We start from the raw sequence: 72,089 nt of genomic DNA on the forward strand, positions 1-72,089 counted from the left end.
CCATCAAAATCAGTATTATTTTTAAACATCTTCCTCACTCTTGAACATCAAGCAGTCAAACTGTCGGTAGGTACTATAGTAGTTATTGTGAACAAGGCTGTTCTTCCAAGATTGTGCATTCCATGGCCCTAAGGGCAGGGTTTCTGGTGTTAGGATGGGGCTCTATTGAAAAGGTAAAAGTCAATTAATTTTTTTTAAGGATATCCGATCCTCAGCCAGGAAGGATAACTCCAAAAATTTATATCTAATTTGAAATGATTCAAAATGAAGCTTGAAAATGATTTTTTTTTTTCATGCAACAATTTTCATTTTACTCATCTTTATAAGATTCAAGGTTTTTGGAAATCTTAGAAAAGGTCTTACAAAAGTTGACATTTGTACCCTATAAAAAGAAAATTAATACAGATTTAGAGAAATAAGATTTTCTTGAATCCAGCCTTAAATACCAATGCTTATTAGCATGATATAAAATAAGGAGTGATTTGTGGTGTCTTGCAAAGATAGCAAAAGCATTAAAGAATACATGAGGAAATAGAAGACAAAAATTCCAAATAAGTATAAAAATCATGTCAATTTCTCTGAATGCCTGGATACCTGTGTATCGTTTTTTAACCTAAAATATATTTTTTGATCAATTTGCAATTAGAAAATGCATTGATATTCCAATTCGCTTTTTCTGCAAAAACATCGGAGATTTGACAATTTTTTCCTATATAATATGATTAACTTTAAAGAAATACTGTGGATAAATTTATATAACTTTGTGGATTCAGAGATACTTTTATGAGTATTTTTGATAACTTGACTGCTAATTTTATAGACCTGAGGATCGAACTACCTTAAATTATTCTTTTCTCTACCTGGGTATAATGTTAATAAACTAAGTGCATGATTATCATAAACAAGAATATACCTTTTCCAAAATTGGGAAATGCATGGCCCGAGGCTCTGATGAAAAACAGAAGAGGCACTTTTGATTATATGCCGGAGTAAAAAGCATAATTTCTTTGAAAGTATTCTTTTCTACGCTGGTTAAAAACAAAGAAACTAAATGTAGATATGATGAGCAACAGTGTTTCTTCCAGAATTTTGAGTTTCAGTGCCCCTACATGGGTTAGATGTGCTGTTGGTGGAACTCTATTCATAATTTAGTGAAAATACTAGTACATTGCAATGGATTCTTTTTTAAAAATCTTGTATGACTATTAGTGATGAACAGGTAAACAAACTATGCCAGTTATGACGAGGGTTATTCGAAAATTTCATGAACGATGTCAACCTTTGTTATACTACTTTCAAGAAATTTAAAACAAGTTTAATATCATGTGTACAAATATTTGTTTTGTTGATAATTTGTGAATTTTGTTTCATTCGATTTAATTGAAATCAATTTACTTCATTTTAACATCAACATGTTTTGTAACCACGGATCATGCACACTTAACGTCAATTTAACGTCAAAAACATAGCGTTAAGAATTTCTCAAAAATACTACCCCTACTCATTTAACAAAGTATAATCCTATAATCACTCATTAAAACCCCTTTTCTATCATTTAACATTTATTTTTCTAATAGTACTGTTGTTCCCGGTGTATACTCTCGTTTGTCAACGTTTTAATTTCTTTTACCACTCAGCTGTGCTTTCACAGGATCAGCAATTCTGAAGCGCCTAGGTCTTTCCATGACATTCCAACTTTTTAAAGTTTTGGTTCAGATTTTACCAGATAAACCGTTTCTTCACAGATTTTCCTCGTCCGATATAGAGTCTCTGTCACTCAAACACCGCTGTCACTCAAGTACCATTTACACATACATCCACGACCTACTTGTGACATTTTTTGATTCCTTTAACATTTTAAGAGTTTATTCAAGATTTTTCCCGAGTATAAAACAAAATTGCTTCGTTATCTGCTGCTCTGTGACGTTCTTCTACGTCATCGTTCTTGTCGTTTTCAATGAGAACTACCTCTCTTCTCAAATTGTTTTCTTTTCAACGAAGCAAAATATTAAACCATAACTTGGAATATTAACCAATGTTAGAGATTTCAATTTAAAAGTCTAAAAATTTTTTTTCATTTTTGCTCCATTGTACAGTGAATGTGAATACAAACATAATTTTGATTTTTTTTAGTGTATTATGAAATTTATAAATTACTAATTTGACCTGTGTCGCGATGCGATAAATAATATGGAGTTTGTCTACTTAGAAAGTATTCAAAAATTTGAACTTCACTCCTACAATGAGACGTTAAGAGACACTGAATAACTGGTATGTAGTTCTCTTGACTGTCATTACAAAACATCTTAAATTGTAAATAAAGGAAGAGGAATATGAACAGTAATCAAGTAAAAGGTCAATTGAAACCAACATGAACCTCTTATACAACAACAGAATTGGGATCAGTTGCCAAAAAAGGAGCCATCATCCCCTGACGATCGGTTTCATCCGCCGTATATACTATGTGTCATGCTTGGGAAAACGGAAAATTCCGTACACAATTCAGTTCGAAACAATTTGTATGAAAACATCATTCAACATTTGACTTAACAACAAATTGTATTTGCTTAATATACGGTCATTGGAGAAACATAGAATTAATTCTTGACAGACTTTTTAAGTGGATTGTCGATATCCTTGCATAATCAACATAATGGTAAAAGCTTGCCTTGTTTTAGAAATAGCTCGAAAGCAGTGCTAGATTATGCATAAAAGGGAGAAAAATTCAAAACGCAGATGATAATGAAAAAAAAGTTGACAATAGATAAGTTGAAATCACCACGTTAATCATAAAGTTTTCTTGTAAGGTTGCCGTTGGTTGTAATGTCTTTTGTGAGACCCAAAAGTGGAAAAAAAAATATGTAAGACTTTGTGGCAATTTAAATATTGAATTTAAACGCTGCTAATGATCGACGGATAATTGACTGATACATAATTCTATAGTGTTATTTTGGAAACAATGTTTCTATCAATGCTTTCACTGATATTGAAAGCATTATCTACTTAATAAAATATACTCACCCGACATCTTTGTTGAGGCCTCTGTTCTGGTGGATGAGCAAGGAAGCAAGTAGAATAAAATTTATTAATTTATTTACCAATACGAGGGTTGTTCGAAAAGTTCGCGGGCGATATCTTCGTTATACTACATGTACTTTCATGAAATTTAAAATAAGCACTATTTCATGTGTAAAAATATTTGTTTTGTTTAACGGCTATGTAACGTCAAAAACATAGCGTCGAGAATTTCTTTCAAATACTATCCCTATACATTTCACATAGTAAAGTTTAACAATAATTTTTATTTATTTTTCGAACAATTGTTCTCGTTGTATAATTTCCTTTGTTAATGTTTAATTTCAATTACCATTCAACTCTGCTTTTACAAGAGCTGCAACTCTGAAGCACCTATGTTTTTCCAAATTTTTAAAGTTTTTGGTCATATTTTACCATATAAACCCCTTCTTCGTCTGATACAGATTATCTGTCAAGCAAATACCGACTGCACCATTTGAAAACACATGGACAACCTACTTGTCACAAAATGTCATATAATGTTTGGTTCTTTTAACATTTTTAAAGTTTTTTAATGATTTTTCCCGAGTATAACACAAAATTGCATCGTTATCTGCTGCTCTCTGACGTTCAACAACTTCATCATTTTTGTCTCTTCCAATGAGGACTACTTATTATCTCGAATCGATTTCTCTTCAACGAAGCAAAATATTAAGTCATTATTTGGAATACAACTCAATGTAAGAGTTTTTAATTTAAAAGTTGGGATTTTTTTCGTTTTTTTTTTTTTTTTTTTTTTTTGTTTGCTCCATTTTACAAAGAATATGACTACAGACATCATCATGCCTTTGTGATGAGTTGTTTGTGAACTACTAAATTTTGACCTGCTCCGCGATCCGATTTTTGCTGTTTTTAAATCTGGATAGGTTTGAACTAAATAATGATAATTCAATTTATTTAAAATTTAGAAAATCATTTGGATTTATTGTTAAAATATTTCTACCAAATGTGGATAGTATATAACGTTAAATAAAAAAGAAATGACAAAAGTCCACGACATTTTCGAACAACCCTCGTATATGTAGGTAATTATCAATTTATTTTTTTTATCCTTGATTTAAAAATGTTATTTAGAAGAGGTAAATTCTCATAAAATTTTATTAATCATCCTATGTTTTACAGCATGTTTCTCACAATTTATAAATACCCATACCACTCAACGAGTTTTAATTAATCATTGTGGTCAAACTGAATTTGCTATGTGTAACTCATTACTATTAAAAATAATCGCTTCCACCTCTTTCTCTTTCTCTCTCTCTCTCTCTCTCTGCCTATAAATGTTTTCATTAACTATTGAGGAGAAACATATGTTGAAATATTAAACTTAGTATTTAGTTATCAGATCAGCATCCAGATTAATGCTCAAAACACGTTTAACACCAGAGAAGGAGTTGATATTGTATTCCAACATCGAAAGATTTAACGTCATATAAATTGTCATAATTGTGAAGCACATGTTATGGCTAAAAAGACAGAATCCCTTTTTTGGTAAAATTGCTCTGTCGTGAAAACAAGCTGTCATTTCTTCAAAATATACAAAATAAATTCTTTTCGAGAACAAAAATATCGCATATGGTTTGTAGAATGTTGATAAAAGCTTACCTTAATTGTTATGATTTATCAGTTTTAATTCTCTACGTGGATTAATTCCAAGTTATTTTTTGCAAGCACCTATGCAGGGGATTACAAAAGAAAATTTCATAAATCCACGAAGCATGCATTCGTGTATTGCAAATGCAGATTTTGTGCCTCGGTTTTTGATAAACCCTGGAGTTCTCTCACTTCCCTTACATGTAACACGCATTCAGAGAAATAAAGCTTAGAAACCAGAATACCGATGCATGATTGATATATTTTACTGAAGCCGAGTCGACAATATTTCAGCAGTACAATTCGAATCAACTATGTTGCTAATATTCCTTATATTACAAAAGAAATAGCAATTTACAATCATAAAAATGAGAATAATTGTCTTTTATGAATTAGGATCATTCCTTGCCTTTAAATGTCAATTAGTATCTTCTTTTGAATGATGAGGATCACATGCTTTGTAATGGTTTTCTCATTCTAATAAATATCATATGTTGCCTATAAAAGAAGACCTTCTAAAAAATCTAATTATTTTTGATACACTATAAAACTTTTTTCGTCTTCCATCCAAGATTAAAATGAAGATAGATGATCATTTACGACATATAACGCTCAGTCTGCAGGATATCAAGGTATCCGGAACACCTCGGGCCTTTCACAGAAACACTTTTTTTTTCTGTGAAAGGACCGATGTGTTCCGGATGAACATCAAGGTTGTTGACATAGTACAGATCTTCTAAGAAGGATATTTATTTCCAGCGTATTTCTCTTTTTTCAGTGTTTAGCGCATCTCATTATCCAGTCTACTTCAATAATGAATAGAAATCCGGACATAACACATCCCTGCTTCACTCCATCCTCTTTTCTCTTTCTTTATCCTTTTTCTCCATAACTCCCAATATCTCAAGTTTTTTTCTGATCTTCTTTTACAAGGGTCAACTTAAAAATTTTCATTAAATGTGTTCCCTCAACTGACGGTCGCTTAAACCTGTTTCTTACTTTAGATTAGAACCCTCTGCATACTGTAGGATCTTCAGTCTTATGACATCATCATTCTTCTTGTTATTTGCTCATGGTTTTTCATTTTTTCAGAGTTTCAGCCTTATTTTCGTTATCATAAAATGTTGATCTGAACAGCATTTGCTGACATCACATACAGCATATCTATCATGCATTCACCAACTTGTTTAGGACACATTTCTGCTTATCTCATCTTTTCTCATTCATGGTGCTTTCTCCCTTTCCTCCATTGACTCTTGCAAAGCCTTCATTTGGTTTTCCCAAACTTTTGCATTTACATCGCATATAACTTACCAACATGTTATGTTTTGGTATTTCACAAATCTTTCTCTGTAGGTTATAAATAACTCTCTATGTTCTAAGAAGGTGTCCTCATCGCCTTGATCTACGTCATTTCTATTAATATATTCATTCTAGCAGAACGAGAGAGAAAACATTTACCATGATTTCACTCAGTCTGTCTTAGACGACATGTCCTATTGAGTATAAACGCTAAACGCTACTCCTCTTTGCTGTTTATTAAGCTCCAGAGTGCTGGGTAGTTTTCCATGAGGATATCTTTAGTTTGGCAAAGCATTTCACTCATTCTGACAAAGGTTAATCTAGATTGAACCATATCTTATATTTTTACCTCTTTTCCAACTTGAAACAATATTCTTACATTTCATCATCCTTTCTTGTTAATGTTTTTGGTGTTGTTATGGATGGCATCTGCGTTCCTTTCAGTCTATTTAGGTCCTTTTAACTAATTACCACCATAACGTCTGTTTCCCAAAGAATCTTCTAAGGAATCTCGCTTGTCTTAATATCTTTCCTAAAGTAGAGTTGATTGTTGAAACAGTTTCCGTAAATCAGCTTTCTTTTTTTAATAAGGTGATTGGCCTCATGGTCAATCTCCAGGTTTATGTCTGGAGGACCAATGTAGCAGTCCTTACTAACCACGTTTGTGATCAGAGTTTTTCTCTTAGCTACTGGCCAAGACTCTAGAGTCTCATCTCTCCATGCGCCCCTGAGAGGAAATTTAATTCTGGGGTCGAAATGTGGCCAGTTTTCGTCTGCACTGCTTCAACGATAAGGTATGGCAAATGACTTGTGGAGAGGCTATTTTTGCAGAAAGAAATCATATATGGTATCTCTTTTTGCATTTCTGCTAGCCAGCAGTTGGAGCTAAAAGCAAGAGGTGACAAGCTTTAGCTTAAATCAACACACTAGGAGCATTGCACAGCCCTTTGCAGCTTTCACAGACGGATAAACTAATTGTCTACTTCAAATACATGTAAGTATCACGTCATGAGAGATCTTACAAAAAAAATATTGATTTCTCTTTCTTATTCAGTATGCACTAAAATGAATATTTTAATCTTGAAATTCAGTTGAGTACAGTACTACAATGTACTTTATGAAATAGAATGAATAGCATCGATATTTTATATCTGCCTTCAAATATTATTATATAAAAATGCACTTTTGTTCAAAATAGAGAAAACATAATTTTTTTTTAAAAAGTATAAAATTGATTTGCTTCTTTGTATAAAAGATTTTATCACACAACTTCATCACGGCAGGAAAAATTAAGAAAAGGATGCACAAGTATACTTTGTATATTAATAAAATGCACTTTTCAATCTGATAAAAAGAAGTAATGATATTGGAAGGGATTGTTCGTTCTGCAAAAATATCCTGTTTCAGCGAAATGTAATCAATTTTTATATCGCAAATTGATTATTATTATCAATCTGTCTCTCTTAAAGAGTCATATATAATATGAAAAAAATATCAATGCAAATTATTTTATCAATCAAAAATCAATTAAGTTGATTTATATATAATGCGTAGCAAATGATCTTGAGACATTTTACACCAAACGTAATACGGTTGAGAAGCAAAATGACACAAGTTTGTTGTTCTATTGTTCTGTTTGCAGTGTCCTGTGGGGTTCTGGTAGCCGCCCTGACGCAGTTTGAACAAGATTTCCTAGATGTAAGTATCGATATAGTAGATATGTATACATGTAACTTCTAACCTTTAACAACTCTTTTATTTATAAAAAAAACCTTCCTTACATCCTTACACAGTATGGAAAACCCAAAATAGATGAAGTTTAATCTCAAATCGTTAACATCATGCTTTGGTTTTAAAAACTAAAAAATTGAAAATTAAATAGCAAAATTTATTCTTTTGTAATATTATCCATGTTATCATACAGGGCATAACACTTGTTTCTTTTTAATAAAATATAAAATATGCAATGCCCCAATGCTATTTATTCAGAAAAAAAGATTTCTCATTAAATATCAGAGAAAAACCTCTTATTTTAAGAGACCTTTCATACATGTAAGAACGAAAATATCTTTCAACACATGGAGATACGTGTACATGTACATCTGTGGAATCTGTTCGTTGGGGACCGATGTTCGTGGATTTCGTGGGTCACCCTTATCCACGAATTTACATCCCCACGAACATTCATTTTGTCATGTTTTATATTGAATCTTCTGTTTATATATCTATATGAGTTACCCACGAAGCTATGTCCCCACGAACCAACAAAATTTTGCTTTCCACGAACATTGACCCCCACGAATTAAAATGATTCCACGGTAGTATATGTATTTCTTTCATTTATTAAAAGAGCGATATCTTTTACGGATAGAGTTAGCTCTTTCACTCGAAGGAATTTTTTCGTTGATTTAGAGAGATTTTTATTCAATTTGAGAGACATATTGAATATCTACTTACGTTCAAATATGTTAACTTTCGTCCTGTTTCGTTCTGTCTTTTTCCTGTATAAAAAGGCCCATAACGCTAAGCGACGGATTGTGGTGCCAACGGCGTCTAACATGAGAGAACTGGTAAGCAACATTTATAAAAACATTTTTCACTTTTTTTTAATATCATGCACATTTTTTCATATCCATATTTCTTATTCACTAGTAAAACAAATTTTTCATTCAAATTCATTTCAAATTGAGACGATGTGTGTTCAAAAAGAAAAAGTAAATTTAAAATTCAACCTTTAAAAAATTATAAATTTGATAAGCCAAAGACCAATTTCAAGGTACCGGTACAGATTTTGTCTCTGTCACACTTCATTTCAAACTATTCAGTGTACATGTACTTTGAATAGAAATGGAGTGCAGAGTTGGCATCGGTGGCTCTGAACTATTCCAGGAAGTGCGTGTATAAACATAATCCAAATAAATATGAGGAGGCTCCAAGTTTTAGAAGAGTGGGAGAAAATTTACGTTATGATACTAGTATGGAATCTTTAAGACTTTTACTTAATCTTTTATTTTGTTTTAAATTTTAAACTAAACAAGAAGGCATTAAAAAAATGCTTACATCTAAATTCATTAATTTCACATTCGAAACTGAATCAAATAAGTCTTATACAATAACATCCATTAAATGAATATGCACATTAATTTTAACAAACATTTAAATAAATGTTGAATATTTATTATGCAGACGAAAACACTCCTTTTGAAGTTGTTACTAGCTGGGATGACGAAAAACATGATTACGACTTCTATGCCAATACGTGTGCACCTAATAAGAAATGCGGGCATTACACTCAGGTAAGATTAAATAGTTCTGAGAAGAAAACAGAGAAAGAAGTTGTGTGGTTTGTTTGTTGTTTTTTTTTTTTAGTTTTAATGGAGTTAGAGAATTTTTTTTGTCCTTTGAAGGTAGCGTGGGCGGAGACAGAATACGTGGGATGTGCTGTAACCTTGTGTACACCTCTGGTGGATAAATCGGACTCTGCCTACTTCTACGTATGCAATTACGGCGAACGGAACCACTGAATATCCCCCCTCCCTCTTTATTTCTTACGAAGACCATTGCCATTAATCAGTGCATGAACAACACTGAGCAAGGCATGTGTGTAGTTTTTTCAATATTGGCTGTTCGATCAGTTCTCATCAAAGACATATTCATTTTAAAAACAAAAGTTAACAAATTTAATTTGACTTTGAATGATTTTTAATAAAGATGTAAATATAAAGAATAACATGCTTTTTTTATTGTTAGTAGGGGAATTTAACGTCGCAGCAATGGCAGAAAAAAATACATATTTTCTCTGCAATAGTTGCACTTAATTTTTGTACTAACATAAAGAAAGCATTTTTTATTTAAATATATCATTCAACCGTTTGTGTAATGTTTTGGTTTATTTATTTTTCTCGATTGTTTTTTTGTTTTTCTCTGGGTATTGTTTTCCTTCCTTAAATTGTTATTTTTGCATTTCTTTGCTTAATTTTTAGTTTTTTAGCTCACCTGAGCTGAAAGCTCAAGTGAGCTTTTCTGATCACCCGGTGTCCGTCGTCCGTCCGTCCGTCCGTCCGTCTGTCTGTCTGTCTGTTTTTCTGTAAACTTTTCACATTTTTGACTTCTTCTTAAGAACCACTGGGCCAATTTTACCCAAACTTGGTACAAAGCATCCTTGGGTGAAGAGGAATTTAAATTGTTAAAATGAAAGGCCAGGTCCTCTCACAAGGGGAGATAATTAAGAAAAGACAAAAATAGGGTGGGTTTATTAAAAAATCTTCTTCTCAAGAACCACTGGGCCAGAAAAGCTGAAACTTATATGGAAGCAACCTGGGGTAGTGTAGATATTAAATTGTTCAAATCATGACCCCCCAGGGGAAGGGCGGGGCCACAATGGGGAATCAAAGTTTTAATGAAATATATAGGAAAAATCTTGGAAAATCTTCTTCTCAAGAACTACTGGAAAGCTGAAACTTATGTGAAAGCATCCTAGGGTAGTGTAGATATTAAATTGTTCAAATCATGACCCCGGGGGAAGGGCGGGGCCACAATGGGGAATAAATTTTACATAGAAATTTAGGAAAAATCTAGAAAATCTCTTTCAAGAACCAGTGGGCAGGAAAACTGAAACTTATGTGGAAGCATCCTTGGGTAGTGTAGATATTAAATTGTTAATATCATGACCCCCGGGGGTAGGGCATGGCTGCAATAGGGAATGCAAATTTTACATAGAAATATATAGAACAAATCTTTAAAAATCTTCTTCTCAAGAACTACTGGGCCAGGAAAGCTGAAACTTTTGTGGAGCATGCTGGGATAGTGTAGATTCTAAATTGTAAAAATCATGACCCCCGGGGGAAGGGTGGGGCCACAATGGGGAATCAAAGTTTTACATAGAAATATATAGGAAAAATCTTGGAAAATCTTCTTCTCAAGAACCACTGGGCCAGAAAAGTTGAAACTTATGTGAAGCATTCTTGGGTAGTGTAGATTTTAAATTGTTCAAATCATGACCCCGGGGAAAGAGCGAGGCCACAATGGGGAATCAAAGTTTTACATAGAAATATATAAGAAAAATCTTCTTCTCAAGAACCACTGGGCCAGAAAAGCTGAAACTTATGTGGAAGCATCCTGGTATAGTGTAGATTCTAAATTAAATCATGACCCCCGGGGGAAGGGTGGGGCCACAATTGGTAATCAAAGTTTTACATAGAAATATATTGGAAAAATTTTTGAAAAACTTTTTTCAAAAACCACCGGGCCAGAAAAGTTGAAACTTATGTGGAAGCATTCTTGGGTAATGTAGATTTTAAATTGTTCAAATCATGACCCCCAGGGGAAGGGTGGAGCCACAATGGGGGGATCAAAGTTTTACATAAAAATATATAGGAAAAATCTTTGAAAACCTTCTTCTCAAGAACCACTGGGCCAGAAAAGCTGAAACTTATTTGCACATGGAAGGATCCTGGGGTAGTTGATTTCAAAATGTCTTAATTATGATCAGTGGGGTAGGCTGGGGATACATAATGTATTACAAGGGGGAAATCTGGTAAAGAACAGATGGTCAAAGCTTCTCAGGTGAGCGATGTGGCCCATTAGCCTCTTGTTTTGTATGTGAGTTTTGGTGTTGTTTTTGAGGTAAAAAACAATATTTGTAATTGCTATGCCTTTTTTATCAACAGGGGGAAACATAATGGAGATCGGCCTTATGTTGCGGGTTCTACTTGTAGCGAATGTCCCTCAGGGTACACCTGTACTAATAAACTATGCCCCCAGTAAATGTGAGTAGTGTAAAACTGATAATCTTATACTTGACTTATGATACAAAAGAATTTTCCATATAATCACGTTTTGCAGTAATATGAACTTTATTATTTGTCTAAAGTTTATTAACTTTGTGTCATTGTTATTTCTTAAAAAATCATGGTTACATAACATTTATATGGTTTATTATTAGTCTGGTCTGCTTATCTTTCAATTAAAAATTTGATTTTTGAAAATTTATCTTTTGTATCACAATTTTTTGCTTTTTTTTTTTTGGGACTCATGGTGGAGGAATAATAGAAGAAATAAAATAAAATTCGATCAAACAATGTTTGTAAAATTTTAGAAAAAAAAACCTTGTCATTTTCATTTTGTAGATACAAGAATAGTACAACAAAAAAAGATGTTTGAATTACTTATTATGTCTTTTACTTAAAACAGAAATGCTAAATTAAACCTTACATTTTTTGACATCACAATCTTTGACCATAAAAAAAATCTTCAATTTTTGCAGACATTGATATGATGACGACATGGATGGCCCTTTAAAGATATGCACCATTTTGCAATCGTAAACTTTACCGTAATCTAATTTGCAAACTCTGAATTTTTGTTATTATACATTCTCTTGAACTCTGGGGATAACATTGATGAGAATGTATAGAACGTACGTCTTTACGTCAAACTTGAGGTAGCCTTCCAATAACCGTAATTTTTCATGCAATACAAATTGCAATTTCTATGCGTATAGTGATTTTGTGCATTTCCTTTTACTATTCGATCAGTCACACAATGTATTTTCAAAGTTTTTTCCCGAAAGTAAAAGAGGAAACTCCATTCTTTTATAATTTCGGATACAATCTCTATAAACCGATAATACTGATTAAAATATAATTAAAAGGATCTTTGTCATACAGTGTCATTGTTATACTAGTACTCTGTTTTCGTTTTCAGAGGACAAATGCTTGAGGTTTCCCATAACAAAAACATAGCAAAATATGGTCTTTACCATTTTACTGATAAGGAATTGTAATACCCATTTTGTTAACGCAGCTCCTCTAAACCCTTGAAACAAATTCAATGAATATAGAGATAAAAAAAAAAAAAAAAATCCCGTAATTAAGTTCAAAATTCAATTGCAACAATACGAATATGGAGCAGATAAATAAGCACAATTAAAAACATCAAAGGTAGGGTTAGGTGCCGGGGGAAGTTGCTTCCATTGATTGTCACACTCGCCATCTGCTCCTTGTCATGATGAACAATCAGAAAAATCGCGGTAACCAGTGCGATGCGTAAATTGCTGTTGCAAAATCATGACTGAGACAAACTTGATATCCTTATTTAATCAATTTATTTGTCATTACCTTGCCCCATTTTAGCAATTGTTTGGGCATAGAGTATTTTTTTGCATATCGTGTTAAACGAGAGACAAACTTCATCCACTGATGATAAGGGTATATTGCTTACTTATACAAGCAAAAAAAGTTGACGCTTGAAAAGATGAAATTATCACGTTCATCACGATAGTTTTGTTGTTAGGTTTTCATTAACGCCCAATTCTTCAGATCAAACACAGGTTGTTCAAAACAGTATCTATGTACAAGCATGATCATACTTATTTGATTATTAATAACATCGAGCAGATTATAAAAAAATGTATTAAGAGTAACCTCCACACGATGGTGGATTTAATTATACATTCATAATTGTATATAGGGATATTTTCGTCCCGTTTAATTTTCGCCCCTTTCCCCCTTGTCACAAGGGGGCAAATTTTAAAAACGGGCGAATTAAAGACCACATCATAAATTCTTATTAAACAGGACTAGAATGGGCAAATTAAAAACGGGGCAAATTTAAGCAAGTGTAAAAGGGCGAAAATAACCCTGTAAACAGTATTTAAATTATATAGTTCATATTAATCAACATGGTTTAAACAAAACCACGACAGACATAAGTAAAGTTTAAAGATACTTATATTTATATTTATGTTATACAGGACAAAATAATAGATATATTTAAGTTTTATTCAAAGCTAAAAGACATGCCCACGGCAACCACAAAAAAATCATTCTTAGTCACATTGGGACACAAAATGTTAATAAACGTCTTTTTTTTTTTTCCTTTTTCCCCTGCCCATGCAACACCCTACTATAAAGGGTAGTATAGTCATCAAAACATATACAAAGATCTAAAAATCTAAAAAATCCCCAACTATTTAGGGTGTAATAACATTATATTATAAACCTAATGATATAGTGATAAGATAATCAAATCTGGGGAAATGTAAACAAACAAACAAACTATACAGGGGTATGATAATGTAAGAAACCAAAACCAAACCCTAACTTTTTTAGCCTAGAACAAACCAAAAAATGTAGTGTGCCCCAACTTAATCTGGGGAAACATTAATACAAAAGTTATCGACTTGCCAATATGTAATGAACAGTGAAAAAATACTATATTTAAATATTTTTGTTAACAATTTGAAGGAATAGAGATTTAGCTCTGCCTGGACGGAGTTTTAAACCAAAGTGGACAAAAGTTTAGTGATGGCAACATTGTAATTTTTTTTCTACAATGTGAATATAAATAATAAACCTACATTAATTCTCACTATTTGTTATGATTTAGTTTAGTAGAAAACTACTACTAAAATGGGATGCTAAGGCAATTAAATATATCTCAAAACAAGATATCATGACATATCTTGGGACAAAAGTACGTAGGTATATGATATTAAAGGCCTATATTAAAGGGGTCCAGTGTAAATAGTACCTTCTCTATTTTATATTCTGTGGGTATAATTTCATAATTAAAACATTAATTATACTTTATTATTTGAATTTTGTGAATGTGAACAAGAAAACTAATTTTAAAGTAGACAATATACAATTATTGCTGGGTTGTTTTTTTTTGGTCAATACAATGGTTAAGCCAATCTGGGAGTACAATATTCACCTTTCCCTTCGGACTCCTTGAATATTGTACTTCGAAAATTAGGTTGCTAAATCATTGTATTGACCAAAAAAAAGCAATAAATGTTTTATTATATCATTCACTGATAAAATGATACAGCTCATTACTTGTTTGTATTTAATTAAGTCCTAGCTAAATACAAGACAGTAGCAGAATTTAAATGTAAATAAATTTTCCAGTCGTATCAATTTGGAATGTTTTGATCTATTTTAGTTGCCATGAAAAAGATATAACGTCAGTCTTTTTTATAGGAAAGATTTGGAAAGGAAGGATTAAATTTAGGGAAAACTGACGCTGAAAAAAATTTTTTAAAAAAATTATTCGGTAAAAGCGTTGGAGGGGGGCCCTGCATCCCCTCTAACCACCCCCACCCGAAAATATATATTCGCTTATGTTTTGTTCACATGAAAAGAGTTAACTGTATCAAATTTTTGGAAATTTTCCCATCTTTTTTTGATCAATGTAGATTAAATAAATCCTTGTATTCACCTGGAACAATACGTGGAGGTAAATTTTTCTGATAAGGGCATAAAGAGGGCAAAAGATTTGTACATACAGGTAGTTTCTTTACCGGCCTTAAAGTACTGATAAACAATTTTGTTATCATGAAAAAAGAAGATAAACGAAAGCTTATGTAAATATCACAAAAACATTTCTTCCTCTTTCAAGCTGGGCCTTCAGTCTTCCTGTTTTGCACAATGGTTATTTTGATATTGATCATTTTCTTTTGTTCTGTTGTCAAGGTAGGGACATTTTTTTTTTAGCTATATGCATTGTTTGATAATAAAGTTTACATTTTACTAAACATTTTTAATACTACATAAAGAATAGAAAGTGATAATGTTAATTATGTTCCCCCAAAAGAAGTTGGGGAACATATTTTTTACTCTGTTTTTATTATTATTATGTTCCCCAAACGGGGTTTTGGGGAAAATATTTTTTTTACTCTGTTAAGGTCTTCAACAAATTCTCTGATTCTGTTGTTTCTTTACCACTGTTATTAAGGTCTTCCGTCTTCACGGAAGACCTTATAGTGATTTACTGTTTCTTCTTTTTTTATTGGTCTTCCGTCTCCAACGGGAAACCTTATTGTTTTCGTTCGGTTTCTTTTTCCCTATTATTATTTTTCTTACCGATTTTGTGCACGCGATTTCTCGGAAACGGCTCTCCCCATTTTTCCCAAAATTTCAGGTCTGATAGATATTTATCTGAACCTTGTCGTAAATTTTCGTCGTTGATGACGTCACTTCCGGTCGTGAGATATGGACGATTTTATGATTTAGAGGGTCGGCTTTCCAGAGATCTCCTCCTAAACGACTGAAGATATCGACTTGAGATTTTCAGTGAAGATAAAAGGAAGGATAGTAGATGTGACATTTTGCATATAGAGCTTTCCAGGTAAAAAGGCTCGACGCTCGCTTGGGCTCAAAAAAAGGCTATACGCATCTCGCAAAAATTGATACGTTTTCTTTTTTATCTTTTTACTGGTTAATATTTTGTTAAGACATATATAATAAACAAGATGTGTTTGTGAAACACCATGCGCTCGGTGGCAACAAAAATTGAAAAAGCTATTTCTACTACTGCTGGTTAGTCAAGGGCACAAGGTCATTGATCTTAGTGTCATTTGAAAGACCTTGATTAGTGGGGTATGCACACCAAATATGAAGTCTCTATCTTTTATGGTTCAAAAGTTATGGTGAAAAGTACGAAAAAGCTATTTTTAGCATATAGGTCACAGTCAAGGTCACCAGTTCATTGACCTTGGTGTCATTTGAAAGAAGTTAATTAGTGGAGAATGCATACCAATTATGAAATCTCTATCTTTCATGGTTCAAAAGTTATGGCGAAGTTTAAAGTTTGCAGACAGAAAAGCTATTTTTAGCATATAGGTCACATTCAAGGTCACAAGGTCATTAATATTGGGGTCATTTGAAAGCACCCAATTAGTGAAGTATGCATACCAAATATGAAGTTTCTACCTTTCATGGTTCAAAAGCTATGGCAAAGGTTAAAGTTTGGGGACAAACAAACAAACAAACAAACAAACAAACAGACAGACAGACAGACAGACAGACAGGACAAAAACAATATACGCCTCGGATCTATCGATCCAGGGCTAAAAATGTGCAATATAGTTAGACCTTTCATTTGATATGAAGGAAATGGGGTTAGCCCCTTTGTTACTTTTAATTTGTTCATTTTTTCCCTCGACACTTCCGTTGTAAACCGGAAGACATGTAATTTAAATACATGTACATGTATAGCGATTTTTTTTTATTTTCTAATGAATGTAATTGATCATTATAGAGATTTAGAGAATGCGTAGCATCTTAATATTTCCAACGGAAGTACGGTTCGTTCAAACCGGAAGTTGTCTAAAAATAGTATTTTCCATCGAAACTTTAGGGATGATTACTGCATGCTTGATGTAGAGTTGTAAGTAGTTTTGAGCACATACGGTCGCACCGGAAGTGAAGAAGTAGAACCGGAAAATTGATTGGAATTGATGATTCCTACATTTTTTTGTATTTCTAAACATATTTAGAAGAATTCTTGTGCCTTTTTTACATTTTTTCTCCTATGAGTGGAATTATCCCAACACGGGTCTTATTCCATCAGATATGGACGGAAGACCTACTCGTTGCTTTGCAACGAGCTTTGCTCTAGTTATTATTATTATTATTTCCGCTTCGTCAATAAGAACGATCGTTTCAGTAGCAGTAAGATTTAAAAATCTTTTTAGAGACATCGTAGAAGATATTGCTGGACTCAGGAACTTCGTCGTCACCAATGGATTCATTCAAATATGATGGTTGTTCGATAACTTCGTGAAATCTGTAATATTTTCATTTTAATCCAGATTTGCAACAAATATTTATAAAATAAATCCAAATGACTTGAATTATTTTTTTTTAAATATTACGGTTTATTCGAAATCTATCGAGATTTGAAAAATCGAACGGCTCTTATTTTACATAAAATAAATTGAATAATATTGATCAATCTTGCAAATGAATGAGCGAAAATTATTGTGTAACGTTTTTGCACTGTAAAAGTGGCATATTAGGGGTATTCAAACTCAAAAAAGTCATACAAATATTTTCTTGAATCAAACTTTTTACTACTTAAGTCCTTACCAATCACAAGTATCTAGATGTGTAAAATAATGAAAGAAAAAGAAAAAAAATAAATGACTTGAATTTTTTAAAAATATTATTAATATTATTAAGGTCTTCCGTTTCTAACGGAAGACCTTCTACTGATTCGTTTGTTTCTTTTCCACTATTATTATTATTTTTTTTTTCTTACCGATTTTGTGCAGGCGATTTCTCGAGAACGCCTCGACAGATCTTTATGAAACTTTCAGCATATGAACTTAGGGTGTTTTTTTTATTTTGCGGTCGTCACTTCCGGTCGCGAGATACGGCCAATTTTCTTTTTTTAAAATGTCATTTTGTCCGGAAGTGTTCTCAAAAACGGTTTGAGACTGAGTCTTGAAACTTTCAGGGATGATAGATTGTGACAGGCTCTCTTGAATTTTGTATAAAGTTTTTGTTGCCGTTTCGTCCGTTGTCCACCGGAAGTAGTTTAAAAATATGCAAAATTTTATTTTTTATTTTTTAAATGTTTCTTATATAGGCAAATAGAGTGTCTCGAGTATTATTATGTCCACCAGAAGTTATTTTTCCAAACCGGAAGTAGTCCAAAAAATGAGCATTTTTCATCAAAATTATCAGGAATGATTCTTTCACACTCAGAGAGGAGTTATAGGTCATTTTTAGTACTTCAGGTCACACCGGAAGTGAATTATAAAGACCGGAAGTTGTTTTATAACCTTATCAAAAATCGAACGGAAGCCTACTCGTTGCTCGCAACGAGATCTCATTAGTTTCTTACTATTATTCTTTTTTCTTCTTATTTCTTCTGGACTTTTTTGTCCCGAGTGTTTCAAACTGTTTACCCAACTTAGCTAAAACCATTTTAGGGTTAAGAGATGTGTTGTGTAGGTGTGCGGAACGAAGGTCATTTTGCGCGCATACGCATGCCGTGCGTGCGCGTGAAATGAGTGAATTGACTGATATACTTAATATAGCTAAAACTTTTACATTTTTGATCAAAAGCAATCTGATTGGCTTAAACTTTAAATGGCTATAACTCCCTTGTTTTTAACCAAACAGTATGGGATTTAGAACATAGACACCATAACGGGCTTTCGGGAAGTATGCCGTCATGCACATGCATGCAATGCGTGCACGTGTGCTTTGCTGTGATTGGCTGAAACAAAAATCGCAAATTTTTTTTTTGATTTTTGACGAAATGCTTTGAAATTTTAAACATAGTCATGCACTAGGATGTCCTACATGCGCATGCACGTACGCTGCAATCTGATTGGCTTAAACTTAACATGGCTATAACTTCCTTGTTTTTCAACCAAACAGGATGGGAATTGAACTAGACAGACATAATGAAATCCTACAAGATGATTTGGTCGTCATGCACATTCATGCACGTGTGCTCCGCTCTGATTGACTGAAACAAAAATCGCAATATCTTTTCTGTTTTTGAAGAAAAGCTACGAAATTTAAAACACTGGCATACTTTTGGATGTCCTACAATATGATAAATAACAATTTAAAATTAAATTGGCGTAACTTTTTACATTTTTGATGAAATGCTTTGAAACTCATAAAATAAAGATATGTTAGTAGCATAGACAAATGACATGGTCAAAATTCAAGATCTCACGCGCATACACGTGCACTTTGCTTATTTGGGTGAAAATGAAGTCTCTATATCTTTCTTGTTATTTAAAAACCCTTGAAATTTTGAACATAGCCATACATTAGGATATCCTACAACATGATATATAGCAATTATCATGAAAACACGTGCATGCATGTGTGCTGCAATCTGATTGGCTTAAACTTTAATTAGCTATAACTCCCTTGATTTTCAACCAGACAGGATGGGATTTGGAACATAGATAGATAGATATAATGGACCTCTACAAGAAGGTATGGTCACCATGCACATGCATACACGTGCTTAAACAGCTATAACTCCCTTGGTTTTCATCCAAACGGGGTGGGATTTGAATATAGATAGATGTAATGGACTTCTACAATAAGTATAGTCACCATGCTCATGTATGCACGTGCGTGCCCGTGAAAGGGGTAAAATAAAAAATAGACTTGAATGGGCGTATTTTTTTAAAACTTTTGGATTAAATACTTTAATATTTAGTATATTAAAATATATACATTCTGTAGACAATGTGATATGGTATTACGCACATGCATTCACACGCGCACATGTGCAATGCTAAAATTTGAATGAACTTGGTACACTTCTGTGTAAACGTTTTAAATTCAAATCAAGTTGTTTTTTTAATGAACCTACGGGGATATGGGACCAAAAAGGGAATTGGGGAGCTTTGGGGAAAAACTGTAACGGTCCCCACAATTGCACTAGTTGTAGCTTTTTTTAATAGATAGGAATGAATTAATATGTAATATTATTTTTACAGGGCGTTGGGACGCGTTTTTATTGGGGTGTTTGGGGATGAAGCTTATTTGGTAAAAATCTATAAGTTGATTTTTTGTTCATGAAGAAAAAATTTTTAACTACATGAAATTTTTCCAGTAAAGTTCCCAGATTCGACATAACAAGGTTTTTTTGGAGAAACATGGCCATGTTTAATAAAACAATTTTATGCTAAATACTGATTCAATCGAAGGGAAATTTTTTTTCTACGGAGGCTGTGAAAATTAGTGGGGGGGCTTTTTTTTGCAAAATTTAGTTTTTCACTTTTTCAATACGTGGATGTTCAATTGATCCAGATTGTACCCTTCCGGGGAATTTTTAAAAGGAAGTGGGTTTAAGCCAAAAAAAAGATAAGTTATGGATTTTGGGGAAGCATCTTTCCTTTTTTTTAATTGTATAATTTTTCGCTAGTGTCTCTATGTCTACAAAAATCATATATACCTAAATTGAATTGTAGATTTAATGTTTTCGTCCATTTTTTTGTTATACCTTTAAAAATTGTTCCTTTACAAAAAAAACCGTACGAAAAAGGCTAAAATTTTTAATATTTTGCTGAGCAAGCATAAAAAAAAAAAAATATTTAAACGCTGGATGAGATGTCATAGAATGGGCGGAGCTTAATCTCATTTTCAATCGCTGGTGTTTATTAAAATACAAAACCCAGGTAACATCACTGACGACAGTACAAAAAAATCATACGGAAAGGTATAACAAAACATTTATTGACTACGTTCTCGGGCAAAATGCGTTTTGTTAACTCTAAACAAACATGTCAACGGCCCAGGCAGACGGTTTGGTTCTTGGTCCACAAAACGCATGTTAACGTTGCTCTCGAACTCAGTCATTAAATGTATAATATTTGATTTCAAATTGACTGGCTCATAAGTGTTTTAATCCAATCATTTCCTACCGAAATTCCTATGAATTTTATCATCAAAGGATCACTTCATTATAAATAGGGATCTGACCTATAGGACCGGGCTTGGTTTTTTTCTCTACAAAAAGCTTGTGATTTCCCCGATTTAAAGACATTAGGCTAAATACATATAATAATTTGTTTTTCCTAATTTTTATTTATTGTAGAGGTAGGAGGAACCCTTTCATTGATTTTCTGATTTTTAATCTCCATATGTCCTAACTGATATTTGTCTTTACTTCTCATGGTTCATAAAGGTAGTGTCTACTGTCTCTGAAATTCTGTTTACATGTCTAGGCCATTTATCCGTGGATATAATAAAACATGCCATTAATGTGTGCAAATATAGGCCTAAATGAAATCCCAAAGGGGGTGCATTTACTGAAATATGTAGCCAAAATCATGTGATTTAATTATAAGGAAATATACAATTGAAATTCATCGCAGCTCAATGCTTGCAAGAATACCTTTTTTGAGGAACACGGAGTGAGTTATTCTTGTTCAAAAAATGTGCTTATACTAGGTTCGTTCCCCTACTGAGAACTTGCATTGGATTGTTACGATTTGAGATCTCTTTTAATGTTTCTTATATATTAAGAATGGGCATGCATAAAGGATAGGTAATTGAAGGGAAAATACTCATATCTATATAAAAAAACTAAATAGTCTTTGAAAAGGCGAAATTTAAAATTTTATAAGTGTTGTACCAGGTGGATTCGAACCCCCGACTTTAAAAAAAAGTTCCAAGGTGCAAAAGTCAGCGCTTATTATGTTCCCCAAACAAGTTGGGGAACTTTTGTTTTACTCTGTTTCTTATTATTATTATTTTTCTTCTTCTTCTTCTTCCTGGGTACTTTTTTGTCCGGGAATATCTCGCAAACTATACATCCGACCAAGGTGAAATGTTTTTAGGGTCAGTAGACATGTTATGTAGATTTGCGGAATGAAGGTCATTTTGCGCGCACGTGCTTGCAAGAGCGTGCACGTGCAACATGTGAAATGACCGATTTAATTGATATAGGCGTAACTTTTTCAATTTTTGATGAAATGCTTTGAAACTTATAATATAAGGATATATTAGTAGCATAGACAATATGAAATGGTCAAAATAGCAAGATCTTACGCGCATGCACGTGCACTTTGCTCTGATTGGCTAAAACTAAAGTCTCAATATCTTTCTTGTTTTTTGACGAAATCCTTTGAAATTTTGAAAATAGCCATGCATTAGGATATCCTACAAAATGATGTATAGCAATTATCATGAAAACACGTGCATGCACGTGCGCTGCAATCTGATTGGCTGAAACTTTAAATAGCTATAACTCCCTTGATTTTCAACCAAACAGGATGGGATTTGAAACATAGATAGATATAATGGACTTCTACAAGGAGGTATCATCACCATGCACATGCATACACGTGCATGTACTTGCGCTGCAATCTGATTGGCTGAAACTTTAAACAGTTATAACTCCCTTGGTTTTCAACCAAACGGGGTGGGATTTAGAACAAAGATAGATGTAACGGAGTTAAAAAGGTATGGTCACCATGCTCATCCCGGGGGTTGCAAAGCACGTATGTGCACGTGAAATGAGCAAAATAAAAAAAAACACTTGAATTAGCGCATCTTTTTAAAACTTTTGGATTAAATACTTTAATGTTTAGTATATTGAAATATATAGATTGTGTAGACAAGATGTTATGGTAATTACGCACATTCATTCACATGCGCACGCGTGCAATGCTAAAATTTGAATGAACTTTGTACACTTCTTAATAAACGTTGTTAAAGTTTCAAATGCATCGAGTTTGTTTATTTAATGAAGCCCCCAGGGAATATGGCACCCAAAGGGATTTGGGGACTTTTGGGGAACATCTGTAACGGTCCCCGTTACAATTAGCACTAGTATCTTTTGAGCAAAGTCTGACTATAACAAGGAGTGGATAAATTTCAAGCAGGTGAAAAAAATAGGTTTCCTTATTTTTATGGGTTTTTTTTGTGAATTTCGACCCCAGGGCAGGGGTGCCCCTAAAAAAATCTTTTCTTAATTTATTCCTTACATCCTAACCTATCAAAATATCACAATTTTATTTAAAGGCAGGCCTCCCCTAAAGGGACAAAAAGGGCCAAAAATTCATGCAAAAATCAATTTTTATAAAAATTTGGTGTTTGGGTCAACTTTGGAGGTTTATTTAAAGTTGTAAAAAAAAAAATTTCAATCAAATACAAATTTGAAAAATTTAGACATATATACGGTAGAAAACAACAAATAAAGATTAATTTTTAAATGTCTTTTTTTGCTGGAAATTGTTCTCTCCTATAGGTCAATTCTTTTGTTAAACCCAATACATCCTTTCGGGCGTGTTTTTGTACATGTACCTCTGCAGCATCAAATTAATTTCCACAAATACAAGAATTCCAAGACTGCTTGATATAAATGAGATAACAAAACAGACCTAGCTTGCTTTTGAAAAACTTTCCCCTTTTCAAACCCAAATATTCCGATAAATTCGAAGCCTAACCATTTTTTCTTCTCCAAATTTGATCTCGTCACTTTCCCATTAAAGCCTTCAAACCTGTTCTTTTTTCTGAATTGACATTTTGAAACTAGTATTTATTTCTTTTATACTAACACAGTTACCAAAAAATGTCCTTTTTAGATCCAGATATGTAACTGAACATGCTGAAGTATATCTTTGTATTTAAAGGCGTAAAATTTTATAAAATATATTATTTTTAGCTCCCTGAGCTGAAAGCTCAAATGACTTTTTGATCACATTTTGTGGGAACCCCTTTTTTGCCCCTGTAAAACCTTTCACATTTTTTTACCCAAAAAAACCACCAGGCGAATTTCAACCAAACTTGCCACAAAGCATCCTTTGGTGAAGGGTATTTTAGTTTGTTCAAAAGAAGGGCCACATCCTCATTCAAAAAAGATAAATTTAGAAATAGTGAAAATTTAGTGGCATCTTTAAAAATCATCTTCTCAAGAACCACTGTGCCAGGAAAGATGAAAAATTTTAGAAAACTCCTAGGTAGTGTAAAATTCATTTTTCAAATCATGACCTCCAAGGGTAGGGCGGGGCCACAAAAATTTTGATCAAGTAAATATATAGGAGCAGGCGCGGATCCAGAAAAAATTTTTTTCCCGGGGGGGGGGGGCCACCTTGGGGGAAAAAAAAAACCAATCCCAGAATTTCTTGACAAGCAAAAAAAAAATGATAATAAAACTGCCCCAAAAGTCAAAAACCTATTTGGGGGGTGGGGGTGGGTGGGTAGGTGGGGGGTGGTGGGGGTTTATTTTTATTGCTTTAAATCTTTAACTTTTCATACCCATTTCACACATATTTGTGTTTTCCAGGGGGGGGGGGGGGCTGCGTTTCCAATTTTCCATAGGGGGGCCTGGTAACTTTTTTCTTGTTTTAGTATATACATTTTTTAACCTAGTAAATTCCAGGGGGGTCCTTTGGGAAACCCCCCCAAACCCCCCTCAATTTTGCGCATGGGGGAACTCATTAAAAAATCTTCTCAATAATAGCAAAGCCTTGATTGGTAATATTTTTTTGGAAGCATCTTCATAACGTGTAGATTTGAGTTCAAATCATGAAAACCTTGGGGGGGAGGGTGGGGCCTAGCTGCAGAACTGTAGCTTTCTGCTTGAAAAAAAATTCGTAATAATAAAGCAGAGGGTTACACATTTCCCAAACGTTGTAAAAATCTTCGGTTTTAAAACGCTGCCCAAATTTTTTCGCTCACTTCTATGGAAAGCCAACGGGTTCAAAATTCCAACTCTGTAATTCTTAAAATGTACACGTAAATCTGAATTTGTAAAGGGAAATCTTAATTTCATAATCTGTAAATTGTTTTTTTTTTACAATTTGTTGTTTAAAAATCCATGCGTAATTTGACAAGTGTAAAAATGTAAATGCAAGTTTTGCCGATGCTTTGTGTAATTCGCAGACTTACGATTTGTCAACTTGTGAAATGTAAATTATACTTTCGTGATTTGTCAATTATGCAAGGTTTCATTATTTAGACGAAAGGGGGCGCTATAGGGGTGGCAGGTTTATTCGTTGCTTAACAATTTAATCACTAATCACCAATCCGTCCAGCAATGCACCATACCTGAGGGTTTTTTACGCGACTGGCCCAGGATAGACAAGAGTGGAAGAAGTTTGTTGCTGCCCTGCAACCACAGGGTGTAAAGGATGACGATGATGATGAATGCGTCCTACCTGGCAAAAATATCAAGAAAGGCTGATGAAATGTTTATAAACTAGTTTTATGTGTCTTTAAGACTGTTTGTAAATAATAATGTATTAACATGGGAATACTCTAGTAAAAACTCCCAACAATTCTGAATAATTTTCGATTTTAACATTATTTTTTGAAAGCCTTTTCTGTAGTGTTACTGGCAGATTCGGTAGGAGGGGGTTGGAGCTGGGTGATAAAGGCCAATATCGACCCCCTCAGATTTTCATTAAAGAATTTTATAAAGTAAAACAATCAAGAAATAACCTCAGACCCCCCTTTCAGGAGTTATGGACCTCTCGTTTATAAGTAGAAGAGTCATATAAATATTTGAAACAGCTTATCAACAAGAATTGTCCACCCCCCCCCCCGCACACACACACGATTTTTTTTGGCCTGTGGATTAATTTTTTTAGTGGACATGAAGCTTTCTCCTCATTTTAAAATTACATGTATTGACAGCTAGACCCATTCATGTCTTTGTAAAGTACACATTAGTTTGTATATACGGAAAATTTAAATTAAAATTTATTTGAAGTGATCATATATTAAGTACGTAGTTTTTCTTTTTCTTCCAAACAGATGACTAATTTTGTGTTTATAAATAATCATTAATATATTTATAATGTTTCGTAGATTTAAGAGTAACATACTACTAGGAAGGGAGGGTCCTTCTCTTTGCACCACTCACTGATCAGTTTGTATACATTAATCAGGTGATTTTATGAGCCGAAGACAACCCAGAAGGTATTCAAGCATCTCAGTTGGATTACATATAGTTTATTTTATGCATCCCTATGAAACAAAATGAAGTTCAGAAAAAGGCTTCCTTGCCTTCTGCCACAAAAACAGAACACGTGAAAAATCTAGTCATCATGCATGTAGCAACGTTTTTGAAAGGGGCCCGAAAAATAATTGACACTTTTATCTGAAAACCCTGGGGATGGGTATGGTATATGGTTCTTTCTTTTTCACAAGACAATTCGATTCATAGTTAAACATGTTCGAGAAAAAACGGGAAGGGGGAGCCCCCCTCCAATACGTTGTACAACGTGCCAAGTCTTTACGCTTCTTTATAATACTGAAAAAAAGCTTTCGGGTTCTATTCCCGCGGCACCTCTCCGGGGGGGGGGGGGGGGGTTGGGAAACCGGATCCCCTCCCCCCCAAAAGTACAGTTATTAATTGTATAAACTGAAGCACATAGAAATGACTTTGGACCCCCACCTACCCCCCCCCCCCCCCACACACACACATACACACGCAAACCACAACCACCAACACGAAATAAGTTAATATTATTATTATTTTTTTTTTGCTTGTCGAAGAATTTTGGTTTGGAATAATTTGACAGGTGCACCTCGTCCCCCTTTGGAAAAAATTCCCGAGATCCGCACCAGCCTTATGTACTACCGGTATATACGAGAAAAGTTTTGTGTGTTTAGATCCCCGATCTTTTCTCTGTTAAACTTAAATCTTATTTGTATACAGCTTAAGAGATACTTGAAGGCATGATATGCATGCATACCACAAAACTCAGTTGGTTAATGATCTTTTTATCTTTGGAGCGAAATGACTTTCCCATATAGCGCCCTCTTTCGTCTTAATATGCAACCTTGCATAATTTACAAATCATGAAAGTACATTTCACAAGTTGACAAATCGTAAGTCTACCAATTACACGAGAGCATCGGCAAAACTTGCACTTTTCAATTTATGTTGGATAATTTACAATTAACAAATTGTGAAAGACCATTTGACAAATTATGAAATTAAGATTTACAATTTACAAGTTCAGATTTACAAGTGTACATTTTTAAGAATTACAAAGTTAAAATTTTTAATCCGTTGGCTTTCCATTCACTTCGAGTATTATTTCTGGTATTTCTTTTCCTTTTTAGTGCTCATGAATGTGAGCGATGTGGGGCCCCTGGACCTCTTGTTTTATTTTTAGGGTTTTATTTCCTTGAATTTGGACAGGGAAGCATACAATTACAAACAAATCACGAAAATCCATTTTCTGAAGGGGATGTTGTGCAGTTGCAGTTTAGTGGAAACATCAGACGTATTTCTGCGTTAACGAAAGTAAAATCTAATCTTTCTTCTTTTCCTCCTTAATCTTAAAAAAATTATGGGTGTTTACATAAACATACAATTAATCTGTTAATATAGAGAGTCATAAGGCATGATTTGTAGCGACACAATATTATAATTACATATCATTATTCAAAATCGCGGAAATGTATATATATTTTATGCCTTTTACTTATATTTCGTTTTTGGGTTTATTTCAATTTTAGAAAATTGTTGTTTTCCCTATGTGCAATTACATTTCCGTAATGTATTGATCAAAGCTCCGATGAGAATAAGGGTAAATCATAAAAATTAGAGATACTGTGAGCACTGAGTTCGCTAAATGATCCCCCGCCTCTCATGTAATTATAATGGCAAAATGCGTGGTTTGTTTGAGAAGGGAAATTTCCGTAATGTATTGATCAAAGCTCCGATGAGAATAAGGGTAAATCATAAAAATTAGAGATACTGTGAGCACTGAGTTCGCTAAATGATACCCCCGCCTCTCATGTAATTATAATGGCAAAATGCGTGGTTTGTTTGAGAAGGGAAACCCGAAATAAGTGTCAGATAAAAAGTGAAACAAAAGCTACACGACTGCATTAAAATATGTAATAACAAAATATATGTGAAAATATTTTTTCCTTAAATTTCATTCAGTGGTATAGGAGGAGTTGTGGATAAGAGATAATTACCCTCAAATATGTGTTCAATCTAAAAGTAAAATACTTTAAAAGGTGTACAACTGGACTTTGTGACAAATATTCTCTATAGATCTCATTAAATTTCATTCAGAGCAAAACAGGAACTTTGCTATTAAACATATGGCAGGCAGGGTTTCATTTAGTGAGCTGATTGCTTAGAGTGCCTCAAGTTTAAATATACAGTTTAAATAATAGCTGACAATTGTGTGATCATAGGTCTTAAACATTGCATCTTGAAATTGAACAGACAATTAGGATGTTTTAAAATACATCAATAGACATAATAACTTAAAATCATTACATCGTATATGTATTTTAAAATATAAATAAATATTTCCGTCTCTGTTGGTTTTTTTCTCTGAAAACTCGTTGAAAGCAAATTTACATGATATATTATCATTCTCCAGAATGTAAATTTCGCAAAACGATAGGTCGAAGCTAAGGGAGCTTAATATGCGTGTAAATCTCGTGGATGTGTTCCCCGAAAGGCTAATGCAAAAACAAGAATTTCTCACTCAATTAAGGGGCCTCAAAGGGATACAGGTAAACTTACCTGATATGTTTACCTGAATAAGCAATATTTGATATATCAGAAAAATTCTTTATTTTTTTTTAATTTAGAGATATTGTTTTTTTAAAGATATTTTTATTTCATTCAAAATATAATTTTTTTGTTCTGTCTTATTGAATTCATTTATTTATTTATCATTTAATTATTAAATCTTTTTTAAATTTTTTAAACATCATAAAAAATAGAGTCTTTACTTAATAATCATTGTTTAGGATAAAGAGATTTGATGTTATTAATTAACTCTTTATTAAATCTTTTTAATTTTAAATTATCATAAAAAAACAGAGTCTTTAATTACTTAATAATACATTGTTTATAATAAAGAGATTTGATGTTATAGAAACAAATAACGTTCAATTGATTTTTAAATAAAAACATAAATTGATAAGCTATTTGATGAAGCAACTGATTTTGATCAGTTCACTTTGTAATTTTAAATAAGCAAAAGTATCATAATTAGTGTCAAAGAAAATGATGTTCTGAACTTTTTAATATTGGAGTGCACAACGCTAGAAGTTAAAGTTCAATTTTTTCACTTAAACCAATTAACGGTACATGAGGTTCTATTTACAATATATACAAAAAAACAATGTACAAGACACACGTGAAATACATTCATATTATGAAGTAACAAAAAAAGTTATGGAGGACAGACTTTTTCATATACTCTGTTTATATAACTGCATAGTTTGATTAATACTTTCGAGTAAGCAGATGGCATTTTGAAAGTTTAAAAAAAGGTTATCACAGTATTTCTAGGTAGGTAATTTTTCTATTTAAAAAAATGACATACTAAAATGTTGTGATATTCATCAGAAATTTGTTCATTATTACACAGAATACATAGTCTATCATGTTTGGGAATTCCAAACCATTTCCATTTACTTGGAGACGATAATCTGCTGTTCTTAATTCAATTAAAATTGTTCTATATTTTATAGGTAGTTAGTCTAAATTTTTTTCAAATCAAAATTTTTTTGAAGATACTATACATTAGATCTTTAAACGAAACGCGCATATTATTCGCCACTTCTGTATATACTGATCTTTAAGACGTTGTTCAATTTTACAGCTTTTAGCCATTTAATTTTTAAAAATGCTCATTCATTCCATATAATTGAGAAGCCTTAACTATCGTATATTTTTAATGCATTAAATCCAAGGGTTCTAATGACCTCCTGAATAAACTGTTTAAAAAAATGTTTATATGGAACATAAACAATCTTATTTCAGGGCTTACCAATAATTGTCCCCAAAAGGGGTAGCATTCTTACGTCATAAACCCTTATATAAAAATGAAGCGACCCGTTTGCCATAAAATATATATCCACGAGGACTACTTTTTTAAAATTTAAAAAAGAATTTTAAAAATTTTAAAATGAACTTATTTCGTTCCATTATATCATTGTTCTCAAAACCCCATTTCACATCCATACAAAAATAACGGAGTACATTTATAACAAATCAAGCTAACAATCAACTGGTAAAAAATGTCTTATTTTTGTATACCTGCATACATGGCTTTTTAAGCTTGCTCACACAAATGTTTTAAGCTCTACAGAATGAACCCTTTTGAAAATAGTAGAAGAAAATTTCACTCGGCTAAAAGAATGCATAACTTGTAAAAGCCAGAAGAAAACAAAAACGTTATTGACAATGTTTAGAAAACATAAAGCTGACCTGAAACATCTTTGTGAAAAAGCCCCAAAAGCAATGCAAAGTGGTCTCAGAAAAATTAGACAATTGAACTTCCTATCGCATGTTAACTTGATTTGTTCGATAAAATGGTTTTACCGGTGTTATCTATGACTGTGAAATCTGAAGTTTTGAAAACCTAGATATTTTTGAACGTACTCATCTCTAAAAGTTTTGAAAAATATTTTTTTTGAAAAGTAGTACCCCGAATTATATGGCTTATGGTGAAACAGTACGATTAATTCCTATTATCTGCCTTGGCTTATTTATTCCCGAATAGTCTCATACTGGTGTAAATTAATGAATAGCCCTGAAAAGAAAACTTCATGTATATAATATCAATATTTAATTGCTAATTCACAATCTGAAATAGGTAAGAATCCTGGATTGACTGTGTTCACCATATTTTTGATTCCTGTGGACTGTGTATAGTATCTCATATTTGGAATGAATAATTTTGTTATAATCTTAATCAAGTTACTACTGCGTTTAAGCAAAGATGACAGGATCTAATAAATATACAATATTTTTTTATGGGTGGCACTGTAGCTTTCCGGTCTGTCAATATATTGTTTTCAGAGAGCTTCAGTTCTGTAGCTAAAGTAAAACACATTTAGACAAAAACATGAAATTTACATGCATATTAGGCCTTCTTAGCTCCTGATCTTTCTTTTAACGAAAGTTACAATTTGGTCTCTGGATCATTTAAAAATTAACTCACATAGCTATAAAAAGATTTCACAGAGAAACCAAATAGAAATGGAAATATAATATTATAATGAATATCGTTTATAAAGGGTGTCAGATGGTGCAAGAAAGAATCTGGGACATTCAAGCCCATCAGCCTACAAGATTCTCCCATTATGACTTTAGTACCTAGCGGCCAAGATGGATGCACTCAATTTTCTTTAATATTTTATCACATTACACAAAATGACACAGATCTGGAAATCATGTGTGATATGAAAAGCTCTATTTACGATACTGAATGTCGGGAATATAGTAATACTCCGAAAATTTTGATAAACACAAGCATCGAAACCAAAGGTTTTGAATTTTATTACAGCATACATAGTTTTAAACATAGAAAAATTCCAAATTGTAATAATCTTAAATATAATATTGTGAATTTTGTCAATTTTATATTTTGTAATTTTTAGGCTCAATTTAGTTAATAAATTTCTCTTAATTTTACCTTGAGTATCTTTAACAATCATATATAGTTTGAAATGCGAAACATTTTGTAAATCAGGCAATGAATGGAGATTATCACCAATAATAATATACGACAAAGATGGCATCATCAATTCACATAATTTCACCATGCAAGGAAGTGGTAAAACAATTCAACTACTTTGTATGGCATCTACATTCTCTGCAACAAAATTGGCGGTAATTCTTATGTCTTTTATATTTTTCTCCTTATTTTATGTTACAAGTATTTTGCTTTTGAAAAGGTACATTCTTAATCTAATTCCAATAATTGAGATGAATTAATATAATAAAAATATACACGAGTGATTCTTTAAGAAAATTGCATTGCATATTTCATAACCGTTGATTTATAGCTCTATTGGTCAGAGACCAGAAGAGCTTATGCAATAGTAAGGTCGTCCATGAATATCTGTCTGTATACAATTTATTCAAGATACTCTCCTTCCACATATATGGTCTGATTTCAATATAACTTTGAACTGAAGTAGACTACACAAAAGATACATAATTCTATTGATTGGATTTTGATTTTGATGAACAATGCTCAGTTGTCACCAAGGTTTCGGAAAACAGAAATTCCTGTAAAATACATTATAATATATAATAGTTTTAAAACTCCTTACTTTTTGGTATGATTTTAGTTTATTTTGGCACATAAGTAGCCTACAATAAGATTCATCATTCTGTAATATCAACTTTGATTTCAATAAATAGTGTTGCCACAGTTACTAAAAATAGAATTTTCTGTAAAAGTCTTCTTAAAGGCTTCTCCGTTTACAGTTTTAGTCTGATGACAATCTCTCCATGAAAAGGGAGTACTTTACTGATGTTGTTTATTGCTGTTACAAAGATTTCAAGTCCACTTGCTACTTTTCTCTTCCTTTTGTTTTATTAAGTACAAACCAGTAGAGCTTCATGTACATTCTCGACAGAGACTTCTGTTTATTATTAGGTATTGAACTGGTGTGTCAGAAAGAATGACCAAGTCATCTGGAACAAAATAGTTCTTCAAGAAGAGGAAATAAGCTTCTGGAAACAATTCCGGAGAATCAGTAAAATTCAGCAGGATAATCTACCATATAAAACAATATGACAGAGCAGTCCATTTCCGTTGTGAAGTTTCTAAATCTTCCTTGAACGCATGTGGATCTGGGCTGAGTTTCGTTAATGTGACAATATCGAAGAAAAAGGTATATTTTAAAAATCTATAAGCGTTTTTTTTTTACTTAAATGCTTGTAAAAGATTATTATTCTGATACAGTTTATAAAATACCAATTTTCGCAAAACAATCTATTTTGCCGTGCCGTGCACTGTAAATGTATTTTTAAAACTAGATGAAATCCTGGTCAATCGAGGGTGAAATTTACTGTAGACTGAACAATCTCAAAAGGGATCCTTTGTTATGGTTTCTACATGAGACTGTATCTAGAAAAAACGGAAATGTGCTGAATTAATCACAGCATCAGTAAAATTTGAAAATTTAAAATGCAAAATTTATATTTCATATAAAATTTACATGCAGGCATTCCATTATGTTGTACAGGTCGATATTTTCTCTTCACATCATTGTCACCTTGGTACATGAAGAGGATATAAATATTTGAGAAAATCATGAAAATACCCAACTTTTTGTCTGATTGAATTTGCAGATTTTACGATGTGTTCATGCTCTGATTTACACAAAGATGTGATGTTATTCAATGGCGGGGGGGGGGGGGGTTTTTTTTTCCTCTCTACTAAGTTTGCATTTTATAAATATTAGTTACTATATAATAGTATATTACTAAATAAAAAGTACTCTACCTCATATATGTTGAGGCTGCCGTGTTGCGCTTAGTTATTCATTTTATGTATAATTTTTTATGCGACTTATTTGAAGACTTTCAATATCAAATGAGCATTCAGTATTCAAAGTGTTTTTTTTTGTTATTGCCTTTCTATTTTCCCATGCCCGTGCCATGTGCTTTAAATTATATGAATATATGTTAAAAAAAGACATGTCGACGGAGGACAACAGTGATAAAGCGTCTGCACTAGAGGCGTGGAGTAAGGAGTTGATCTTACATCGCGGTGTTGAATCTCACTATAGGACGTGGAGACATGTCCTTCGGATGAGATCGTATAAACCAAGCTCCATGTTGTAGTAGATGCTGGAACGAAAAAATCTTTCACTGCTCAATGGACCCCAGTGCCAAGTACTGTATACTCAAAAATTGTAGCTTTCCACTGGCAAGCAGTGGCGTCTTCATATGAGTGAAAACAGTTTTAGATTGAAGTTAAACAAAAAACAAACAAACAATCATTTAGCAGTTTACTTGAGTTAGAGGAAGATGCTTTTCGCGAAAGGCATTAAATGAAATAAACATCTAATTGTAGGACGATTACAGTATATTTCGCTAAAAGCAATCATTTTTTATAGTGGTATTATATATAATGATATAATAGTAATCATTATCACAATCATTTTTTCTTTAAAGAAAAAACTCCACCTGCTACTGAGAACCAGAAATCTATTACTGCTGGTACCACAGTATTGTCACTGACCTCAACTGAACACCAAATATCCAGTACTGTAACAGTCTATTGAGATCAGTTCACTTTGTAATTTTAAATAAGCAAAAGTATCATAATTAGCGTCAAAGAAAATGATGTTCTGAACTTTTTAATATTGGAGTGCACAACAGCTAGAAGTTCAAGTTCAATTCATTCACTCAAACCAATAAATAGTACATGAGGTTTTACAATGTTTGTACAATATATACAAAAAACAATGTACAAGACACACGTGAAATACATTCATATTATGAGGTAACAAAAAAAAGTTATGGAGGACAGACTTTTTCGTATACTCTGTTTATATAACTGCATAGTTTAATTAATACTTTCGAGAAAGCAGATGGTATTTTGACAGTTTGAAAAAAGGTCTATTACAGTATTTACTAGGTAGATAATTTTTCTGCATTCTGAAAAAAAAATGACATACTAAAATGTAGTGATATTCATCAGAAATTTGTTCATTATTACACAGAATACATAATCTATCATGTTTGAGAATTCCAAACCATTTCCGAGTCTCTACTGGGAGACGATAATCTGCTGTTCTTAATTCAATTAAAATTGTTCTATATTTTATAGGTAGTTAGTCTAAATATTTTTCAAATCAAAATTCTGTTTTGAAGATACTATACATTAGACCTTTAAACGAAACGCGCATATTACTTCGCCACTTCTGTATATACTGATCTTTAAGACGTTGTTCAACTTTACAGCTTTTAGCCATTTAATATTTAAAAATCCTCGTTCATTCCATATAATTGAGAAGCCTTAACTATCAAGTATATTCTTTATGCATTAAATCCAAGGGTTCTAATGACTTCCTGAACCAAACTGTTTAAATAAATGTTTATATGGAACATAAACAATCTTATTTTCAGGGCTTACCAATAATTGTGCCCAAAAGGATAGCATTCTTACATGTACATAAACCGTTATATACAAAGTGAAGCGACCCGTTTCGCCATAGACTATATATCCACGAGGACTACTTTTTAAATTAAAAATGAATTAAAAAAATTTAAGATGAACTTATCAGGTCCAGTACAATTCTTGATTTAGCTATATAGTTTTAAATAGCTGTATAGCTTTATTAAGCTATTCAGTATAGCTTAATTTAGCTATTTTACTCCATTTTTTTCTTAAAAGTGTAATTTTCTCAGTATGTACATAAAGCGCACCTTGGTGCAGTGGTGATATACAACTTTGAACTCTTCTTAAAGCACTGCATGTAAAAATCACTCATCAAATTAAGTCTCCTTGAGAGACTTTGTACTCAAAGTTCTACAAGTTTTGGGGCTAAATAAAGCAATTGATAAAGTTACTTCTGCAATGATATTATAATGGAGACCAATTATGTTCAACAAGATAATTGATTGGTAACAGTTTAGCACAATGAGAAGCAATCATACTTATCCTTGCCTCAAGGCACCTAAGATAGTGGACAGTTAGTCAAACAATAGAAATTCTCTTTTTGCTTAAAAGTATTCAAAAGCTGCAAAGTTAGAACTATATTTGATTTTGGTTGTTGTTTTGATAGCCCATAGTACAAATATGGAGAAATTAAATACATGGGACTTCTTGTTTATTTTCAGCAAAAAACTTTTTTGTGAAAAACTTTATATAAATAGCTAAATAAAGCTATTTTGAATAGCTTAATACAGCTATATAGCTTTTTAAAGCTATATAGCTAAATAAGAGATTGTACTGGACCTGCTTATTTGTAATTATATCAATGTTCTCAAAACCCCATATCCAATCCATACAAAAATAACAGAGTGACATCTTTATCGAACAAATCAAGCTAACAATCAACTGGTAAAAATTGTCTTATTTTTCGTATATCTCCATAATGGCTTTTTAAGCTTGCTCACATAAATTGTTTAATCTCTCAGAATGAACCCGTTCTTGAAAATAGTAGAAGAAAAAAGAATGCATAACTTGTAAAAGCCAGAAGAAAACAAAAACGTTATTGACAACAGTATTAGAAAACATAAAGCTGACCTGAAACATCTTTGTGAAAAAGCCCCAAAAGCAATGCAAAGTGGTCTCAAAAAAATTAACAATTGAACTTCGATAATTCCTGTCGCATTTTAAAGCTGACTGAACTCTTAAAAAGGCATCAGTTTTCATCTTTGTCGACTTATTACATTCCTGTACCCCCTTTGTCCGACATATTTGTTCGATTCCGCCATATTTGATCGAAGATTTTGGCCACCTGCACCTGCTATATATAGCCTTGACGAATTGTTTCACTTGAGTGATTTTTTAGTCTGGCTGTCGACATGTACACATCTCCGATAGTATATTTTTTAAAAGTCCATAAACGACCAATACATGTTTGAAAAGTAAAAATTCAACAAAAAATAGAATTTAAAGAATTAAATTATTTTTGAATGCATTTGCTGCAATATAAAAAGTACATTAACACGGAATACATTTATGTACAGCAAAAATCCGTGCAGGTCGAAAACGCGTCAAATGCAGTGATAAAACATTTACCTGAATACTGCTATCGTTACAGGGATGTGCACATGTGAAAAATTATCCTATACTAAAAAAGCATCTCAGAAGTCATGTAATCCATTGCTAACTCAAAAGTAAAAGATGCTTGGATACACGTGGCACATGCCGATCATTTTATTTGGTAGGGAAAATATCAAAGGTTGAAAGCTCATTGGGGTTGATTAAATTTTTTTTTTTCAAAAATAAAGATTGCTCTTGTTTGTAAATGTAGTAAATAAAAATTATAATTACACATGGTTTAACTCCATTAAATTTATAAAAAACATCATGATTACGAATCATTCGCAACTTTTGAAGACATTTTCCTATGATGGGGGGGGGGGGAAATAAAACATGCTTATTAACACTCTCATAAAAATAATTTATGAAAAACGTCTGAAACAGATTAATTTTTATCAAATAAAAACTGTTTATAGGCTTTATTAGACCTAATATAATTTGATTTAGTTATTTATAATTTTATGCACAATGAAAGGAAAAAAGTGAGCAAGTTCACATACCCCACGCTCCCCCATAAGTCGAAGTGCTGAAATTCCCAGAAAAAAATAAAAGAATCGTAATTTCCATTACATGAAATATGCTCATCTATACACATTGTGTCCTAAATATCTGCAAAGTTTGACGAAATTGGTGCAGCGATTTATGAGGAATTGCGCTGACAAATTGCTCATCTCTATATTCAAGATATGGCCAAAATCTAAATGTAAAAGTGCAGAAATTCCCAAAAAATTAAGCATTCGGAATTTTCCGGTGATTTGCAAATCTACACACACATTGTCTCCTATAAATATCTGAAAGTTTGACAAAACTCTGTGCAGTGGTTTATGAGAAGTTGCGCTAATCAAAAACAAAAAAAACTGACTGAGGGGTAAAAACATTATACCTCACGCAACTTATTGCGAGGGGTATAATAAATGAGTTTGATTCTGTGGTGCAATGATAATGAAAATAAAATTTAATGTGAATTAAATTTCTAGACATAAATAATTAATGATTATTAGAAAAAGCATATAGGAAGAGAGAGCAAACTCCCCATAGAATTCCACAATCTACCTACGATTAGCTTTTTACAAATTTCTTTTTTTTTTTTTCCAGGTCCAGGTTCGACACGTACGTTTGAGAATGTATTTGAGAAAGTTCCCAATGTTCCCATTCCTGTGATGTATATTTCACGTTTATTATATCCCCCGCTTGAAAAATGGGAGGGTATATAGTAACCGTTATGTCCGTCCGTCTGTCCGGGGGTCTGTCTCATACCGTTGGGGGACCCTCTTATCTGCAAATCATCTTGTACCTCTTGGGGAATTTTAATGAAACTTTCACAGAATCTTTGGTTTAATACATATTACTTTTCAGGGGTTTAGGTTCTGCGACCTAACTTACACTATGGAAATGTTAATTGAAGGTGTGGTTTTGTTTTGTTTTTTTGCTTATCCACTTTTTCAGGTAATGAAAAAAAATAAAATTCTCTGCCTGGCTAACACTTTAAATTAGGTGCTACGTGCCTGCTTTTTGATTTGACACATATTTTGGGTTTAGGACAACAGCAAAATTGGACTTTGCCATTATAATCATATGGGAGGCGGGGTATCATTTAGTGAGCTCATTGCTCACAATACCTCTAGTTTCTATTTCAATTTGGGCGTGTGGGTTAATTTCTTGTCCAAATTAAAATTATTATTCAATTTATGAAGTTTCGACATCCCGCCTGAGAAAAATCCTTAATCAGTTCTAAGGCTTAATAAATGGTACAGCACAAAGTGCATAGGATCTTTAAAACCCATTATTGCCCTAACGGATAGGAGAGGGAAAAGAGAGAGAGAGAGTTCAAAATACAAAAGAGTAAATAAAAATTATCCGTATTCAACCAGTGTCAAGTATCCCTACCCTAGCTCTTAAAATTATCTCTCAAATACTTCTGAAGAAATTATTTTTATACAAAAAAATAGCTAGACTATAAGCAGGAGTACTGAAATCTAAAAAAACTCTCTGTAACAACATAATACAGTTACATTCCTCAAAATGCACAACTTTGTGGTCGGAGTGACCCATTAAAAAAAATTCAAAATTGAATTCGGCAGAAATGTTTTTCCCAAAAATATTTAAATAACGGTCATGTCAATTATTTTTGCGTGCCCCCCCCCGCGCCTAAAAAAATCAAATGCCTAAATTGAATCTGAACAGGGGATGGCTTTTTTCCGGGGTGTGTGTGTTAAAGAACGTATAAGTACACATAAAAATTTCTTGGTTTAGATTGGAGATTAGTACTAAAACAATCAGTTATAATTGACAAATGAATTTTCCCATGCAAACCAACTGCAGACTATACACATGAATTTGTATAGAATGTATATTAGAACTACATGTAGATAGACAATTCACAATTATAGCTTATGAACAGCAGTTATAATACTTTACCCCCCCCCCCTTTTCAGCCGCGCAAATACCAAATAACTTCTCTTTCCATGCACTTGTGATATTTTCCCTGACCAAAATGTGATCAGCACGGACTAAGTGTATCGACTGTACGGAGTAACGACAGTGTGATTACTATTGAGCTTTTATGGAGTTTATTTCTTTTTTGTGTTGCATATTTCAATAAATGGGAATAAAGGTGTATATCACTTGACTTGAGCATATTTCGAACCGATGCAGTAACCTTATTTCCAGGTATGGGTATGTTTACAGCGTTCGAGGCGTTTTTCAATATGCATCAATTGCATCTTTAGGACCTGCAAATCAAAGACGTAGGTTGTTTTGTTCCATTCAAATATATAATTTCAAAATATGTTTGCAGATTTTACTGCTTTTTTTTTCAAGTTTATTCTGCATAAATTTGCGCACTGTAAAAAACGTACACATGCGTCTAAATTTCTCTTCCAAACTTGCATTTTTTCCTTTTGATTCAAATCAATAATTATTCAGAAATATGATTATTATGTTGTTTGTTGTGGTTTTGAAATGTCTTGATCACCTAATGTGTTTCATGTTTTTACCATCGGAGATGTGCCCAAATCATACCCCAAACCAAAAAATCATTAAGTGTAACGACCGCATTGGGGTATATATCGACGTTACAAAGAGACAATGTATCTGAAAGAAATATGGCGGAATACGGCTATAGTTGGTATGAAACAAGTCGTACATAGATGAAAATGTTGCGTTTTTAAAATTCTGCAGCTTTAATTATTTGTTCGATAAAATGGTTTCACCAGGTTACTTATGGCTGTGGAATCTAAGTTTTGATAAAAATGTCATTTTTCGACCCCCATTTGACCCCCCGGGGCAAAATCAAAATACCGAAACCTTACTGCACATCTACATGACACCACCAACCATCTCCCAAAAGATGATTTGGTTGCTGAGTAAAATGTAGAAGGAGTTCAGGGAAGACGGCTTATAACATAAAAAACGTCATTTTTCGACCCCCATTTGACCCCCGGGGTAAAATCAAAATTCTGAAACCTTACTGCACATCTACATGACACCACCAACCATCTCCCAAAAGATGATTAGGCTGCTGAGTAAAATGTAGAAGGAGTTCAGGGAAGACGGGGCTTTTAGCATAAAAAACATCATTTTTCGACCCCCATTTGATCCCCCGGGGCAAAATCAAAATTACGAAACATAACACCACATCTACAAGACACCACCAACCAAAACCCAAAAGATGATTAAGCTACTGTGTAAAATGTAGGAGGAGTTCAGGGAAGAAAAGTGTGACAGACGGACGGACGGACATGAGTAACAACAATATACCCGAACTTTCTTTTAGAAAGTGCGGGTATAATTACATATATTGTACACAAGGTTTTTTTTTGTCACATTAGGCCTACCTGTTGCTAGCTTGGTGTTTACATCAAAAATCTTGGGTCCCGTATTGGTATCTCCTTTCCCACTATGTGTCTTGTCCATCGCCACACGTATAAACTCGGAACATGACCAGCATTTAACTATTAATTGGCCATTAACTCCCGCAGGTAAAACTCTCACCGCGTCCTCCAACAAAACATTTCTTGCGCAAACTGTACATTTCATATTTGTACAGAAAGTATGTAAATCAATAACAAAACGTGATGAGTTCAATGGTTTCAATTTGCCAGAAAAAAAGTTCATTTATATCATCAAATGCATCTTGAGATAGTTTCCCAACATCGGGAGGCTGTAAAGTGCTCTGATAAGAATGGTCAAGGTATAAAGCGCTGCCAGCAGCTGGTGTAAAAGAGTCATTTTGCAAAGAAATGGACTTCTGTGAATTACTTATTCGTTTCCTACGATGTTCCGTCATTGACTTCTTGGTGAAACGCCCCGTGCCATCTCAAGTACGAGTCATACTTGAAATTTTTACCGCTTCACCGTTCCCAGTCTTCTGCTAGGAACGTCAATACCGCAAACTGGTCGAGCTGTCATTTATGTCGTAAAATACATTCAGCGATAAAATTGAAATTTATCACTTGCATATGATATGTACTACTAATATGCGTTTCTATAATGTTAATTCTGGATTTAGAAAAATAAAAACTAAAGACTGATACTACCTCACACGAACGACTACATGAAAATGCAAAGCTGCGCGAAAACATGCGCAAAGCGCGAAAACTCGAATTAGACTCGGTCTCGTTAAATGTTTTAAACATTTAGTACGTGTATCAGAGATTTTTACTTAGTACTATATCTGCCAAAATTCAAAATACCAGATCCCAAAAATAATTCGGTGTGGGAATTACCAACATTTTTGGGTAAAGGAAAGTTTAAATTGTTAAAATAATTCTTTTATTACTTCATACATAATAAAATAACTAAACTGAGAATAGAATTTCATTTTTTTGAATTTGTTTTGCTTTTTTTTGATTTCTAAAGGATCAAGCAAAGGAATGGAGCCAGATATGGCTTGCTGTATCATCCAGAAAATGGAAGACAAGGGTCATGAAATTGGAACACTACATGCCGACAACGATACAACAACGCAGTCCAGATTACCTTCTACAATCATCAAGAAAAATGACAAATCGCACGTCAAAAAAAATCTGGCTTCCTCTCTCTACAGTCTTTCCAAAAAACATAAACAGCTCAAGTCTACAGGAGTAATTCCGTACATTGTAAGATGTTTTATGTACACCATTTCCAAACATCAGGGCTTCAAGGAAACTCTGGGAGCTGAGTTGGCAACAGTTGTTCCTCACATATTTGGAGACCACAATCAGTGTTCCTCATCATGGTGTACTTATAACAAGGACCCAACCAAGTTCAGGTACTGTTGTATTAACTTAAAACAACATGGTTTTATTGTGAGGTAATTGAAAATTTGCGTTGGGAGGGGGGATAATATTGTTTGCCCTGTCTGTCCATGTACATGTATCTGTCTTGTCTTTTTGCATGCAAAAACTTGAACCTTGCCCATAATTTTTAATTGGTTGGTGCTCATTATATCACATGTATACTTCTTGTGACAAGACTATCATATTTGACCTTGACCTTTGATTTTTACCCAGTTTTGCAAAACTTTCCCTGACTTTTACCTTAGCCATAAGTTGAACAGTTAGTGCTAGAGCTTTCATACTTCACATGTTTATTATTGTTTGAGGTTAACTGTAAAGTTTTACGTTACGTCACGATCTATTTGACATCTGCGTTCAAGGTAAATAGTACACGCCTCCTAACCGCAATCTTTATGACTGGAACTTTCTTCTTATCCCTGATTGGTTGCTCGTGCAACGGACTATTTCCGTGTTAATGTTGATAATATGAGTTGACCAATCACATGATTTGTTTTCTCTGGATGCATCAGGCGAAAAAGATTGTGACTTAAGGTAAAACTTTACAGTTAACTGTAAACAATAACAACCCTTGTGAGAAGACCTTTTTGGATACCAACAACATTGAACCTTTGACCTTGACTTTTGAGTTTGACCCACTTTTGAAAACTTTAACCTTGGCCATACCTTTTGAATACTTGTTTTAGGGCTTTCATATTTCACATTTTGTATTTCTTTTGAGAAGGCTTTTCCTAGAGCACCATTAATTTTGACCATTAGATTTTGATGTTTGACTATTTTGTAACCATTTCCATATCTTTTCAATGGTTGCCTCTAGGGCTTTCATATTTCACAGACATATTACTTCAAACAAGATTCTTAATTTGGATACCAACGTTAACATATTTCATTTGCTTTAGAGAAAGTTTGACCTTCTCTATAAGGTGCCATACAGGGGCATCATTGTTTCACAAACACATCTAATTTTTTTACTATCCATCAAATTTATCTGCACAGAAAAGGTGCATGTGAAATGATTGAATGAAACATGAAAATGAATTTTAGAATACACTGTAAAATGCAATAGATCTAAGATGAGTACTTATATGGTATGTGTTGCAGATACAAACATCTACCAGATGGAAAGGCACTTTCTGGGGACCATTTAAAAGAAGACCTGGAAAAACTGGCCAAAAGCTATATTGACAGAGCAGATAGACTTATGAACCTTGGCTCAACTCAAGCTAACGAAAGCTTTAACAACAGTGTGGCTAGCTTTGCTCCCAAAAACAGGTATATTGTAAGAAAGAAAAATGCTATTTTTCTATGTAAATAAAAAATTCAAGTATACTGTAGAACAAGTTATGCCACAAAAGTTTTCAAGAAAATTGTTTCTCACTTTAAATACTGTAAATTACTTATTTTTGGTGAGTACTTATCATCGCAAAATGGCTCTTCAACATCAAATCACAAGAATAATTACTCTCGAATGAATAGTCGATGAAGAGAATTTACATGGATAATAGCATCATAAATAATAAAAGCCAGTAATATTATTTAGTGGGTGATGCTTCTCGCGAAGTTATGTGATAATCAATTTCTCTCGTATAATTAGGAATCTACAGTACAGAACTGTTAAATAGGAGCACTGTATAAATGTAAATATTATGCATACATTATTGCATCTTTTGTTAAGGTTTTATGGTGGAACCAAATCTTTAAAAGCAAGAATATCCTCTGCTGTTATGCTGAAGAATGAAGGGAGTGGTTGGTTAAGTAAGGCAAGTATAAACATAAAAATACTGACATATTTTAGAGATATAAAATACCAAATTCTCTATCCTTGTATAAATATAAAATGTTCCCCATAAATTTCTTCCAGAAGGTAAAGTGCATGGACTAAAGAGGCTTCGCTGTAATTGAATGATACGTACAATGTACAAACTTGATGTGTGGAGAAGGAGTACTTACTACTTGTACTGCTATATCTTTTTGAAGTTACCTCTGTCAATAACATTTCATTTTTTACAGGTCAATGAGAATATTTTGCTTTCTCCAGGGCAGATGACTAAATTACATGGTTTACGACGAGACAAAATCAGAAAAAGGGTTAGAGATATGAAGCGTACAGTGGCGTTTAAGAGAAAGCGTATTTCACTCAAGGTATTTAAAAATTCAGTCTATTTGTTAAAATGTTAAAACAGCTCTGCCTTTCATTTTGAATGTAAGCTAACTTAAAACAAAGGTTTTTATATACTAGTATTAATAATTATGACTCTCAGATGCACATACACAACCCATACACAACCTCACCCCTCACCACCGTACAGAGAGAGAGGGGGGGGCACCGCTTAAATACAGCTGTTTAAATGTTAGTTTTTAATTTTACTTTTTAAAGAATAAAAATGTGCGCTGTGATCGAAGAGAAGCTGTGAAGGAGGGAGATACATATGGCAATGAAATTGAACTCCAAGAAGATGCTGATATTGAAACTATTTTATCAAAGATAAAGCTCAGTGGAGAGGAAACTGTAGTTGTGTTTGATTTAGAAACAACAGGTAGAATAGTTTTTGAATAGTTTGAAAATTGTGCGACATTTGAATTCAACTTTAGAACCTGAAGATATGGATTTTGGCATTTATTAGGTCACCTTCAGGTAAAACCTATTGCTAATCGTCGTCCGTCGTGTGAGAGAGAACATTTTAGCTTCTGTCTCTGAAACCACTCAACCAATTTCAATCAAATTTCATATACAGCATCTATTGGAACATTTAAAATTAATGAAATCTTTAAAAATCTTCTTCCTTGTTATCATGCAAACTGTTAGCATGAATGTAATGACCATTGTAATAAAAATTGTTAAAAACTGTAATAGAAAATGGATGTAATCCTGGGTATTAAATAAATATGACTAAGAAACACGATACATAGTTATGATGAAAGAGTGACTATTCAAAATTGTGTGTGAAAAGGTTCTACAAAAAAATCTTTTTCATCATAAATTATATTGTGAAAATGCATTATTTTTTATTCTCTGCTCCTGGGTATTAAATTAACTAAATAAGTACATAACTTTTATGAAATTTAGCAAGAAAAAGTGCCTCTTCAAAATTGTGAATTATCATGGCTCCAAACAGTTTCCTTTTTGGTGGGGTGCACAACTGTTTATAAAGAGAGAGATCTACCTCTGGGTAATAAGTAAATAGAGTATGCTAAGTTTATAATTTATGGTGCCCTTTCAAAATTGTGAATTTTATGTGTTTAAAACAGTCTGTTTATCATGCAATAGTGAGTACATATGAAAAGTGATTTTTACAATGAAATCTAATAAATTTTGTCACACTGTTTTACCCTTGTGTGACTGTCTGTATATGTCTGTCCAATAAATTTTCTCACAGTTTTCTCAGCAACTTTTCTATCTAGAGGTTTGAAATTTAAGCACACTCTTTGATTTGGCATGTCATATGGTGAACAGGGATTACTTTCAGTACAACAGTATGTCAACTTCCTGTTTATATGTGCATCTATCAGTTCCAAATTTCCTTCACAATTTTCTCAACAACTACCACTGAAAGAAGCTTGAAATTTAAGGACACTCTTTTGTTAAGACTTCCTTTTTAGTGGGATTCATTTTTATTTCACAAATTAGACATCATATTCCTGTTTATCCGTGCATCTGTCTGCAAATTCATATCACAGTGGGGGTTTTACTTGTGAGATTGGCTCAGACTTTTTGATTATTTCCTGAATATGATGTAGGGCTTTCTGTCCATCTGAAAACTTTATGTGTTAAAAATGCATCATATGTGTATATAGAATTTTACATTTATATACATTTTATGCCAAAGAAGATGTTAAAATTGTAAGGTTCTATACATGTACTGTTTGCCTGTCAACATCTTTTTAAATGTCCTATTTATTTCTGTTATAGGTTTACCAAGGCGATCTGACATAAGGGCAAGGATCAGCTGTTTGTAAATAATAACGGCCGTCACTTTTGAAATTGAAATAAACAAGAGTATAATTTTTTTTATGATTCATAAAGTTGTATTTATAATTTTGTAATATGAAAGAGAAACAATAAACAATTAAATCTTTTTATTTTAAGAAATAAAATTATTATTACCGAATTTGTATAAAATTGTCCAACTTTTGCGCATGCTTATAAGAGATTTTCCAACCTATGTGTCAAAAATGCAATTTTTAAAAATACCTTTTATTAACACATTTTTATATACAACTATTCTAAAAGATGGATGTTTACCTTACAATTCTTATATATATATGCTTATCAGATCCCGAGAAAAACAGCTTTGAAATTGAATAACGGACGTTACGAGTGTCGGTCAACATGATGGGTTAACTTCAAACATTGAAATTAATGTAATTGTATTAAAAATACACGAATATTTTATATTTAGCTTTAACTTTTAAGCATACTCAACGGATTCTTTTCAATGACGTTTGTGTAAGAGGATTAAAATAATAAATTTTCACACATTTATCGAAGGTGCACAGGTGTCGGTCAAATTCGTATCGTCCGTAATTTGGGTCGTAAAATGGCTTTTACATGCGGAATATAGAATCACTTCGGTTTTTTCTACTAGTTTTACCACACATTTGCAGTAAACGTCATGAAAAGCGACCGTGATACGTAAAATGGAGGCAAAGTGGGTGAGTTTGTATTGTCGGTCAATAACTTCTTAGTAGATAACAGACGTCACGCTAATTACTGAATTAGATTCATATAAAATTTAATGATAAAATGGACAAGCCATGTTCTCCAATGTGTTAAAATCTATAATAGTTACTGTTTGACACAAAAGTTTAAGTATTTTTCAAGAACTATTACGATCATAGAGGTCATTTGGTGTTCGGCAGTTAAATTTTGACTGACATAAAATATACGGATGCGACAAGTTGACACATAACAATGTCAAACCATAACTGCTGAAGCACAGTGATTCGATTATGTTACGTAGAAATTTTGTGGACATATTTTTTTTTCAATAAGATAGAGAGAAAATATAATATTTACCAATGCTTATCTGTTGAAGTCGCATTTTTTTCCTGTCTTCGTACATTATTAACATAACAATATTTGGCTGTTACATGTTGACAAGAAATTGAAAAACGGATATGACATGTTGACACCTTTTCTGGTCAAATAATAACTTCTATACGCAGTATGATAATATGATCATGAAATGTGGAGTATTTGTTTATATTTTAAGGTAATTAGCAGAAGTATATACTTTAAACTAAATATCAGATTCTAAATCTATCTATTTTTAATATCATATGAGGAAAAATAATCTCATGATTGGATGTTACAAGTTGACATGTTATATTGATTGGATGTGACACATTGACTCTTTTGTCTAATACAATTTTCAAATGATCTTGAAGGAATTTTCTGACACACACGTTGTACATTATTTTTTCTAAAAAGTAAAAACTAAATAAAAAGCAGTTCAGTATTTTTTCATGAATTCATAAGATATAATTTTGAAAATATTATTCTTTTAATTTACAATCATACAGAGTCTAAGAAAGAGAAAATCAAAAAACATTGAGCCTTTAAAAGAAAAGACTACCAATGCAGAGACAGAGCTAAAAGGTACAAATTCATTAACTGCATATATCTTTTTCTACAATATTGTAAACTGTACACACATAATTTTTGACTTGCTTGAGAAAATAAATCCAGTTACACACTTGTTAGTGAAAAAAACTGAAAATTAATCAAGTTCCATTTGAAATAAAATGCACATGTGTATTGAAACATATCTCGTATCAGGTATAGAGAACATTTAAAGAAAGATAGTAAGAAATATAAAGAGTACCAAGAAAAAGAAAGAGAAAGAAAGAAGTTAGCATGGAGGAAAAGAACAGAGGAAAAGAAAGAAGCAGATCGCACTAAAGCTAGAGAGAGACAAAAGAGGTTATTTTTTTCTTCAAATATACAATTCTGTAAATGAAAACAGATGAAATTAATCAGCTGGATATTCATAAAAAGTTTTATTATGTACTTGTTAAATATTGAAAATTTGAAGTTGCATTGGGAAATGACATTTTCAAATTGAAATGAAGAACAAAGGATTTTCTGTTAATTCGCAGGTTTCGGGAACGCCAGAAGGAGATGGGAATAAAAACTATGTCCAATACCACATCAACAAAAGTCCTGACTAGAACTGAAAGGGAAAAACAACGAATGTATTGGCGCTTAAAGAAAAGGGAATCAAGAGAAAGACAAAACAGTCAAAAAAAGAGAAGATTAAAAGAAAGAGACCGCGATTATCGTCAAAAAAAAAAGAGAAACCCAGAATCAGGACCAAAGAGGAGAAAACAACACCACATACCGAAGGATAAAGAGCACTATGCAGACATGGTAGAAAATATATTGGAGAATGCAACTCCTAAAAAGAAAGAAGCTCTGGCAAAGAGAAATTTATTTGCAAACAGTCCACTCTCAAGTAAAAAATTAAAATTAATGGATCATTCATTCCATGTAATCAAGAAGATTGTCAGAGAAAACAAGAAAGTGAAAAAAACGATCCTGCATAACCTCTCATTTCTTAAGAAATACAGACTGAACAGATTATTATCGAAATACATAGGAGTCAAAGAATCTGAATTTACTAGGAGAGAGAAAGACTTGCAAGAGAGGAAAAGAAGATCTGATGCAGTTTCAAATAGTGCAAAAAGAAGGATTTAACACTTTTACACAAGACCTGATATCTCTACAAATTTACCAACATCTAAGAGAATCAAGAAAGATTTGAGCGAAAGAAGAATTCTGGACAGGCCAATCAAACAAACTTTCGCCGAGTTTAAAGAGCTGAACCCCGCAGCACAACCAGTAAGTTTGTAAACTTTTAAACGTAACAAGCCAAGAAATGTTGAATCAACCAGAAAACAGACATGGTATGGATGTCTTTGCGAAGTATGTACAAATGTTGAGCAGAAGTTGAGATCTCTTAGACAATTTGCTGCAAAGAATGGATCAAACATCAGTATAAAAGACAAGTATGAAGCAGTCTCTTTAACATTATGTGGTAAAGGTTCCAACACATTCCATGACTACAGATGCTTAAAAAGAGAATGTGGGGAATGTGGTGTTTTTTCAGTATTTTGAAAATCTTGCAAAAAATACTACCCAAGAATCTGCAAGATATACAAAATGGGAGCGAGTTAAGAAACTGTACAAGGGAAAAGAAATCACGCAAAATTCAACCTGTTACCCACTGTGAATCCTTAACAAAAGTCATTACAGAGTTGTCGGAAGAACTACAAAGCCTCTCTGAACTTATTTTCATTGCTGCTTGGCAACAAAGTCAATTTTCAAATCTACAAAATAAAGTTCCAAAAGATTGGATAATTCTAAATATGGATTTTTCAGAGAATTACTCATATATAGCCCAACACGAAGTTCAGAGTGCACACTGGGGCCACCAACAGGCCACAGTTCACCCAACAGTGGCATTTTATCAATGCCAGGATTACAACTGTGAGGAAACAGTAATTGAATCCCTTGTTTTCATTTCAAATGATTTGAACCACAATGCACATTCTGTGCAAAGATTTGTTATAGAAGCTGAAAAACATCTTACAAGGAATCGGGGACTTACGATTAAAAAGATGATCCAAATGACCGATGGCTGTGCAGCACAATAGAAATCAAAGACCCCATTTACGGACATCTCGTATAGTTTGGAAGACTTTGGACACCCTACAGAACGCCACTTTTATGGCTCTAGACATGGAAAGGGTCCCTCTGATTGGGCAGGTGCTGTAGTTAAAAGTGCTGCAAGGAGAGCCGTAAATGGACAGAATATAGTCATAAATAATGCAAAAGATCTTTACCAATTTGCTTGTGAGAAGCTCACCAAAGATGAGAAACATTCGAAAAGAACCATCTTCTATGTGGATGACATAAACCACAATAGACCAGAAAGAAGCCAATCAAAGACTTTAATGGGTACGCGTAAACTACAGTGTGTCAGAAGCATTGAAAGAAACAAAATAGCTACAAGAAACTTGAGTTGTTTTTGTGACAACTGTGTGAATGATGGTACAAACTGTATAAACAAAGATTATGTTGGTCCTTGGATAATCCAAAGTATGCAGCAAGTAGGGTAAGTTTGTTTTCAAAGATTAAATATTCAAAACAGCTAATGTGAAAAACTGTTTTATAATCATTTTATATGCTTTAACGTTGCCACGTTGAAACCTTTTTTATGTTGGAATCCCAAACTATGAAATTCTGCTTTTAGTGAAGGGCGATTTAGACACAGAAACATAAACAGAATAGGGAGAACAAGAAGAGGAAGAGGAGAGGGACATTGCGCCAGAACCAGAAATGAAGAACCAGATTTAGGAGACATCAATAGGGATGCAGAAATAGGGATCCAGAATCAGGGGACTGCTCCTAGGGTCAGAGTAGTTGGTCCACAGGTGAGGGGAAGTGGTCTTAGGGTCAGAGGAGGTGGTTTCAGGGTCAGAGGAGGTGGTCCCAGGGTCAGGGGAGGTGATCCCACAGTCAGGAGAGGTGGGCCTAGGGTCAGAGGAGGTGCTCCAAGACTCAGGGGAGGTATACAAAGGCAAAGAGCAAGTTCTTCAGAAGGTATCTCTACTGTTCAGAATGCATAATATATGTGTAATGAAATTCTCAAATCAGATGTGATTTTGTTTTGTTTTGTTTTTTAAATAGAATTTTATTCATTTGTGTTTTGTTTCAGTTTTGATAGCATTATAATTCTTTTTTTTAGCTCACCTGAGCCGAAGGCTCAACTGAGCTTTTCTGATCAAAATTTGTCCGTTGTCGTTGTAGTCGTTGTCGTTGTTGTCGTCGTCGTCATAAACTTTTCACATTTTCATCTTCTTCTCAAGAACCACTCGGCCAATTTCAACCAAACTTGCCACAAAGTATCCTTGGGTGAAGGGAATTCACGTTTGTTCAAATGAAGGGCCACGCCCTTTTCCAAGGGGAGATAATCATGAATTAGAGAAAAATTAGTGGCATTTTAAAAAAATCTTCTTAAGAACCACTGGGCTAGGAAAGATGAAACTCATGTGGAATCATCCTCAGGTAGTGTAGAATCAAGTTTGTTCAAAACATGACCCCCGGGGTAGGGTGGGACCAAAATGGCGGATCAAAGTTTTACATAGGAATATATAGGAAAAATCTTTAAAAATCTTCTTCTCAAGAACCACTGGGCCAGGAAAGATGAAACTAATGTGGAAACATCCCCAGGTAGTGTAGATTCAAGTTTGTTCAAATCATGACCCCCGGGGGTAGGGTGGGGCCAAAATGGCCGATCAAAGTTTTACATAGGAATATATTGGAAAAATCTTCTCAAGAACCATTGAGACAGGAAAGATGAAACCCCTGTGGAATCATCCTCAGGTAGTGTAGATTCAAGTTTGTTCAAATCATGACCCCCGGGGGTAGGGTGGGGCAAAATGGCCGATAAAAGTTTTACATAGGAATATAGAGGAAAACCTTTTAAAATCTTCTTTTCAGGTACTTCAAAGCCATGCTTAGTGATATTTTTAGGGAATCATCCTCAGGTAGTGTTCAAATCATTACCCCCTGGGGGGTTAAAATTCAAGCCCCCCCCCCCCCCCCCCCTCAGTAAACTTTCAGTTCTGATCTGATATGTGCTTTTTCCTAGCCAATTGCTCAGGTGAGCGATATGGCTCCTGGGCCTCTTGTTAAATTTGTTTTGCAGAGTCAAATGATAGTAGCCAGATAATGTTTGAAGAAAATGAGCTTGAAGGAGACATGTATGTGTCAAAATCTATTAAGCGGTATCTTTTCAAATTTATTAAAAAAATATGCAAAATTTCAAACAAAGTGAAAAATAAAATCTTTTTTTTTGTGTATTGCAGCTCAGCAGATGGATTGGACATAAGTGCACTTTTGATGCTACTGTAAGTAAAGTTATCATAAAAATGCTTGATTTGTACAGAACGGGGAAAAAATTTTTGAAAATTTTAAATATTTATATTTAGGGATATGCCAGAGCAATTGGAATTTGAGAAGGAGAAGAGTGTTAGAAAAAGAGATGCGACTGCACTTTCAGAAGAGCTGGATGCAGAAAGACGGAAGGAGGTTGTGATATTGGAGGAGTCTGATGCAATAACAAGGGCAGTGGACCCACTAATGGAGGAGGTGTATGCAGTTACAAGGGAGGAGGACAAACATAAAGGAAATGGATGCAGTAAGAGACAAGAATGCCCTTTTAGAAGAGATGGATGCAGGAACAAGGGCTGCTGAGGACACACTTACAGAGGAGGTGTATGCAGTTACAAGGGAGGAGGACAAACATATAAAGGAGATAGATGCAGTAAGAGACAAGAATGCCCTTTTAGAAGAGGTGGATGTAGTAACAAGGAAGGAAGATAGAATAACAGAGGAGCTGGATGCAGTAACAAGGGCTGCTGAGGACAAACATATAGAGGAGGTGTATGCAGTGACAAGGGAGGAGGACAGACATATAAAGGAGATGGATGCAGTATGAGACAAGAAATGCCCTTTTAGAAGAGGTGGATGCAGTAACAAGGGCTGCTGAGGACCCACTTACAGAGAAGGTGTATGCAGTGACAAGGGAGGAGGACAGACATATAAAGGAGATTGATGCAGTAAGAGACAAGAATGCCCTTTTAGAAGAGGTGGATGCAGTTACAAGGGCTGCCGAGGACACACTTACAGAGGAGGTGTATGCAGTTACAAGGGAGGAGGACAAACATATAAAGAAGATGGATGCAGTAAGAGACAAGAATGCTCTTTTAGAAGAGGTGGCTGTAGTAACAAGGAAGGAAGATACAATAACAGAGGAGCTGGATGCAGTAACAAGGGCTGCTGAGGACACACTTATAGAGGAGGTGTTTGCAGTGACAAGGGAGGAGGACAGACATATAAAGGAGATGGATGCAGTAAGAGACAAGAATGCCCTTTTAGAAGAGGTGGATACAGTAACAAGGGCTGCTGAGGACCCACTTACAGAGAAGGTGTATGCAGTGACAAGGGAGGAGGACAGACATATAAAGGAGATTGATGCAGTAAGAGACAAGAATGCCCTTTTAGAAGAGGTGGATGCAGTTACAAGGGCTGCCGAGGACACACTTACAGAGGAGAGTATGCAGTTACAAGGGAGGAGGACAAACATATAAAGAAGATGGATGCAGTAAGAGACAAGAATGCCCTTTTGGAAGAGGTTGGATGTAGTAACAAGGATGGATGATACAATAACAGAGGAGCTGAATGCAGTAACAAGGGCTGCTGAGGACACACTTACAGAGGAGGTGTTTGCAGTTACAAGGGAGGACAAACATATAAACGAGATGGATGCAGTAAGAGACAGGAATGCCCTTATAGAAGAGGTGGATGTAGTAACAAGGAAGGAAGATACAATAACAGAGGAGCTGGATGCAGTAACAAGGGCTGCTGAGGACACACTTACAGAGGAGGTGTATGCAGTTACAAGGGAGGAGGACAAACAGATAAACGAAATGGGTGCAGTAAGAGACAAGAATGCCCTTTTAGAAGAGGTGGATGTAGTAACAAGGAAGGAAGATACAATAACAGAGGAGCTGGATGCAGTAACAAGGGCTGCCGAGGACACACTTACAGAGGAGGTGTATGCAGTGACAAGGGAGGAGGACAAACACACAGAAGAGACAGATGCTTTGACAGAGGAGGCTACTTCTCAGCAGGATTTGGAAGTTAAACTTCTCAGCAGGATTTGGAAGTTAAACTTCATATTCTTGTCTTTTGAATGCTATTTAATATTGATTATACATGGTTGTAGAAAGTTATTTAACCCATCAATGTAATTTTTTAAAAGATTTTCTACAGGGACTTATGTTTTAATTAAACACGGAACCCAACTTTTCCCAGCAGTTGTAAGTTAATGTTAATAGTTAAAAGGAGTGAGAGATGGATCAAACAAGATATTGTTTACGATGTTGAGAGAAGTGATGTTCTTGTAAAACTGGCAGATCCCGTGGAAGAAAAAAAAGAGGCCGAAGAAGTTTTTTTTACATTTTGAAGGTATGTATGAAAATTCAAATCCCTAAATTAAAACACCATTTCCTACAATTTTGCTCTTTTTGATTATAATAAAACTCATTTATTTTCTTTTCAGATGCTATGCTACCAGCTCCTTATGATTTTCTTGGCTGATTGCCTGTTATTATTTGACCATTGTCAAAATTTAAATCTGTGCTGATACAAGATTTTTTTCTTATTATTTTGTTAAAGATAAAATTTTATTAGTAAACTTCAGTTGTATATTAATGAAGAACAAATAATAAAATTACTAAATAAAAATTACAAAGCTGATGAGAGTTAAAATATCCTTACCACGAAAAACTGTGAGGGATGTTATAATGTAACATCCGTCACAGCGCTTAAAATTCATGGAAATACTTTCAGTAGTTTTCATTAGTATTAGCAGAATGTTTGAATGGAGTTGTATTTGACAAATTAACTTCATTGCATGTATAAAGTCGTGTGTATTCTTAACAAAACTTACGAAATGCGTTAAAAAGCGTCGTCAATGTAACCTCCGTAACTACCTTACTTTAGTTTGTCAATTTGCAACATCCATTTCTGAATTGTATGTCAAAAAGTCAAATATAACATCCGTTTATTATAAAGGATAAAAAATTCTTCAAAAAAGAACTAATGTATCCTGTTCTGCTTTTTAATGAAAAACTAGTGTTATTTCCTCATTTAGTGAAAAAAAAACTCACGGTAAACATGATTTCTGTGCAGAAAAACGATTGAAAATGCTATAGTAGGAAAAATTGATGTCACCTCCGTCACGATTAATTGTGCCTTATTAATTTTACAGATAGGTCATAGAAATTTGTCTACTTCGTCCCAAGTAAAAGTGTGGTCAGGTCCATGCATATGATGGTCTTTTTTGGGGTCTCTGTAATGCGAAATAACTTAAAAATTCACATTATATGTGTCAACATAACGCCCATCACTTTTTGATCACCTATATTTGGATGCGATTTTCTTAAAAAATAAGGATGCAACTATCTTTTCTTATTAAATTCATGAAAGAAGGTGTAAATATAAATGTATTTAATTAGAAAAAATGTAAAAAAATATTGACACAATTTTTTTCACTGTGACGGTCGTTATTATTTACAAATAGCTGATCCTTGCCCATAACACAGTTGGCTGCTTTTGATGGTGAAGAACTATTCAACAGTTATATAATACCAAGCCATAACATTTCTCCAACAGTTTCCTCCCTTACAGGATTGTCTTTCGATTTTCACACGAATCAGATGTACCATCATGGGACACCAGTAAAGAGTGAAGATCTTTATACTGCAATGCGGGACTTCATTGATTACATCAATAAGAAACAAAAGCCAATCCTCTTTGGGCACAACATTGCAGCATATATGATGTTCCTGTTTTGCTGAAGAAATTACAGGAAACCCACCTGCTACCAGAATTTTTAAAGCAAATCACAGGTTGTATTGATACCCTTAAATTATCTCGAGGACAGTTTGACAAAAATGTTATTGGTAATTACAAACAGCAGAATCTTGTATCTAAGATACTTGGTGAAGATTATGATGCACATGATGCAAGTGCTGATGTTAAGAGCCGTTACAAACTTCTTGGGAAGCTTGATTTTTCAGAAAAGGACATCTTCCCGTTCAATGTGTTAGTATTAACAGAATCTCTTACTCCTCTGATTAGAGCTTCAAGCATAACGAAGCCAACAGCGAGGCGATTAGTGCAATGCGGACTTTGTCAAAGACATTTGCAGTTGGCTTTTAACAGGGGAGGTGAAACTAGACTGAATTTTGTGTTGAAAGAACATGGTTTCAAAGCAAGAACAGTTAACGCAATCACAAGATTTTTCTCAAGCAAAGAAGAATAATGTATTCACAGTTTATACATGTATGCTGTGTAACTGTATTTATTTGTTCATGTTTGTTGTACTGTTGGTGTGTTTTTGGTAATTGGCCGCTCCACATGTACATGGTTTTTATATTATAAAAGTACATTTGTCATTTACAAATATAAGGGAGTGTTTTTCGGGGGTGGTAATTGGCCGCTCCACATGTACACTGTTTTTATACTATAAAACTTTATTTGTCATTTACAAATATAAGGGAGTGTTTTTCGGGGGCGGTAATTGGCCGCTCCACATGTACATGGTTTTTATATTATAATAGTACATTTGTCATTTATAAATATAAGGGAGTGTTTTTTCGGGGGTGATAATTGGCCGCTCCGCATGTACACAGTTTTTATACTATAAAACTTTATTTGTCATATACAAATATAAGACACTATTTTTCGCACATTTGTACACATATAAAAGATCATGTGAAATTTACAGGTTAAAGGGAGTGTTTTTAGGGGGGGGGGGGCAGTAACTGGCTGCTCCACATGTACACTGTTTTTGTTTTGGTTAATGTTCATGTCTTATGTGCTTTGTGAGTATTGTGTCAGATGCTGTGCTGCTGTTTGCATATGCTAAATTCTGTGCCTTTTGATAAAAATATAATTCACTAACTTTTTTTGATAAATTCTTATAATTGAAAAATGATCTTAAGGATAATTCTTTAAATAATAATAAACTATTTTTTCCTAAATGTGTCTCTGTGTGCACTTTTTTTTAAGCGAGAATGTTCATTCTTAACAACATAATCTTTAGAACACACACACACCCTCTCTCACACACACAACACAGATAAAATTATTATCTCCCTTGATCATCCAAAGAGTAATATTGACCGACCATGTACCTATTGATTTAATAATGCACATATCTATTCTCTGAATAAAGCCATTCATTTATATTAAAATTCTAGAAAGTTTATTGGAGAATCTGGTCTTTATCCTATCATAGATAGCAAAAATAAAAAAAAATCGGAAAAGGGGGGGTTTAAATTTTTCTTTCATTCTCCCTTATATGCTAAGTAAGTGACCATGAAACTTTTACATGTTACAGAGAACACCTTTATTTTGATACATGGGGAAAAAAATCAAAATTCATTGAGCCATTTTTTAAGGGTGGTCACATATTTAGCAAATTAAGCATTTAAAACATGCTGTTTTGAGGAACACTCGTGAGATAATTTTTCATGATTTTTTAAAATTGCCAAGTAGAAATGCCTGATATCTCTATAATATTAAAATTTACATTCAAACTTAAAATTATTGTTTATAAAGTGCATAAAATTCCATAGATTTAATTTCTAAATCACTGAAAAATGACTTTTACTTAAATATTTTCAATTCGAGAAAAGGGGGTAATTCAAACCATATTATCTCCCTTGAATAGCAAGAAATTGACCATGAAATTAATATATATTGTAGAGGACGTCTTAATGTTGATATATGAAAAAAAAAAAATTATTGAGTAATTTTTTTTCGATGCAGCATTCCGGTTCCTACTTAATACTGAAAGTCAAATACCTTTCTCCATCGTTTTTTGACTTAAATTCAGTTCACAGACATTTTTTTGTTTTTGTCATCTTACTATGCCATCTCTTTTTGTCGGAGAAAATGTATAATGCATCTTCAGTTGTAAAATTGTCTCCAGAACTCTGTGTAGAGCCAGGTTTTCACTTTGAGACATAGCATGAATAGCCTGCTCCTCACCCACGTTGCTAAAATTCGACTCAGTCATACGTGCTACAGGTAAAAGCGTGTTCGAAACTGGTTGATTGCTCGTCGCTGACCACTTCACGCCTGACCAGCACCTTATATATCGTGACCTAACAACTACTTTTCATTATACTTGCGCATGCCGAAATAGTTCAAACAATGCAACTAATAGAAATTAATGTCTTTTAAGTAAGAAAAAGAACTGATAACTTTTTAAAGTTCCCTTGAATATACTTAAAATAACTGAATCAAATTACGTTGAACAATTATTTTTTTATTTTATTTGAACAAGCTTTTATAGACGTCAAATATATACTGCGATATTCACTTCCGGTTTAGTGGCATGGAGTCAAGGATGAACTGTCAAAGTGGAAACAACAAAGCATTGATGTAACCATCAATTGTCGCCTGGGAAATACGGAAATGAGTCTTGATCATCAAACCGTTTCAATATGTATGAAACAGGCATTCGTCAAAATGATGGAGACGATAATCGAGAATATTTTTTAAAACTTCGAGTCGGATGAAAATCAAACAAAAACGATACCCTTTTAAACTTTAATAATTCCTCAATTAAATGTTGGGCGCATAAAATAAAAGAAATTGAAACCAGACACATGCAATCACCTATATTCAAATGAATGTATTTCACTATAATTAAGAATATAAAACGCAAATTGTGTTTTGTACGTTTTTATGCGACTTCGATGTTCTATACCAGAAGTCTCTGTCGAGACTGAAGCTCTACTGGTTTGTACTTATAGCAAAGAAAGAGAAAAGTGCTTAAGTTGAGAATTGAAACATTACAACAGCAATAAATGGAATATTGATCCCTGATGAAGTCTTTTTATGTTCTTAGTGTAGTCTACTTGCATGCCACATTAAATTATAATCAGACTAAAATTGTATTTGGAGTAGCATTTTGAGAGTATTTAACAGAAATTTCTATTTTTAGTAACAAAGGCAATAATGTTCATCAAACATTAGTCAGTCAAAAACCAAAACATAGAATTACGTATCTTAGTGTAGTCTTCTTGTGTACAAAGTTATACTGAAATCAGACCAAAACTGTAGGAGAAGTAGCATATTGAGAGTATTTAACAGAAATTTCTGTTTTTAGTTACCACGGCAATATCGTTCATCGAAATAAAAAAAACCGATACACAGAATTATGTATCTTAGTGTAGTCTACTTGTGTGCCAAGTTTTATTGAAATCAGACCAAAACTGTAGGAGGAGTAGCATTTTGAAAGAATTTCACAGAATTTTCTATTTTTAGTAACAACGGCAACACCGTTCATTGAAATCAAAAACTGATACACAGAATTATGTATCTTAGTGTAGTCTACTTGTGTGCCAAGTTATATTGAAATCAGACCAAAACTGTAGGAGGAGTAGCATTTTGAAAAATACAGACAGACGGACGCCGGACGCATTACTATCGCTTAAGCTCTTTTGGTCTCTGACCAGTAGAGCTAACAAGAGGCCCACGGGCCTTATAGGTCACCTGAGCATTCTGCAACAACTTTCCAATTATTGAATTTGATTCATGTTTTAAGCCAGATGCTATATGGCATTCACAATTTTGAAAGAGGCACCATTGATCATCATAACAATACACTTAGCAGTTGCTTAGCTTGGTTTATTGATTTAAATATGCCCAATAATAAGTTCATAGGATCTTCATGAACGTTTCATGAACATTTCATGAATAAAATTCATGAAAAATTCAAGGTAATTCATGAATTATTCATGATCACCTCGCAGGGGTACTGAATACCCATACGCAAGGTAGGGGGAAAAAATGCATTCCAACTAATCAGTAATATTCCGCAATAATCAGTAATGCCCCTAACACTGTGAAATAAACCCCTGACCCTAGGTCCACACAGTGCACAAATTTTAAAAAGGCACCGTTAAAATTGCCTATCAAAAAATAAATAAATGTTTTATAAATACAAAGGAGCAGATTTCAAACAATTAATTCATTTTCAGTATATAAGTAGAGCCCCACCCCCACCCCTGACCCTGGGGCCTTGAAATTCAAAATTTTGCAAGATTAGGGCCCTTGCTCATCATAACTATTTAGGTAGTTCATCTGCTTCATACCCAGAGACAGAGAAGAAAATTTTCAAAGATTTAATGTATATTCACTATATAATCAATAGAACCCCCCCCACACACACACACACCAGAACCCCTGACCCTGGGACCATAAAATTCACATTTTGGTAGAGGCACCCTTGCTCATCATAACTATGTACTTAGTTAGTTTATATAATACCTAGGAGCAGAGAAGAAGATTTCAAAGAATTTATGTATTTTTACTACATAATCAATAGAGCCCCACCCTAACACCAGAACCCCTGACCCTGGGACCATAAAATTCACAATTTTGGTAAAAGCACTCTTGCTCATCTTAACTATGCACTTCGTTAGTTTATTTAATACCTAGGAGCAGAGAAGAAGATTTTCAAAGAATTCATGTATTTTTACAATATAATCTATAGAGCCCCCCCCCCCCCCCCAACACCAGAAGCCTTGACCCAGGGACCATAAAATTATTCACAATTTTGGTAGAGGCACTCTTGCTCATCATAACTATGCACTTAGTTAGTTTATTTAATACCTAGGAGCATAGAAAAAGATTTTCAAAGAATGTGTGTATTTTCACTATATAATCAATAGAGCCCCACCCCCCCCCCCCCAATAACACCAGAACTCTTGGCCCTGGGGCCATAAAATTCACAATTTTGGTAGAGGCACTCATGCTCATCATAACTATGCACTTAGTTAATTTATATATATCTAGGAGCAGAGAAGAAGATTTTCAAAGAATTCATGTATTTTTACTATATAATCTATAGAGCCCCCCCTACCAAAACCCTTGACCCTGGGGCCATAAAATTCACAATTTTGATAGAGGCACTCATGCTCATCATAACTATGCACTTAGTTAATTTATTTAATATCTAGGAGCAGAGAAGAAGATTTTCAAAGAATTCATGTATTTTTACTATATAATCTATAAAGCCCCCCCCCCCCTACCAAAACCCCTGACCCTGGGGCCATAAAATTCACAATTTTTATAGAGGCACTCATGCTCATCATAACTATGCACTTAGTTAATTCATTTAATATCTAGGAGCAGAGAAGAAGATTTTCAAAGAATTCATGTATTTTTACTATATAATCTATAGAGCCCCCCCCCCTACCAAAACCCCTGACCCTGGGGCCATAAAATTCACAATTTTGATAAAGGCACTCTTGCTCATCATAACTATGCACTTAGTTAGTTTATTTAATACCCAGGGGCAGAGAAGAAGATTTTCAAAGAAATCATGTATTTTCACTGTATATAATCAAGAGAGCCCCGCCCTAACACCAGAACCCCTGACCCTGGGACCATAAAATTCACAATTTTGGTAGAAGCACTCCTGCTCATCATAACTAACTACTTAGTTGGTTTATTTAATACCCAGGAGTAGAGAAGAAGATTTTCAAAGAAATAATGCATTATCACTACCTACTTATTTAGCCCTGCCCTAGCACTAGAACCTCTGACCCAAGGGCCATGGATTTCACAATTTTGGTAGAGGACTCAATGCTGATTACAATCATGCAAACAGTTTGACTGCTTGATGTCCAGGAGTAAAGAAGAAGATTTTCAAAGATTGCATTAATTTTAGTGGTTTTGGCCCCACCCCTCAGGCCCCAGGGGGGCAGGGATCATGAAATTCACAATTTTTGTTCCCTCTCACCCGTAGATGCTTTGTGCCAAATTTGGTTGAAATTGGTTCAGTGGTTGCAGAGAAGAAGCTGAAAATGTTCAAAAGTTTACGAACGACGTACGACGTACGACGAACGACGACGGACGAAAACAGATAGCAATAGGTCACCTGAGTTTACTCAGGTGACCTAAAAAGGGACCTGTCGTTTTTTTTCGATTTTTAAGCGATAAAAACCAGAAGTCTCTGTTGAGACTGAAGCTCTACTGGTTTGTACTTATAGCAAAGGAAAAGTTCTTAAGCAGTTGGGAATTGAAACTTTACCACAGAAATAAAAAGAATAATGAGCCTTGATTAAGTCTCTTTATGTTCTTAGTGTAGTCTACTTACATGCCACATTATATTATAATCAGACTTAAACTGTATTTGGAGTAGCATTTTGAGAGTTTTAACAGAAATTTTTGTTTTTAGTTACCACGGAAACACGGTTCATCGAAATCAAAAACCGATACACAGAATTGTGTATCTTAGTGTAGTCTACTTGTATGCCAAGTTATATTGAAATCAGACCAAAACTGTAGGAGGAGTAGCATTTTGAAAGAATTTCACAGAAATTTCTATTTTTAGTAACAACGGCAACACCGTTCATTGAAATCAAAAACCGAGAAAGAGAATCATGTATCTTAGTGTAGTCTACTTGTGTGCCAAGTTATATTGAAATCAGACCAAAACTGTAGGAGGAGTAGCATTTTGAAAGAATTTCACAGAAATTTCTATTTTTAGTAACCACGGCAACACTGTTCATTGAAATCAAAAACCGATACACAGAATTGTGTATCGTAGTGTAGTCTACTTGTATGCCACGTTATAATGAAATCAGACCAAAACTGTAGGAGGAGTAGCATTTTGAAAGAATTTCACAGAAATTTCTATTTTTAGTAACCACGGCAACACCGTTCATTGAAATCAAAAACCGATAAACAGAATTATGTATCTTAGTGTAGTCTACTTGTGTGCCAAGTTATATTGAAATCAGACCAAAACTGTAGGAGGAGTAGCATTTTGAAAGAATTTCACAGAAATTTCTATTTTTAGTAACAACGGCAACACTGTTCATTGAAATCAAAAATCGATACACAGAATTATGTATCTAAGTGTAGTCTACTTGTGTGCCAAGTTATATTGAAATCAGACCAAAACTGTAGGAGGAGTAGCATTTTGAAAGAATTTCACAGAAAGTTCTATTTTTAGTAACCACGGCAACACCGTTCATTGAAATCAAAAACCAATACACAGAATCATGTATCTTAGTGTAGTCTACTTGTGTGCCAAGTTATATTGAAATCAGACCAAAACTGTAGGAGGAGTAGCATTTTGAAAGAATTTCACAGAAATTTCTATTTTTAGTAACAACGGCAACACCGTTCATTGAAATCAAAAACCGATACACAGAATCATGTATCTTAGTGTAGTCTACTTGTGTGCCAAGTTATATTGAAATCAAACCAAAACTGTAGGAGGAGTAGCATTTTGAAAGAATTTCACAGAAATTTCTATTTTTAGTAACAACGGCAACACCGTTCATTGAAATCAAAAACCGATACACAGAATTATGTATCTTAGTGTAGTCTACTTGTGTGCCAAGTTATATTGAAATCAAACCAAAACTGTAGGAGGAGTAGCATTTTGAAAGAATTTCACAGAAATTTCTATTTTTAGTAACAACCGCAACACCGTTCATCGAAATCAAAAACCGATACACAGAATTATGTATCTTAGTGTAGTCTACTTGTGTGCCAAGGTATATTGAAATCAGACCAAAACTGTAGGAGGAGTAGCATTTTTGAAAAATTGTTTACAGACAGACAGACAGACGGACGGACGAATTACTATCGCATAAGCTCTTCTGGTCTCTGACCAGTAGAGCTAAAAACTCATATATTTTTTATGATTAACTTTATGGAAGTAAATATATTATGTATCTCGTAATTTATAAAGGGGTTTATAAAGGGAAAGAACATTCTGATTAACAATCTTTTTAATGTTCAGAATATCTTTAATTCGGACCAACTTCTCCCACCTCATACAAAACTTATATGTATAGAGCAGCCCGGTCCTCCGGGCTGCAAAAAGGCCTATAGTCGTCAAGCAGATTGGATGTTTCAACTTGAGTAAATAAAACAAACGCTCTGGATACTGAATTAGTCGGGAATTTTTTCTGGCCAAGCCCAGATCTATTTGTTTAAGTGGGTCCCCCCAAAACACGATGCCATCCTGGTGTTTTTTACTAATAGGACGGGCAAATTTTTTCCGGATTTTTTTTTCGGGGGGGGGGGGGGGCGATAAAAACTTCAGACTCCTGTGCATATAGACAAAGAATTTCACATTTCATGTACCTACTGCAAGGTAATGGCTTTTGAAATATCTAACCCTTAGCATTAACTTCACAGTAAATATTTAAAGTACAAATGTAAACATGTTCAGTTATAAAAATTTAAATTATATACATATTGAATGTATTGCAATTCAAATGTGCCTACTACTAAACATTGAAGAAACTAAGAATGGCCTTTAATCTCAATAACATACACGTTATCAACAAAGATATGAACAAAAATACCTGAATAAATATTTCTAAATGTCAACATACCACAACTGATGTCTTATCCATGATTTCTGAATAACGGTGTTGGAAATATTCTTGATACAGATCTTTAAAAATACTAAATGCCTGTAGATGCTGGGTTAGATAAGATGTGGATCATATCCTCTCTAAAGTCATTGTTGTCTTCAGCTGATGGCATGAGTTGTTGGTTTTCCACCTGATTCAGGTCACCTACAGGATTTTCATCAGGAAGATGCTCACAGTTTACACAATCTTTCACTACCATGATTTGTACATAATGTTTGCTTTGATTCTGTGTCTCTTTCATGTCTCTGACAAGTAAATAAAAATCTAAATTGTCTAAGTTAAATCTATATCCTGGCTCAAAGTCAGCTTCATTTTCACCACTACCATCTGCTGGTGAACTAATAAAAATAATAACATCTCATTTCCCCATGTGCACTTTCTAACACAACCACAAATAGATCGCTGCTGCGGCCGATAATAAGGTAGATTGTGACTTAAAGCTGACATGAACTCTTAAAAAGGCATCAGTTTTCGTCTTTGTACGACTTACTAACGCCCTTGTCCGCCATATTTCTTCAATTCCGCCATATTTATCGAAGATTTTTGGCCACCTGTACCTGCTATATATAGCCTTGTAGAATTGTTTCACTTGAGTGATTTTCTAGCCTGGCTGTCGACATGTACACATCTCCGATAGCACAGTTTTTAGAAGTCCATAAACTGACCAAATACATGTTTGAAAAGTAAGAATTCAACCAAACAATAGAACTATACCGAGAATTAAATTATTTTTGAATGCATTTGCTGCAATATAGAAAATACACTTACACGGAATACATTCATGTACAGCAAAAATCCATGCAGGTCGAGAAAACGCGTCAAACGCAGTGATAAAACATTTACCTGAATATACTGCTATCGTTACAGGGATGTGCACATGTCGAAAGAATTATCCTATTTTACTTTTATTGAAAAATGCATCTCAGTAATCCATTGCTAACTCAACAGTAAAAGATGCTTGGACACACGTGGCCCATGCCGATCATTTTATTTGCTCAGGGAAAATATCAAAGGTTGAAAGCTCAGTAAAATGCAAGTGATTTTTTCAAAACTAAACATTACTCTTGTCTGTAAATGTTGCAAATAGAATTTATGATTACATGGTTTAACTTCATTAAATTTATAATAAAGCATGCATTATTACGAATCATTCACCTTTTGAAGATATTTTCCTGTGATAGGAGGGGGGGGGGTGTAATAAAACATGCATATTAACACTCTCATACAAATAATTTAAGGAAACGTCTGAAACATATTAATTTCTTTATGATTAATTATTATCAAATAAATACTGTGTATTGGCTTTATTAGACCTAATATAATTTGATTTAAAGTTATTTATAATTTTATGTACAATGAATGAAAACATACCCCACGCTCTCCCAAAAGTCGAAGTGCTGAAATTCCCAGAAAAAAAAAATAAATTAAGGAATCGTAATTTTCTTGTTATATGCAAATCTATGCACATTGTGTCCTAAATATCTGCAAAGTTTGACGAAATTGTGTGCAGCGGTTTATGAGGAATTGCGCTGACAAACTGCTCATCTTTATATTCAAGATATGGCCAAAATCTAAATGTAAAAGTGCGGAAATTCCCGAAAAAATAAAGAATTCGGAATTTCCTGGTGATGTGCAAATCTAGACAAACATTGACTCCTATAAATATTTCGAAAGTACGACAAAACTCTGTTCAGTGGTTTATAAGAAGTTGCGCTGACCAGAATTTAATGTAAATTAAATTAATAGACATAAATAATTAACGATTACTGGAAAAAGCAGATAGAATTAGAGAGCAACCCCCACCCCCGGGAGAATTCAACATTCTACCTACAATTAGCTTTTTAAAAATTCTCTTGTCTGTTGCCCAGGTTCAGGTTCGACTCGTACGGTTGAGCATAGGTGTCGGAACCGGGGGATAGTTTTTTTTTTTTTTTTTTTTTTTTTTTACAAATATTTGTGGGGTGTTGTTTGGTTTCTTTCTTTTTTTTTTAACCCCCGCCCCCCCCCCCCCCCCCCCCCCCCACACACACACTTTCCACAGACAAGTCGCAGTATAGGTTAACAAAGAGGAAAGTGTTGGTGTTTGGAGAAAAATTTTGTTACTGAAGTTCGAACCTACCTCCCCCCTTTCCCTACACGAAATATGATATTCGTGTTTTGGAAAAGGACATTTCCCCTTTTTTTAAGCTTCTCAGATTTTTTGAACGTATAAAAAAAAATTTTTGCACTTAGCCCCCCCCCCCCCCCCCCCCCCCCCCACACACACACACTTTCAATTTGCTTCCGATGCCAATGCGTTGAGAAGGTATTTGAGAAAGTTCCCAATGTACCCATTCCTGTGATGTATATTTCACGTTTATTATATCCCCCGCTTGAAAAGTGGGAGGGTATATAGTTATAGTTATGTCCGTCCGTCGGTCCGTTACGCTTTGGGGTACCCATCTCTTATCCGCAAATCCTCTTATAACACTTAGTGAAATTTACTAAAACTTTCACAGAATCTTAGGTTTATTACATATTACCATTGTGCACCTCCTATTTTACTTTTTGATCCGACACGTATTTTGGGTTTAGCGACAACAGCAAAATATGGACTTTGCCATTATAACCATATGGGAGGCGGGGGTATCATTTAGTGAGCTCATTGCTCACAATACCTCTAGTTTCTCTTTCAATTTGGCCGTTTGGGTTAACTTCTTGTCCAAATTTAAATTATTATTCAATTTATGAAGTTTCGACATCCCGCCTGCAAAAAAAAATCCTTGATCTGTCCTAAGGCTTAATAAATGGTACAGCAGAAAGTGCGTAGGATCTTATACCTATTATTGCCCTAAGGGATGGTTACAGAGTGAGAGAGAGAGAGGGAGAGAGAGAGTGAGTTAGTTCAATATACAAAAGAGTAAATAAAAATTATCCGTATTCAACCAGTGTCAAGAATCCCTACCCTAGCTTTTAAAATTATCTCCCAAATACTCCTACAGAAATTATTTTTATATATAAAAAAAAAAATAGCGAGACTATCAGGCAGGGATACTGAAATCTCGATAGAATCTCTATAACAACATAATTATAAAACATTTATACATTCCTCAAAATGCACATACTTTGTGGTCGGAGTGACACATTTAAAAAAAATTCAAAATTGAATTCGGCAGAGATGTCTGTCTTCCAAGAATATTTAGATAACGGTCATGTCAATTATTTTTGCCCGCCCCCCCCCCCCCCCGCCTAAAAATCAAATGCCTAGATGTCAATCTGAACAGGGGATGGCATTTCTTCCTGTGTTTGTCTGTTGAATAACGTATAGATCTATGTACACATAAAAAAAATTGTATTCTGGTTAACTGCTTTTAAGATTTGAAGTAAATAATTACCGTACATCAAATTACTTGGTTTAGATTTGAGATTAGTACTAAAATAATCAGTTATAATTGACAAATGGATTTTGCGACGCAAACCAACTGCAGACTGTATACATGACTTTGTATAGAATGTATATTAGAACTACATTTAGATAGACAATTCACAATCATAGCCTATGAACAGCAGTTATAATACACCCCCCCCCTTCAGCCGTGCAAATACCAAATAACTTATCTTTCCACTTGTGATATTTTCCCTGACCAAAATCTGATCAGCACGGACTAAGTGTATCGGCCTGCTAGTCTGTACGGAGTAATGACAGTGTGTTTACTTTTGAGCTTTTACGGAGTTCATTTCTTTTTTGTGATGCATATTTCAATAAATGGAATTCAGGGTGTATATCACTTGACTTGTGCACATCTTCGAACGGATGCAGTAACCTTATTACCAGGTATGGGTACGTTTATAGCGTTCGAGGCGTTTTCTCGATATTCACCAATTGCATAGGGGCTGCAAATCAAAGACGTTGGTTGTTTTGTTCCATTCAAATGATATAATTTCAAATGTGTCTGCAGATTTTACTGCTTTTTATTTCAAGTTTATTCTGCATAAATTGGCGCCCTGAAAAAAAACGTATGCGTGACGTGCATCTAAATTTCTCACCAAACTTGCATTTTTTCTTTTGATTCAAATCAATAATTATTCAGAAATATGATTATTATGTTGTTTATTGTGGTTTTGAAATGTCTTGATCTCCTCATGTGTTCTCATATGCTTTACCATCGGAGATGTGCACAAGTCGATACCCAAACCAAAAAATCATTCAACTGTAACGAGCGCTTTTGGGTATATATCGTTACAATGAGACAAGGTATCTGAAAGAAATATGGCGGAATACGGCTATAGTTGGTATGAAACAAGTCGTACATAGATGAAAATGTTGCGTTTTTAAGAATTCATGTCAGCTTTAACTACACATACACACTTTTCTGTTTTTTTTTAAAATCATATGTGAATATGTTTACCTGCCTGAAAGCTTTCAGAAAGGTCTGGAAACAAATTAAATATTTTAGCTTTAGCAGTTCCCTGTTACATGTAACTGCCCCTTTTGTCCCCCGCTTGAAAAGTGGGGGATATTAATTTGGGTTTGTCCGTCCGTCTTTCTATATGTCTGTAATGCTTTCGTTTCCACATGATATCTCGAGAACCCTTTGAGCTTTTGCAATGAAATTTAGCATAGCAACTCCCTATGGACTAAAGAAGACCCCTATTGATTTTGAGGTCAAAAGGTCAAAGGTCAAGGTCATAAATAAGCAAATTCTGTCTGATATAACACTTTCGTTTCCACACGATATCTCGAGAACCCTTTGAGCTTTTGCAATGATATTTTACATATCAACTCCCTGTGGTCTAAGGAAGACCCCTACTGATTTTGAGGTCAAAGGTCAAAGTTCAAGGTCGTAAATTTATACATTCTGTTTGTATGAAACACTATCATTTTCGGGCGATTTTGAGCTTTTGCTATGTAATATTATACCAAAACTCCCTAGGACTTCTCTCACTCCTCTGAAAGTGCCCCGCCCCGTTTGTTTTATTAGTATTTATTGTATTACATGTCGCTATTTTTAGCACAGGGACATGAGGAGAATTATTACGTATAAAACAGGTTCTCGGTGGACTTTATATTCTTATTACATCTATTAGAAGAAGGATATGGAGATAACGAACAGTATTCAATCTCAACGTCCATTAAACAATATACAAAATAAGAGCAGAGCAAACACGGACCTCTGAAACATCAGAGGTGGGATCAGGTGCCATGGAGGAGTGAGCATCCCCTGCCGACCGGTCACACCCGCCGTGTGCTCGTTGTCATGATCAGGAAATAACGGAAAAAATCCGTCGTCAATTCAGTGTATAAATAATGGACTAACAATTGGTATGAAAAACGTCAGTCAGCATATGACTCAATGATAAATTGTATTTGCTGACAAGGTCATTGTATCGACCATAGAATTTACGAAATGATGACTTTAAACGAGACTGTTGATATTCTTGTTTCATCAACTTGCTTGTCAATAATTTACCTCGTTTAAGAAATTGTTCATACGTAGAGCACGCTCTTGCGTATCAAATCAACTGAGATATATATACTCCGTATGCAGGTGATGAAGGTATATTGCTGCATAAGTAAGGGAAGTTGACGATAGAAAACTTAAAGTCATCACGTTTATCATATAGCTTGGTTGTTAGATTACCATTAGTATCTTTTTCAAGTAAAATATCCAAGTATGAAGCAGAAGTGTCGGACTCTGTGGTATCTTTTATCTCAAGTTCACCAGGATATATCGTATCGACGTAGGAATGGAAATTATCATTATTAATTGACAATACGTCGTCGATATATCTAAATGTCGAGTTGAAGGCCACAGCAAGTGTTTTCTTCTTTTCACGCATAAGATTTTGTATAAATTCTGCTTCATATGAATATAAAAATAAGTCTGCTAATAACGGAGCGCAATTTGTACCCATGGGAATTCCAATAGATTGTTGGAATACCTGGTCTCCGAAAACCACATAGATATTGTCAATCAGAAACTCAAGCATCTTCTTGATGTCAACTTCAGAGTACTTATGTGTGCAATCAGAATCTGTTTTAACAAAATAATTTTTCAAATGACCAATGACGAGGTAAGTAAATTTACGAGTTCCATTTTTGTTGAAGAAGCAGCTGTCAATGATATCAAAAAGCCTGGATTTTAATTTGTCCAACTGTTTAGTAAAGGTTAAATTAGACACCATGCATTGTGTAAAATTTTGACAATATTTACATGTATGTCACTTCATGTTTGTATACAATTGTCGCCGACTTGCAGCGGCTCCGTGGCCTAGTGGTATGTCTCTCGCTTCAAATGTGAGAGGGCGCGGCATCGCATATCGGACCGTCCACTTTTTTTTCGAAATACTTTTTTTTTAATAAACGATAGTATTCAGCACGTGAAATGAAAAATTTATGAGATCTGGCTTGTACAAACTCATAATATCATCATTACAGTGTGATAAATATTTCATATAAAAAAGAATCTTCTACACACATAATAAAGAATAATCCATCAAACCTTTATATCCATATTGGCATATTTTATTTGCTTACATTGTATGTAACCCCCCCCCCCCCCCCCCCCCCCGACCCCCGAACTGTGCATGGTTTACTGTTCCCTAAGCGGGGGACACAAATTCTCCGAATTAGCTTGTTCTTAATAAAACCGGTTCTATCCTATAATCTTTGAATGCGACAAACTACACCACTGATCTTTAATTTGAATCAAAGAAATGCCAAGAATTAAGTCCTACCAAGTAGAAATGAGCATATTGCAGTACAGAACCTCCTGAAAATACAAGAGTGGTGTGACTCAGTCTAATGGTTTATCAGATATATTGCGTGTCATAGTGTGCAGGAAGCAAAGGTCAAGAGATGGTAAGGCCTATTTTGGCCCCTGATTTTGGGTGTTACTCAGAATGATGCAACAGTTTATCCATGAAAACCTGGCGTCAACCCTGCCACAGAATGATTATTGGTTGTAAGTTTTGAAATACAGAGGTCAGAGAGGGGTAAGAAAATACTAACGTAGGTCTTTTTTTTTTTTATTTTTTACAGCACATTGTGTTTCGGAAAGATGGAGTACAAGCTTGCCTCATCTTCCAATTTTATAAACTAGTATCACATGTAATTTATATGTTAAAAATCTCAGATAGGCTACCAGAATTTAGGAAATTATCGAAAATATCCTACTTCTGCACCCTCTAGTGGCTTCCCTGTAAGTTTTATAGCAAGCATCGTTTTAAATTCTTAGGGACAATCTATCACAATTTTTACGAGTGTTTTGATTTTTACATCAAAAAAGGGGCAGATTTGACCGTTACACTACTTTGTCCTTTGATCTTCACAACGTTCACTCTCATGTTTAATTTTACTTTAAGACAGTAGTTGACATGTCATCAGATGTAATGAGGACAAAGGTAAAGACACCCATCGCAGCTTTTCCTGATTTTAAGCAAACGTTTAAACTTGGACATCAACATGGTACTGGCAAGGTTTCAGGTACATGTAGTTCCAATGATCATATGGAACTTGTATCTCCAGGTAGTGAGATCTTCAGCTATGAATAAGTCTTTATAATAATTTAAATTGTGATTTTTCAAGTCTTTTTTCGCGGACATTATCAGATTCCTCGTTTCACTGTTTACGAATCGTACAATCACCTGTCTCGGCTTCCCTCGACCATTGGGCTGTTTTGTACCAATTCTATGACAAAGGAAGTCACTGTGATTTAACTCCACAGTCCACACCAACTGCTGCAGCAAGTTTTACGACCTCAGCCTTCAGATTTTCGTCATTCACCTCTTTTTTAATACCCATGATCCTAATGTTTTCCCTTCTGCTATACTGATTTAATTTATCAGTCTCATAAGAATTGATTCTTACCCCTGTCTTCAGCTTACTGATGACCGTTTCATGCCTCTTAAGGTTCCTTTCTAGATTTCTTGTTGCGAGCGCTCCAAGCACAGGAAGTAGCAAGTGTAGCTTGTTCTAACTTTATAAAGTTGTGGAGACACATGCGGCGACGTTTTAACGGCAAAAA

The 72,089-nt window shown here is 34.0% G+C and overlaps 3 protein-coding genes across 3 annotated transcripts; all 3 read left to right on the forward strand.

The window, feature by feature from the left end:
• Nucleotides 1-7,447: 7,447 nt before the first annotated feature.
• LOC134246769 (GLIPR1-like protein 1) lies at nt 7,448-9,491 on the forward strand. The gene is made up of 5 exons (XM_062729129.1): nt 7,448-7,665; nt 8,481-8,537; nt 8,813-8,942; nt 9,154-9,263; nt 9,375-9,491. The coding sequence occupies exons 1-5, from the start codon at nt 7,525-7,527 to the stop codon at nt 9,489-9,491; spliced, it is 555 nt and encodes a 184-aa protein (XP_062585113.1). The 5' UTR covers nt 7,448-7,524.
• A 15,881-nt stretch (nt 9,492-25,372) lies between these two features.
• Nucleotides 25,373-32,764, forward strand: LOC134246766 (uncharacterized). The gene is made up of 5 exons (XM_062729127.1): nt 25,373-25,431; nt 27,315-27,498; nt 31,254-31,503; nt 31,709-31,848; nt 32,624-32,764. The coding sequence occupies exons 1-5, from the start codon at nt 25,373-25,375 to the stop codon at nt 32,762-32,764; spliced, it is 774 nt and encodes a 257-aa protein (XP_062585111.1).
• An 8,841-nt stretch (nt 32,765-41,605) lies between these two features.
• On the forward strand, nt 41,606-55,524 carry LOC134246768 (uncharacterized). Its single transcript, XM_062729128.1, has 7 exons — nt 41,606-42,002; nt 43,129-43,299; nt 43,703-43,787; nt 44,038-44,169; nt 44,405-44,564; nt 45,938-45,956; nt 55,194-55,524. Exons 1-7 carry the CDS (start codon nt 41,626-41,628, stop codon nt 55,456-55,458), a joined length of 1,209 nt encoding a protein of 402 aa, XP_062585112.1. The 5' UTR covers nt 41,606-41,625; the 3' UTR covers nt 55,459-55,524.
• The last annotated feature ends 16,565 nt before the right edge of the window (nt 55,525-72,089 follow it).

The sequence above is a fragment of the Saccostrea cucullata genome, unplaced genomic scaffold (genome assembly GCF_032062105.1).
Source record: "Saccostrea cucullata isolate Sc308-1 unplaced genomic scaffold, CSIRO_AGI_Scuc_v1 ctg5035, whole genome shotgun sequence".
Taxonomy (NCBI): Eukaryota; Metazoa; Mollusca; class Bivalvia; order Ostreida; family Ostreidae; genus Saccostrea; species Saccostrea cuccullata.

Excerpts from the sequence above, each read along its gene's own strand:
- LOC134246769 (XM_062729129.1), top strand. The coding sequence starts at position 7,525 with ATGATCTTGAGACATTTTACACCAAACGTAATACGGTTGAGAAGCAAA. Across the intron at positions 7,666-8,480 it reads TTGAACAAGATTTCCTAGAT|GCCCATAACGCTAAGCGACG; the intron begins GTAAGTATCGAT and ends CTGTATAAAAAG. Across the intron at positions 8,538-8,812 it reads CGTCTAACATGAGAGAACTG|AAATGGAGTGCAGAGTTGGC; the intron begins GTAAGCAACATT and ends TACTTTGAATAG.
- LOC134246766 (XM_062729127.1), top strand. The coding sequence starts at position 25,373 with ATGACGATGATGATGAATGCGTCCTACCTGGCAAAAATATCAAGAAAG. Across the intron at positions 25,432-27,314 it reads TCAAGAAAGGCTGATGAAAT|TGCTCATGAATGTGAGCGAT; the intron begins GTTTATAAACTA and ends TTTCCTTTTTAG. Across the intron at positions 31,504-31,708 it reads CACAAGCATCGAAACCAAAG|GCAATGAATGGAGATTATCA; the intron begins GTTTTGAATTTT and ends TTTGTAAATCAG.
- LOC134246768 (XM_062729128.1), top strand. The coding sequence starts at position 41,626 with ATGGAGCCAGATATGGCTTGCTGTATCATCCAGAAAATGGAAGACAAG. Across the intron at positions 43,788-44,037 it reads GGAGTGGTTGGTTAAGTAAG|GTCAATGAGAATATTTTGCT; the intron begins GCAAGTATAAAC and ends CATTTTTTACAG. Across the intron at positions 44,170-44,404 it reads GAAAGCGTATTTCACTCAAG|AATAAAAATGTGCGCTGTGA; the intron begins GTATTTAAAAAT and ends TACTTTTTAAAG.